The 72,089-nt window shown below is 43.7% G+C and overlaps 1 long non-coding RNA gene across 1 annotated transcript; it reads left to right on the forward strand.

Annotated features, from left to right (window-relative positions):
* Window positions 1-2,284: 2,284 nt before the first annotated feature.
* Window positions 2,285-34,641, forward strand: LOC122935501. Its single transcript, XR_006388795.1, has 3 exons — window positions 2,285-2,377; window positions 26,382-26,485; window positions 33,540-34,641. It is a non-coding gene; the product is annotated as an uncharacterized LOC122935501 (long non-coding RNA).
* The last annotated feature ends 37,448 nt before the right edge of the window (window positions 34,642-72,089 follow it).

Consider the following 72,089-nt stretch of genomic DNA (forward strand, 5'->3'; position numbering starts at 1 on the left):
TAAACTGAAGCATTGCCATGCTGTCTTAGAACTGATGAGCCTGGATGAGAGAAGCGGATCAGTTGCTACAGTGGATCAAGCAGAAAATATCCCACTGGATGTCTCCTTGTCAGTTACAACTGAGCAAGGTGGTCAGCGTCAGTGACATTGGCAGGAATATCGTGGCTGCACTGCATTTAGGGGGAAATAACATATGCTCCCTCCATGAAGCTTGTGATAAATAAAGTATTGTGGCTTTCAGAAGGCACTGGCCATGTTCAGGAGAGTGTCTGCATGTTTCAGCTGTTCTTAGGCTACTTTCACACTTGCATTGGTAATTCCGGTATTGAGATTCGGCAGAGGATCTCAATACCGCAATTAAATGGATCAGTTTTTATCTTGCACATCAGGAAACATCCTTTCCATTAGGATGTGGTTGCGTGAAATAAAAACGAAAAAAAAAATGGATCCGGGGGTCAATGGGTGACAGATCCGATTTTTTTTAGGCTCTGTTTTTTTTCCTGTTTTTATAACCGGTCACAAAACAGAATGCTGATGAACGGAAGATATCCTGAGGCATCCTGAACTGATCTCTCTCCCCTCAGAATGCATGACTAAACAGTAAGTGGCGCTCTTTACCTGCTCTGAGCGAGCAGTCAATTGTTGGGAAGCAATGCTTCCTTCTTGATAATTGGTGGCTGGTTAGAATGTGTAAAACCAGCAGACTTTCTAGTTCATACCACATACAAGTACAGTATCAGTTGTCTTACTTTATGACAGAATTTTGTTCCAAAATTTAGAGCAAAATGGCCAGGGGTGGACTTAAAACTTAAAGTAGCCCTGGAAAAAACCCTAAAAGTGGCCCCAATGTTGTAGGTGGGTCCAAATTAACAAAAGGCGGGACAACACAAGTAGATTGGGGCCAGCACAAGTTGGCAGGGTCAGTAATGCCACAGTGCAGGGCAAAATACCTCCTAAGGAGCTGCTCCTCTATGGTGGTCATCAATAGCTGCCACGTTCTGTTATCTTCCTCCAATTGTGTCTAATATGGATATGGAGCAGCCTAGAGCTGCCTGGACGTGCTCTAATAATGACCCTTATGGTTCCCCTAGTAGTATGTACCAGGCTAACGGCAGTTCTGGGTGGCCCTATGGGTCATCGGCCCACCGGGAAAATTCCCTGTAGGGTCTATGGCCAGTCCGCCCTTGAAAATGGCACATACAGTTGCAAGAAAAAGTATGTGAACCCTTTGGAATGATATGGATTTCTGCACAAATTGGTCATAAAATGTGATCTGATCTTCATCTAAGTCACAACAGTAGACAATCACAGTCTGCTTAACCTAATAACACACAAAGAATTAAATGTTACCATGTTTTTATTGAACACACCATGTAAACATTCACAGTGCAGATAGACTTAGATGAAGATCAGATCACATTTTATGACCAATTTGTGCAGAAATCAATATCATTCCAAAGGGTTCACATACTTTTTCTTGCAACTGTATTAAGCCATGTGTATATGTATGGAGCCACAGTGTAGTTCTAGTGCCTAGTTCTGGTGTTGTAGTCTGTGAAAGCAAAACAGCAGGGACGTCGGGAGTTGTACTTCCACCGACCTAAGGATAGGTCTTTGGTAAGTCCTGGACATCCTCTTCGGAGATACTGTGCATTTATAATGTAAATGAGTCAATCTTTTTTCATGGATGTTTCCTTTTAATCAGCAATAATTAAATTACAATTAACAATAAATTCAGGCTTTCAGACTTGGATAATTATATTAAACCAAATCACATGAATCACCCTCAAAGTATGTTTGTTTTCTTCATGCTTTTATTCCATATTGTTTTAATCCCTAACCTAAGCATATTCTGCACTATGTATTACTAAGTATACAGTATACGTGTGTGGTTACACATAAATAAGAAGCAATTAAATTCGTTTTCTTCCATATAAAATGAGAAAGTCAGGATTCAGCCTTAACCACCAATTAAAGTGTTCTAACATATTAACTCCAATAATACATATGCCACACAATGTAACATTGCTACTTTTTTAATGATGCAAGGCTGGTCAAGTGTTCCAATTGTCAGATTGAAATTAACCATCTATTTTTTTTTTTTAAGAAATATTTCTGTTTCTTCTGGTATGGCAGATTGTTGTGAGATGAAACTAGGATGTATTTTCTACTTCATTTTATCTGCCAATAGCTCTCATGCTTTACCACCTGGTCCTATGGCTCCCCCACCCTGCGACAAAATCCAAACAACAATGCTGTGTGGGCGAGATGTGCTGTACTACGAGTGACGTAAATGGGAGATCGGAGTCTAAAGGTTGTGCAGCAAGAGACCTGTGCTCAGCGCTGAAGAGATTTACATTTCCTTTACCTGACTCCTGTGAGTATAAATGAGTACTACTACTATCCTCATCATCACCACTTAATATCTTATCTTATTTTATCTTATTTAAAGAAAAACCCTTTAAGAAAGAAAGTTTATGACACCTGTCCATATTTGGATCAGTAGTAGGACCAAGAGCAAAAGAACTAACCACCCTGGCCCCTCATGTAGGGCCACAAACTGCCTCCGACCATTTATGACATTTGGGCTATCTACTTAGCAGATAATCTTGAATTTATATTATGGTGCCATATGTGGAATTATTTGGCCATTTTACCTGTGTTTACTGCATGACACCAATCATGTAGGCATTAGAAAACTATGTTATATGGATGATATATTGTACTTTTACTTAATACTGAGAAAAGTGCTATTATTTGGGTAGTACCAGGGGCGGATTGGCAACGTACCTTACCTGGATGGGCCGACTGCCTTTCAGAAGCAGTGGGCCGTAACATGGTATCCACTCTTGCTTTGCTTAGGAGTTCCCTGCCTGACTCCATATATATAATCATCCTTGGGGGTATCCCCAAACACTGTCAACAGTCTGAAAGTGTATGGGGATACCCCTGAATGTTTAAAACATTGCCTGACTCTACTTTGAAACTATCACCAGAGGGGTTCAAACATACAATCTTCTGGTTTAGGCTATATGCACACGACCGTTGTGTGTTTTGCGGATCCGCAAAACACTAATGGCATCCGTGTGCATTCCACAATTTGCGGAACGGCACGGAGAGCCATTAATATAACAGCCTATTCTTGTCCGCAAAATGGACAATAGGACAGGTTATATTTTTTTTGCGGACTACAGAACGGAACAAAGGATGCGGACAGCACACAGAGTACTGTCCGCATCTTTTACAGCCCCATTGAAGTGAATAGGTCCGCATCCAAGCCGCAAAAACTGCGGCTTGGATGTGGACCAAAACAACGGTCATGTGCATGTAGCCTAAGAGAAAGAGCCCTCACCAGTTGTGCTACAGAGCACACTGCAGTCTGGGAGAATACGTTCTCTAACTAAAATCCTTTATTAGTATTAATATACAATGTACTGGTATCTACAGATACATCTTTATATATACCAGGACATTGTGATAACAATATAAGCCTAATATAGTTATTATTAGTAATTATTTAATAACCACAATCATGTAAATCACAAAAATGTAATGGAACAAAATAAATTACACACACACGGGGCACACTGCTAGTATAGAAAATAGTATAGAAAATAATTTCTCTAAATAAAAACCTGCATTAGTATTCTTGTACAATGCTCTATATAGCAGGACATTTTAGTTGGAAAAATCCCTCTAGCTGGTCACAGTGTGCTCTGTAGCACACCTTATAAGACAACAGTCTCTCACACATGATTTCCAATCCTGGGGTAGCACAAAAGAGTTTATTTAGTAAACAGACAAATGTAATGGAAGAAAATAAATTACATATATATTTATTGTTAATTATTTTGCTCCATTACATTTTTTGATTAGTAAATAAATTAGACTTGCTGGTATACAGATATTTGTAGATACCAGTACATTGTATAGGAATACTAATAAAGGTTTTTATTTAGAGAAAATCCACTCACACAAAGCTGTCAAGCCTGTGACTCAGATGGTAAGTCTATTGCCTCTGATACAGAAGGGTCCTTGGTTTAAAACCTATCAGTGACAATTTGGATAAAAGGGAGATAAATCTTTTAAATACACGGGTGTTCTCAATCACTGTTATAATGCTCAAGACCCTAGTTATATGCGGAAATTACTTTTATTTTAACCTCTTATTGACCTCCACCATACATGTGCAGTCTGTGGGAGCAGCGATCGCATGTAAGAATCCCCTAGGGTGACTTAGGACTGTTTCACACAAGCGAGTCCATTGCGGGAATCACGCTCCGTGTGTGAGCGTGATACTTCCGTTCTGGACTGGCAGGAGCGCATGGCATTATCATGATTTATAATGGTATGTGCCTCTGATTACCTTATTCCTACAGAATCCTAGTGACATAAAGCTGTCAGTATGATCCTGTAGAAGTTAGGTCAGGAAGAGGCACATAGCATTATAAGTCATGATAACGCTGTGCTCTCCTGCAAGTCCAGAGCGGAGGATCACGCTCACACTCAGAGCGCAATTGCTGCAATGGACATGGTCATGTGAAACAGCCCTTAAAATAAGTGAAAAAAGTTTTCAAAACTATAAAACATTATAAAAAATGAAGATCATTGTGCGGTGAACTCCATAATGAAAAAATATATATCAAAACTGAGGATGAAAAAATAATCACAAAGGCATATTCCAAAATGGTATAAATAAAAACTACAGATTGCCCTGCAATACCCCGCCTACCTGGCTTGGCCACACCTTCTGCTAGTTTGGCACCGCCTACAACATTGGGCCACTTCTATGATTTTTCCCAGAGCCACTTTGAGTTCCCAATCCACCCCTGGGCAGTGTTGCCATTTTCTACCTCCCCAAAATGGAACATCCATACATTTATGTCCAGGAACGTTCATTTTTGTAGGGGACGTCCATACATTTTTGTCCAGGTTCCTCAACCATACTTTAGGGGACATTTATCAAGAGCGGCGCAAAAATAATGTCATGAAGAAAGATAAATGTTGCCCTTTTCTCGCCATTTGTATTGCGTCATGAAAGGAGAAATGTTGCACATTTTGCTGCACAAATGGCGTGGGAGAAAATGTGCCACCTATTTACGCCACAAAAGTGGGGTAAATAGGTTAGTAAAAGTGCCCCTTTGTTTGTAGGTAGCCTAAGGAGCTTTCTAAGGAGATGCACATAGCTTGTGCTGCCCTTGTGCCTACACACTGCTACCAATCTAAACAAGCAGAGCTGCAGAGTAGAGAGAGAAGGAATCTCTAAGGAGACAGAAATTGCATCTCAGACTTTCATTAAATAGTGCAAATAAAATGGATTCGCTGATCATAGCTCATGCAGAGCTAAATAAGTAGCGGAATCACCAGCAAAGACTAGATGCATACTGTATATCTCAACTTTTCCAAACTCTAAGGAGGGACAACAGCAACGATGCACGTAGCACACTGTGCCAATTTTTTTTTACCCATGCCACGCCTTCACCAAATGCCTATCTATACACTCCCAATCCCCCCCCCCAATCCTCTTTGTTTTCTCACACAGTAGTTCTGCCCCCCCCCCCCCATGGACCTCAAATAGTAGAATAATCCCTTAGTGCCCCTACACAGAAGAATGCTCTATTAGTGCCACTCCACAGTAGTGAAGCCCCCTTGGTGCCCACACACAGTAGTTATTCTTCCTTTGTGCCCCCACACTGTAAAGTGCCCCTATGCAGTAGTTATGCTCCCTTAGTGCTCCCACACAGTAGTTATGCCCCATTCACAGTATAATGCCTTTTTAATGCACACTTCACAGTAGTGATACCCCCTTAGTGTCCCCACACAGTTGATTGCTCCCTTAGTGCCTCCACCTAGTAGTTTTGCCCCCCTTGTGCCCCCACACAGCATTTATGCCCCCTTAGCACTCCTGCACAGTAGAAGAAAGCACTTAGTGTCCACACACAGTAGTTATCTCTCCTTGGCGCCCCCATACAGTAGTTATGCCCCATCATAGTTGAATGCTCCCTTAATGCCCCATTTATATTAGTACTGCCTCCTTACAGTCGTGCTGCCCCCTTAGTACCCTCACACAGTAGTTATGATCACTTACGGTAGGTAGTGTTGCCTCCTTACAGTAGTGCTGCCCCCTTAGTGCCCCCACACAGTAGTTATGATCATTTACGGTAGTGTTGCCCCCTCAGTAGCCCCCTTACAGTAGTGCTGCCCCTATAGTATTAACCAAATTCAGTAATATCTAGTTCTGGAGAGCACATCATGCTCTCTCCAACAGCAGGCGCGATGCAATGCAGCTGAGCAGGAGAGCGCATAGGGGGGTGATGATGATGTCATTGCATTGTGCCTTCTGCTGGGAAGAGCCTGGGCACAGCCTGGGGAATAATGGAGCAGGAAGCTGACAGCTCTCTGCTTCACCACTGTATTTAACTGTATCTGCATCCTGAGCGATGCATACAGGTATATTTGAAATGTCACAGCCCTCCCGGGGCCAAGGGATAGCCACCAAAATCAGGTTGGGAGGTATGCCAAATGGAACCAAGGTTTTGACTTATTTTAAGACACCAAATAAGCAATAGACCACTTAAAGTGATATCACCATCAAACCTTTTTATTGCATATTAACAAGAATATATTGGAACGTTCTATGTATTTTAGTTTTACAAAAAAAAGGTGAATGATTTTCTGGATATACGTTTTTGAACTCACTCCATGTATTCTGCTTTCTGTTCCGACTTCTTTAACTTCCTCGCTTGTTTGTACTTTTAGCATGGCAAACAGCTTCACTTCACTTTCTCACTTTGACCTTTCACTGCAGTCATAGAGAGGCGGGGGATGAGTGACATTTTTCCCTCACAACAGCCATAAACTGGCAGTGTATTACCTATCTCTATAGGAGTTTTATGTGTATTTTCAATGGCATAATACTGCCAAAAGAAAAAAGAAAAAAATGACAAAAATTTAAAGTTTATTAACCACTTCAGCCCCGCTAGGTGAAACCCCCTTCATGACCAGAGCACTTTTTACACTTCGGCACTACACTACTTTCACCGTTTATCGCTCGGTCATGCAACTTACCATACAAATGAATTTTACCTCCTTTTCTTCTCACTAATAGAGCTTTCATTTGGTGGTATTTCATTGCTGCTGGCATTTTTACTTTTTTTGTTATTAATCAAAATGTAACGATTTTTTTGCAAAAAAATGACATTTTTCACTTTCAGCTGTAAAATTTTGCAAAAAAAAGACATCCATATATAAATTTTTCGCCAAATTTATTGTTCTACATGTCTTTGATAAAAAAAAATGTTTGGGCAAAAAAAAAAATGGTTTGGGTAAAAGTTATAGCATTTACAAACTATGGTACAAAAATGTGAATTTCCGCTTTTTGAAACAGCTCTGACTTTCTGAGCACCTGTCATGATTCCTGAGGTTCTACAATGCCCAAACAGTAGAAAACCCCCACAAATGACCCCATTTCGGAAAGTAGACACCCTAAGGTATTCGCTGATGGGCATAGTGAGTTCATAGAACTTTTTATTTTTTGTCACAAGTTAGCGGAAAATGATGATGATTTTATTTTTTTTATTTTTTCTTACAAAGTCTCATATTCCACTAACTTGCGACAAAAAATAAAAAATTCTAGGAACTCGCCATGCCCCTCACGGAATACCTTGGGGTGTCTTCTTTCCAAAATGGGGTCACTTGTGGGGTAGTTATACTGCCCTGGCAATTTAGGGGCCCAAATGTGTGAGAAGAACTTTGCAATCAAAATGTGTAAAAAATGACCGGTGAAATCCAAAAGGTGCACTTTGGAATATGTGCCCCTTTGCCCACCTTGGCAGCAAAAAAGTGTGACACATCTGGTATCGCCGTACTCAGGAGAAGTTGGGGAATGTGTTTTGGGGTGTCATTTTACATATACCCATGCTGGGTGAGAAAAATATCTTGGTCAAATGCCAACTTTGTATAAAAAAATGGGAAAAGTTGTCTTTTGCCAAGATATTTCTCTCATCCAGCATGGGTATATGTAAAATGACACCCAAAAACACATTCCCCAACTTCTTCTGAGTACGGCGATACCAGATGTGTCACACTTTTTTGCTGCCAAGGTGGGCAAAGGGGCACATATTCCAAAGTGCACCTTTCAGATTTTGCAGGCCATTTTTTACACATTTTGATTGCAAGGTACTTCTCACACATTTGGGCCCCTAAATTGCCAGGGCAGTATAACTACGCCACAAGTGACCCCATTTTGGAAAGAAGACACCCCAAGGTATTCTGTGAGGGGCATGGCGAGTTCCTAGAATTTTTTATTTTTTGTCACAAGTTAGCGGAAAATGATGATTTTTTTTTTTCTCTTTTTTCCTTACAAAGTCTCATATTCCACTAACTTGCGACAAAAAATAAAAAATTCTAGGAACTCGCCATGCCCCTCACGGAATACCTTGGGGTGTCTTCTTTCCAAAATGGGGTCACTTGTGACGTAGTTATACTGCCCTGGCAATTTAGGGGCCCATATGTGTGAGAAGTACTTTGCAATCAAAAGTAAAAAATGACCAGTGAAATCCGAAAGGTGCACTTTGGAATATGTGCCCCTTTGCCCACCTTGGCAGCAAAAAAGGGTGACACATCTGGTATCGCCGTACTCAGGAGAAGTTGGGGAATGTGTTTTGGGGTGTCATTTTACATATACCCATGCTGGGTGAGAAAAATATCTTGGTCAAATGCCAACTTTGTATAAAAAAATGGGAAAAGTTGTCTTTTGCCAAGATATTTCTCTCATCCAGCATGGGTATATGTAAAATGACACCCCAAAACACATTCCCCAACTTCTCCTGAGTACGGCGATACCAGATGTGTCACACTTTTTTGCTGCCAAGGTGGGCAAAGGGGCACATATTCCAAAGTGCACCTTTCGGATTTTGCAGGCCATTTTATACACATTTTGATTGCAAGGTACTTCTCACACATTTGGGCCCCTAAATTGCCAGGGCAGTATAACTACGCCACAAGTGACCCCATTTTGGAAAGAAGACACCCCAAGGTATTCCGTGAGGGGCACTGCGAGTTCCTAGAATTTTTTATTTTTTGTCACAAGTTAGCGGAAAATGATGATTTTTTTTTTTTCTCTTTTTTCCTTACAAAGTCTCATATTCCACTAACTTGCGACAAAAAATAAAAAATTCTAGGAACTCGCCATGCCCCTCACGGAATACCTTGGGGTGTCTTCTTTCCAAAATGGGGTCACTTGTGGCGTAGTTATACTGCCCTGGCAATTTAGGGGCCCATATGTGTGAGAAGTACTTTGCAATAAAAATCTGTAAAAAATGACCGGTGAAATCCGAAAGGTGCACTTTGGAATATGTGCCCCTTTGCCCACCTTGGCATCAAAAAAGTGTCACACATCTGGTATCGCCGTACTCAGGAGAAGTTGGGGAATGTGTTTTGGTGTGTCATTTTACATATACCCATGCTGGGTGAGAGAAATATCTTGGCAAAAGACAACTTTTCCCATTTTTTTATACAAAGTTGGCATTTGACCAAGATATTTTTCTCACCCAGCATGGGTATATGTAAAATGACACCCCGAAACACATTCCCCAACTTCTCCTGAGTACGGCGATACCAGATGTGTGACACTTTTTTGCAGCCTAGATGCGCAAAGGGGCCCAAATTCCTTTTAGGAGGGCATTTTTAGACATTTGGATCCCAGACTTCTTCTCACGCTTTAGGGCCCCTAAAAAGCCAGGGCAGTATAAATACCCCACATGTGACCCCACTTTGGAAAGAAGACACCCCAAGGTATCCAATGAGGGGCCTGGCAAGTTCATAGAATTTTTTTTTTTTTTGCATAAGTTAGCGGAAATTGATTATTATTTTTTTTTCTCACAAAGTCTCACTTTCCGCTAACTTAGGACAAAAATTTAAATCTTTCATGGACTCAATATGCCCCTCAGCAAATACCTTGGGGTGTCTTCTTTCCAAAATGGGGTCAGTTGTGGGGTGTTTGTACTGCCCTGGCATTTGAGGGTCTCCGCAATCATTACATGTATGGCCAGCATTAGGAGTTTCTGCTATTCTCCTTATATTGAGCATACAGGTAATGAGATTTTTTTTTCCGTTCAGCCTCTGGGCTGAAAGAAAAAAATGAACGGCACAGATTTCTTCATTCGCATCGATCAATGTGGATGAAAAAATCTCTGCCAAAAAAAAATAATGGAGGGGAAAGGCGTCTGCCAGGACATAGGAGCTCCGCCCTACATCCATACCCACTTAGCTCGTATGCCCTGGCAAACCAGATTTCTCCATTCACATCAATCGATGTGGATGAATAAATCATTGCCGGGATTTTTTATTTTTTTTTTATATATATATATATACAAAGTGCTTGCCAAAGCATAGGAACGCCGCCTCCTCCTCAGCTCGTATGCCTCGGCAAACGTATCTGTCACTGCAGAGGAGAAAATCCCGTCTTGCAGCGCCGCATACACCGACTTGCGTGTAATCTGACAGCAGCGCAATGCTTCTGTCAGAATGCACATCGGTGCTGCAGCTAGTCAATCGGTTGGTCCACCTGGAAGGTAAAAAAAGAAAAAAAGAAAAAACCAGCCCGCAACGCAATAATTTTATTAACTTTGCAACAGAACATATAAACTTTAACTTTTTTAACTGAACATTAACGTGTTTGCTTACTGGTGTGTTTTTTTTTTTGTTTTGTTTTGTTTTTTTACCTTTATAGAACAAACCTCTCCTTCCCCATGGGTCAATGTGCAAAGCGCAAATCGCCCAAAGATGTGGCGAAGTGCGTTATGCACTTTGTCCCATGTGAAAGGAGACGTTTGCAGCAGCAGTGAGTGAATGGGCCCTAATAGCCCTGTGTGCCTGTCCTGGTGAGATGATCCCTATGCTAATAGTGTACCTGTGAGTGGTACTTCCGGAAACACTCTCCAAAGCATAGGGCAGGGTGGTCCGGACAGTCAGGACAGAAATAGCGGGTGTCACGCCTTATTCCACTCCTGCTACAGACACGACATCTTTTTCGGGGTGACTGTTGGGTTGAGGTACCAGGAACGACATTGGGGAAATGTCGCTCGTGTAGACGGCTAACTACACTGGTGGTTGGGGCCACGGAACCTCCTGGATACAGGAGGTTCTCGATGATCTCTTCCTGAAATTTGAGGAAGGATCCAGTTCTCCCAGCCTTACTGTAGAGAACAAAACTATTGTACAGAGCCAATTGAATTAAATATACAGACACCTTCTTATACCAGCGTCTGGTGCGTCGGGAAACTAAATACGGAGACAACATCTGGTCATTGAAGTCGACCCCTCCCATGTGGAGGTTATAGTCGTGGACTGAGAGGGGCTTTTCAATGACACGGGTTGCTCGCTCAATTTGTATTGTCGTGTCTGCGTGAATGGAGGAGAGCATGTAAACGTCACGCTTGTCTCTCCATTTCACCGCGAGCAGTTCTTCGTTACACAGTGCGGCCCTCTGCCCCCTTGCAAGACGGGTGGTAACGAGCCGTTGGGGGAAGCCCGCGCGACTAGTTCGCGCGGTACCACAGGCGCCAATCCGTTCTAGAAACAAATGCCTAAAGAGGGCCACACTTGTGTAAAAATTGTCCACATAAAGATGGTACCCCTTGCCGAATAAGGGTGACACCAAGTCCCAAACTGTCTTCCCACTGCTCCCCAGGTAGTCAGGGCAACCGACCGGCTCCAGGGTCTGATCTTTTCCCTCATAGACCCGAAATTTGTGGGTATAGCCTGTGGCCCTTTCACAGAGCTTATACAATTTGACCCCATACCGGGCGCGCTTGCTTGGGATGTATTGTTTGAAGCCAAGGCGCCCGGTAAAATGTATCAGGGACTCGTCTATGCAGATGTTTTGCTCTGGGGTATAAATATCTGCAAATTTCTGGTTGAAATGGTCTATGAGGGGCCGAATTTTGTGGAGCCGGTCAAAAGCAGGGTGGCCCCTGGGACGGGAGGCGGTGTTGTCACTAAAGTGCAGGAACCGCAGGATGGCCTCAAAACGTGCCCTGGACATGGCAGCAGAGAACATGGGCATGTGATGAATCGGGTTCGTGGACCAATATGACCTCAATTCATGCTTTTTTGTCAGGCCCATGTTGAGGAGGAGGCCCAGAAAAGTTTTAAGTTCGGAAACTTGGACTGGTTTCCACCGGAAAGGCTGGGCATAAAAGCTTCCCGGGTTAGCGGTGATAAATTGTGTGGCATACCTGTTTGTTTCGGCCACAACTATGTCTAAAAGCTCCGCAGTCAAGAACAGCTCAAAAAATCCCAGGGCCGAACCGATCTGAGCCGTCTCAACCCGAACTCCAGACTGGGCAGTGAAAGGGAAAACTACAGGTGCGGCTGAAGTTGGGGACTGCCAATCAGGGTTTGCCAGCACCTCTGGGATTCTAGGGGCTCTACGGGCACGTCTTTGCGGTGGCTGCGACGGGGTCACTACTGCACGTGCCACCGTACCAGCTTCAACTGCCCTTCTGGTGCTCGCTACTTCACCAGGTTGTACGGCAGTGCTGGTACTAGGTCCAGGGAGGGCTGGGCTGCTGGTGTATGCCTCACCACGTAATCCGACAGCACCAGCCCCACTCTGCTGCTCTTGAAGCGGATCCTGCGCAACCTGCGGTCTAGCGACACGGGGCCGGGTGCGCCTGGTGGTATCAGGGACCTCAGCCTCCTCGTCCGAACTTTGGGTCAGAGAGCCACTGCTTTCTACAGGTTCGTATTCTGACCCGCTGGATTCATCAGATGAGGGTTCCCACTCCTCATCCGACTGGGTCAGAAGCCTGTAGGCCTCTTCAGAGGAATACCCCCTGTTAGACATGTGGGCAACTAAATTTAGGGGTATTCCCTGAGACTACCCAAGAAAAAAAAAGCAAGCCTGTCTTACAAAGGGGAGGCTAGCGAAGTACCGGAGGCCGCTGCGGTTGATAAAAAATATCAAAACTGATTTTTTTATCGCCGCAGTGCGTGTAAAGTGAATGTGCAGTGATCAAAAAAAAATTTTTTTTTTGTCACTGCGGTGGGGCGGGTGTGGGCGAACGCACGTGTGGGCGACCGATCAGTCCTGATCGGGCAAACACTGCGTTTTGGGTGGAGGGCGAACTAAAGTGACACTAATACAATTATAGATCTGACCGTGATCAGTTTTGATCACTTCCAGATACTATAAAAGTACAAATGCTGATTAGCGATACGCTAATCAGCGAATAACGGACTGCGGTGCGGTGGGCTGGGCGCTAACTGATCGCTAACTACCTAACCAAGGGACCTAAACTATACCTAAAACCTAACGGTCAATAACAATGAAAAAAAAAAGTGACAGTTTGCACTGATCACTTTTTTCTTTTCACTTGTGATTGACAGGGGTGATCAAAGGGGTGATCAAAGGGTTAATTGGGGTTCAGGGGGGTGATCAGGGGCTATAGTGTAGTGTTTGGTGTACTCACTGTGAAGCCTGCTCCTCTGCTGGATCCAACCGACGAAAAGAACCAGCAGAGGAGCAGGCAGCCATATAACAGATCATATTTACTAATATGATCTGCTATCTGGCACTTTGATTGGATTTTTTAAAAATCAGCAACCTGCCAGCCACGATCATTGGCTGGCAGGTTGCTGACGAAATACTGCTGTGTGAAATGCCGTCGCGAACTGCGCATGCGCGCGCGCATATTCGCGTCATCTCGCGAGATGACGCGTATATGCGTGACTGTGCGCAGCGCTGCCACCTCCGGAACGCACATGTGCGTTAGGCGGTCCGGAGGTGGTTAAGTTTAAAAAGATATGCCCTTCTGATGGAAGTATCAATTTAAATGTGCCATTTTATCATTCAAATCATCCAGAATGAACAAGCTCGGAAAAAGTGTTTTTCCCATGCAGAACTTTTGCGACAAAAGTGAAGTGTTACGGACGTACCGAGACATACGGACATCCTGGCCAGGGCCGGCGCCACCTGTAAGGCGACCTAGGCAGCCGCCTAGGCCGCAATTTAGCAGGGGGCATCGGCCCCGTGCGGTTAAAAAAAAGTGTTGCCGCAATTTATTTATTTTTAAATACGGTGGGCGGCGGCAGCGGGCCCTCCCCCGCACCGGGTGACTGCCACACTGCACAGAAAGAGGGACTGACAGGAGGGAAGCGCCTCTAATGTAGCGTGGCGGAGCTCTGTTCGGTCCGCGGTACAGGAGCCGGAAAGCATTATGCGGACCGCACATTGCCGTCACTCATAGAATATGCCTGTTCTTGTCCGCAATTGCGGACAAGAATAGGACATGTTCTATTTTTTTGCAGAATGGAAGTGTGGACCCGGAAGTGCGGATCCGCAATTCCGTGTCCGGGCAGCACATCATGCTGCCCCATAGGAATGAATGGGTCCGCAATTCCGTTCTGCAAAACGCAGAACGAAATTGCGGACGTGTGAATGGAGCCTAAAAGGACACTATAGTCCTAGAACCACTACAGTTTGATGTAGTGGTACTGGTGTCTATAGCCTGTTCCTGCAGAGAACAGACACTGTGCAGTACTGGTGGTAAAGGAGCACTATAGTGCCAGGAAAACAAACTCATTTTCCTAGCACTATATAGTTGTTAGGAGTGGGGCACCCTCGTGTCCCCCTCCCACTGGGCTGAAGGGGTTAAATCCCCTTCAGCCACTTTCTTCTCCCCGATCCTCCTCTCAGCTGCGAATGCGCATGCGCACGCATTCAAAACTATGTTCCGCGTCTTCCCACTGTAATTTTCACAGTGAGAATTGAAGCACCTCTAGCGGCTCTCAGTGAGACAGCTACAAGAAGCTTCATTAGCCCTAAGGGAAACATAGCAGTTCTTTTAATCCTATCATTTTGTGTCTACAGCTCCATTGCAGACCCATGTGTCCTCCTTCCTTACTTGTTTCAGTAGCATGGCGGCTGGCAGTTATTTATTGAGCAGCTATTGTGGTTGGTTGTATATAAAAAAAAGTAGCAAGGTCTATGTTACAGTCTCTCCAGTGACAGGGGTCAAAAGATCTTAGAGACTGGCTGCATGTGATGTGATCTGACAGCCTCTTTGGTTTCACTTGTTTCTGTGTTGTTGAAGGTTATGACCACACCTCTTGTCTCAGGTGTAGCTTAAGTGGTCATTCCAACTCTATTTAGTCTGTTCTCAACAATCATGCTATGCGGTTGATAGCTCCTTTTTGGTTGTGGAAGTGCTGGTGTATGGTTCTCCTCTGAGTTCTTGCTCATCTGTGTACTTCAGAGTTATGTGTCTTTTCTCTACTTCTTGTTTGTTGTATTCCCTTATCTTTTGATATTAGGCCTGAGGGAGTCTCCTGTTCCTTCAGCTGGGAAGGAACAGGTCATCTCTTGTCCTGACACTATTTCCAGGGCCCTTTAGGGTCAGTTAGGGCTCTAGGTTCCTGTGTATGAACATTCCTACCACGAGGTCTGTTCATACTGATAGTAGTCAGGGCTCAGTTTAGGGATTCACTAGGTGGTAATCTTTCCCCTTTCCCTAGTTTCAAAGCTAGTACCTTTTCCGCCCTGTGTTCGTGTGGGTTTACCACCCACACTGCACCGTGACAGTCTAGGGTTACCATCATCCTTTATTATCTTTAAAGGGGTATTCCAGTACCTAGATATTGATGTACTGTCCTGAGAACAGGTCATCAGTATCAAATCATTAGGCCTCCGACCACCGAAACAGATAAGCTATTTTTGACAGCTACCAGCTCCATAAATAACACAGTGAATGTAGACGAAAGCAGGAGGCTCTGTCTACTGAGTAGTGACCATGCTCGGTTACTGCTGCCCAGCTACCATTCAAATGCATAGCTGTTGTGAATAGTTGATTGGTGGGGGTGCTGGATGTCGGACCCCCACTGATCTGATCCTGAAGATAGGTCAAAAATACCTGGACACTAGAAGTTCCCTTTTAAGGGTACTTTCCTACTAGCGTTATTCTTTTCCGGTATTGAAATCCGGTAAAGGGTCTTAATACCGGAAAAAAAATGCATCAGTTTTGTCCTAATGCATTCTGAATGGAAAGCAATCTGTTCAGTTTGCATCAGGATGTCTTCCGTTCCGTCCCTTGTACAGTATTTGACCGGAAAAAATACTCAGCATGCTGTGTTATTTTTTCCGGCCAAATCCCAGAACAATACCGCACTTGCTGGATCCGGAATTAATTTCCATAGAAATGTATTAATGCCGGATCCAGTGCCAAGTGTTCTGGAAAATGCCGCATTGCCGGATCTGGTTTTCCCATCTGCGCATGCGCTGGGACATAGGACGAGCTATTTTTGCTTTTGATATTTAAATTCCGAATCCATTATTCCGGATGATACCGGATGAGACTGATCCAGTATTTCAACGGCTCCGTCTAACGGATCTGGAGAAACCATATTTCAGTTTGCATACGGTTTGCCGGATCCGAACAACGCTAATGTGAAAGTACCCTAAGTTTGCCATAGTATTTAGTAATAATCTTTCAACACCAAGATTTCAATGGATACTATTAGTTTGGTACTATCAGCTTACAACCCCCCAAGTGACAATATGGCCAGGGCTTTTTTTAATGATGTCAAAAGAATGGTCAAGATGCAAATATCTACCCTGTCGTCATCATTTTTCTTTTAAATGGGATGATATCCTAGTGGTGCTAGAAAGGGCAAGTAACTTATGGCTAGATAATGCCACCATTGGTGCATATATATTATACATGAGGAAGTTGCATTTGCTGTTGTTTTAGAACTATCACGGAAAGAAAATGTTGAGCTTTCTTTGTGCAATTCTGCTTGGTTTAGCTTCATTTAAGTCCAGCTAATCTAATGATGATAGGGAACAGACATTAGGTCTTCATTACGTGTGTCTCCTGGGTATCTGCTTTTCTTATAAATGAACTTCTCTGGACTAACTGGAAAATGCACTGTTTTTCATTGAATCTTTTATATTGCATATACACCAATCGGCCATAACATTAACCGCTTAAGGTCACAGCCTAATTTCGTTCCTAAAATTGCATTATTTTTAGGGTTTTGTTTTAACGGTGTTCACTATATGGCAGTAATGACATTTTAAATTATTATTATGTTTTACTGCCTTTGAAAATTTAAATGCTTAAAAAAAAAAGTTTACGTTGTGTCGACATAGTCTGATGCCCATAGCATTTCTACTAATGGAGCTGTGAGAGAATGAATTTTTTTCACGGCATGTTATAGTTTATTAATACCATTTTGGACTACATGGGACATTTAAATCATTTTTTAATTCAATTTTTTTTCGGGAGGTAAAGTGACTAAAAAATTACAATTCCAGCATTTGGGATTTTTTGTATGACGGTTAAATAGTGGGATATACTAATAGAATGGATTTTTTTGGGCCAAATGGTAAAATGTTTAGTTTTTTCATTTTGATATTTTTTTTTATATTGTTAAAAACGTAGGAGACCTGAACATGCAATCTTTTGACGACTTGCACTAAAACACTCCTGCATTACAGTGCACAGTTATTCTAAGAGGCGTGCCAACACATCCTGCTGGGGGCAGCAGCTGAGGGGTTAAACTGACAGGATCGGAGTTATCTCTGATCCTGGCACTGACAGCTGGATGCCCGCTGTATAATGCAGCTGGCACCCACAAGTTATCGTGTGGGCCTAGCTCCTGAGCTTGTGCCACCCCCTAATGTTCTATTACAGCACAGAGCATTAATTAGCAGCGCTCTGACGACAAAGTCCATCACAGAGCAGTAAGGGGTTAAAGCCACTGACAAGTGAAATGCATAACAAAGGTTACCTCATAACAATGGCATGAATCAAAGGTTAGGGGCACGTGAACTAGAGGTTGATGTGTTGGAATCGGTAAAAATAGACAAGTGTAAGGATCTGAGCAACTTTGGCAAGGGACAAAATTGTGATGGCTAGAGATCTGGGTTCTCTAGTAGGATGGGAGGTCTTGCAGGGTGCTCCCTATATGCAGTACCTGTCAAGAGTTGTCTAAGAAAGGACAACAGACTGGTTGGGACTGATGGGACTAGGATGCAATTTGGGAAGAAGACAAGCCAGCAGATAGTATCATGCTCTGGGCAATGTTGTGCTGGGAGACCTTGGGTCTGGCATTCATGTATTTGTGTTTTTGAAATGTACCACCTATCTTATTATTGCTGTCCATGCACCAACAGTGACCTATTTCAGCAGAACCCTACCACCCTGCCAAAATTGTCCAATCCATGGAGGCTACACCTTACAACTTACATAGGAGTCAGGATCTGCTACTATTGTCTTGATGCTAGATGCTGACCCCTTCAGAAATCTTGTGGAGTCCATGCCTCAATTGATCAGAGCTGTTTTCGTGGTGTGAGGGGAGATGTACAAAAAAATATGTTTTAGATGTCAATAGTTTTTTTTATTAAAAAAAGGTTTTCAAATCAACATACAAAAGTTACATGTCTGAATGTACAAAGTCAATGTTATATATCAATCAAACATATATATACGTATGTGCTTCAGGCACACTGTAAATGGAAATCCAGAGTAAAAGATTGATTATCGAATCTCCAGTTAAGGGTACTTTCACACTAGCGTTGTTCAGATTCTGCAGGCAGTTCCGGCAAACCGTATGCAAACGGAAATCTTTTTTTTCTGGATCCGTTAGACGGATCCGGTCATATACCGGATCCGTCTCATCCGGTGCACACAGACTGGAAAACCAGATCCGGCAACGATGAAATTTCCGGAACACTTGTGGGGGGGGGGGGGGGGGGGTTGTAAGCTGATAGTACCAAACTGATAGTATCCAATGAAATCTTGGTGTTGAAAGGTTATTACTAAATATTATGGCAAACTTAGGGTACTTTCACATTAGCGTTGTTCGGATCCGGCAAACCGTATGCAAACTGAAATATGTTTTTTCCGGATCCTTTAGATGGATCCAGTGAATTACCGGATCCGTCTCATCAGGTATCATCCAGAATAATGGATCCGGTATTTAAAGATCATAAGCAAAAATAGCTCCTCCTATGTCCCGACGCATGCGCAGACCGGAAAACCAGATCTGGCAATGCAGCATTTTCCGGAACACTTGGTACTGGATCCGGCATTAATACATCTCTATGGAGATTAATGCCGGATCCAGTAAGTGCGGTATTGTTCTGGGATTTTGGCCAGAAAAAACAATGCAGCATGCTGTGGTATTATGTTCGGTCAAATACCGTACAAGGGACGTAACGGAAGACATCCTGATGCATACTGAACGGATTGCTTTCCATTCAAAATGCATTAGGACAAAACTGATGCATTTTTTCTTTTACAGGATTTCAATACCGGAAAAGAATAATGCTAGTGTGAAAGTACCCTAAGAAAGGAGTAAAATAACTGTCAATACAAATCTCAGAGTACAACAAAGAATAACATGAGGTTTTAATGTTATAATGCAGTGATGCAGATGCAGTCTCTATGAGCTAAGTAGAAAATCAAGATACAGGTTTCAGGTAAAAGAAAGCTGTACATCCTTACACAAGCCAAGGAATACTCTTCTATGTCTGGTTCAATCAATACAGAGTGGTAAATTGGAAGTGTAAAGACTCATCAATCACTCAGATCTACTAATATAGACGTACTAAAGTCCATATTGCTTACTAGTCATTCGTTTTGCTCGAGCATAGGGTTGCCATCCGTACGGGATTGACCCGGACAGTCCGGGTTTATAATCCTGTGCCCGGGTACAATCCTTTCTCAGACCCGGGCACAGGATTCATTTCAAACTGCAGTGTAGACTGTCTGACTTGCTCGCTCACGGTCCTGACAGCTGGCGGTGAGTGAGCGGTGGCGAACTGTGAGGATGGATTGGAAGCCGGAGAGCTGGGGGCTGCAGGTGGTCAGGAGCAGGAGCACAAAGAAGCTGCTGAAGGAGAGCAGCAAACCCTCGCCCCACAGCACGGCGGCCGCGCCGGGACTGAGCTGCTCTCACTCCCAGGTCAGGCCGGATAACAATGAGACGAGCCGCGAGCCTGCGCTCCTCCTGTCCCCTTCTCTTCTTCTGCACTCCTTTCCTATCACGACACCTCCCCTCTCCTCCGGTCTCCGAAGGAAAGCTGCCGAACTCTCACACAACACTCCACAGTCAGTGTGCCGGCTCCAAGTGACGGTTCCCGGGGGGTGAGGGCCACATTACTCTAACTGGGGGACACTAATGGGGGCATTTATTCTTAATGAGTGGTACTAATGGGGGCATTACTCTTACTGGGGGAATTATTCTTACTGGGGCGCACTAATAGGGCCACTACTCTTACTGGGGCACACTAATGGGGGCATTACTATTACTGAAGGGGCCTTAATGGGGCATTACTAATACTGGGTGCATTACTATTACTGGGGGCGCTAATGGGGGCTTCAATATTCCTGGGGAGCCACAGTATGACAGCAACTTCACACCCTGTGTTAAGCCACGCCCCCACAACCACACACCCTTTGGGGCGTAGCTTAACTTGCCCGGTATTTTTTGTTAGAAAAGGTGGCAACCCTACTTGAGCACCATAGTGCTCGGGTGCTCGAGTAGAACACCTCGGGATGCTCGGGTGCTTTACCGAGCACCCGAGCACAATGGAAGTCAATGGGAGAACCTGAGCATTAAACCAGGCACCCCCTGCTCTGAAGAGGGGAGAGTGTCTGGTTCACAGGAAAAGGTCAGAAATTAATGGAAACCCCACTGAAATGGTTCAGGAACAGCATGGGGAGGATGTCTGGATGCATCTTGGACTCCCTGGTCGCTGGTCTGAGTAGTACGCCACTTTTACAGACTGACAATAATACGTTCAAACCCGAAGATAAAATCGATTTTAGAGGAAAAATTGTTATGAAACATTCTTTCCTGTATATTTACTTGTATATAAAGTGCAAGTGCTGCCAAAAATTACAAGGAGGGCCTCATTCACATTGTGGTACAATTGTTCAGGTAGTGGGACTCCTACACTCATGAAGCCTATGAACTAAGTGAAAGGGCTGCCAAAAATTACAAGGAACCGGCACTACAATACACCCTTTATAGGCTTTATTACACATAAAGAAGGCATCATAAACACCCTTTAAAAATTATGATTGATGGCCTGCTGGTGACCCTCAAAAACGATTGGAGCAAGGGCCTGCTGATCTGACCATCTAAAACATTAGGGGGAAGGGCCTGCTGCTGAGCTGACCCTCTAAAACATTAGGGGCGAGTGCCTGCTGCTGATTTGAAACATTAGGGTCGAGGGCCTGCTGCTGATGTGACCATGTAAAACATTAGGGGTGAGGGTCTGCTGCTGAGCTGACCCTCTAAAACTTTAGGGGCGAGTGCCTGCTGCTGATCTGACCATCTAAAACATTAGGGGTGAGGGCCTTCTGCTGAGCTGACCATCTAAAACATTATGGGTGAGGACCTGCTGGTGACCCTCAAAAACATTATGGGCCAGGGTCTGCTGGTGACCCTCAAAAATATTATAGGTGAGGGCCTGCTGGTGACCCTCTAAAACATGGGCGAGGGCCTGCTGGTGACCCTCTAAAACATTATGGGTGAGGACCTGCTGGTGACCCTCAAAAACATTATGGGTGAGGGCCTGCTGCTGATCTGACCCTCTAAAACATTAGGAGTGAGGGCAGCCTAATAAGCATGTTGATATGATGGAGGAGGAGGATGAGAAAAAGGAGATTGAACCATATACCCTTTTTAGTGGTGGAAGGGGTGCATGGGAATACAGTGTATTCAACACACCATAAAATCCAAATTTAGAGTGCCTTAATGTTCAGCCGCTTTCCTCTGGTCGAGTAGAAAAATCAGGGGCAATCCAGGCCTTGTTCATTTTTATAAGAGTCAACTGGTCAGCATTTTCAGTTGACAGGCGGATGCGCTTATCAGTTATCATGCCCCCAGCAGCACTAAATACACGCTCTGACAAAACGCTGGCGGCGGGGCAGGCCAGCACCTCAAAGGTGTAGAGCGCAAGCTTGGACAGTGCGAGGGTCAAGGGAAAGGCAGCCTAACATAAAGTCAGCCATATGTGCCAGAGTCCAAACAGACAAGACTTTGCTATCCTCATCAGGAGGATGATTCTCAATCTCCTCATCCTCTTCCTCCTCTTCTACCCATCCATGCTGAACAGATGGAATTAAACTTCCATGGGTACGACCCTCTGTAGTGGAGGCAACCATCTCCTTCTCCTCCTCCTTCTCCTCATCATCCAATTTGCGCTGGGTAGACGAACTGATGGTGGTCTGGCTATCACCCTGTGTACTGTCTTGCCATTTCCACCTCTTTCACATGCAAAGCGTCCCTCTTAATTGTGAGCAGCGAGCGTTTGAGTAGACAGAGAAGTATGATGGTTACGCTGATGATAGCGTTAACACCGCTCACCATCTGTGTTGATTCCTCAAAGTTGTGTAAAACCTCACAGAGGTCAGACATCAATGCCCACTTGTCATTTGTGAAGAGTGGAAGCTGACTAGAAATGCGACGACCATGTTGCAGCTGGTATTCCACTACTGCCGTCTGCTGCTCACAAAGCCTGGCCAGCATGTGGAATGTGGAGTTACAGCGCATGCTCACGTCGCACAACAGTCGGTGAGCTGGCAATTGCAAGCGCTGCTGCAGCGTTGCCAGACCGGCGGAAGCTGTCCGTGACTTGAGGAAATGGGCACACATGCGGCGAACCTTCACCAGTAGCTCAGGCAAATTGGGTAAGGTTTTGAGAAACCGCTGAACCACTAGGTTGAACACGTGGGCTAGGCATGGTATGTGTGTGAGCTTGCCGAGCTCCAAAGCCACCACCAACAGCCATTATCAGACACAACCATGCCTGGTTGTAGGTTGAGTGGCGAGAGCCACAGCTCAGTCTGGTCCCTTTTCCCCTGCCACAGCTCTGTGGAGGTGTGCTGTTTGTCACCCAAGCAGATCAGCTTAAGCACCGCCTGTTGCTGCTTCCCCACTTCAGTGCTACACTGCTTCCAGCTACTGACTAATGTCTGACTGGTGGTGCAAGTTGATAATTCAGAGGTGGAAGTGGAGGAGGAGGCGGAGAAGTAGAAGGGGGGGGGGGGTTGCAGTCACTAAAGTAGGTGGTGGCGGAAACCCTGATGGAAGTAAGGGCCGCAATCCTTGGCATCGGTAGCACCTGTGCCATCCCAGGGTACGACTCCCGGCCTCCACAACATTCACCCAGTGTGAATAACTGCGTTGGTCAGGGCAAGGATGATGTTACAGGACACATGCTGGTGTAAGGCTGGGACTGCACACCGTGAAAAATATTGGCGGCTGGGGACAGAGTAACACGAGACGGCCATCAGCAATTTGGAAAGGTGCACATTTGCGCTTTCGTTCAAAGGCCTGGGGTATAGACATCTGTACGCTACGCTGGGACACAGAAGTGGATGTGCTAGCTTATGGTGCTTGCAAAGGTCCAGGTGCAGGAGGGAGGCATCCGGGCCTGCGTCTTGGACAGGGGATTGGCCGGCATGTAACACAGGGGAAGAGGAGGCAGTGATGTGACCCGCAGACACTGATTGTGGAACACCTACCCCTTGGCAAGGGAGATTGCCGCAAGGGGGTGCTCCAGGGCTTGTTTGGTGTGGCCCGCCTTGTCCCTTTTGCCACCCCATTGCCTCTTCCAGCCTGTTGCGGTGCTGTGGATCCCTCCCCCTCTCTACTGCTGTCCTTGCTCGGCTTGTCAGCTTCCCAGGTTGGGTCAGTGACTTCATCGTCCACCACCTCCTCTTCCATTTCCTCACTCTGGTTATCCTCCTGACTTGACCTAACAACAACCTCAGTTATTGACAACTGTGTCTCATCCTCATAATCATCCTCTTGAGACACTAATTGCGGTTGACTTATTGGCAACTTTGTCTCATCATCATCATCCACCTTGTGAAACACTAATTGCCGTTCCCCACCGTCATCTTCTTGTGACTGTCGATGCTCAAGAGTTTGGGAATCAGGGCACAATATCTCCTCATGTCCCTCTCTTCGAGAGGCCCAAATCAAGGAATGGCGAGGAAAAGAGCTCCTCGGAATATCCGAGTGTGTGATCACTTGCTTAGCAAGACTCTCCATGGTGGGAAGAAGGAGTATCAGGGTGAAGATTCTGTTGACCAGACTCTTGGCTCCTGAGACTGGACTTTGTGTAACACAGGGTGGTGCTTAACCGACTGAAAGCATTATCTGCTGCAATCCAACTGACCACCTGGTCGGACTGGTCTGACTTCCAGAGTGGTGTCCTGGGCCACCCAGCAAACTGGGACATAAAGCTAGGTATCATGGATGAGTGTGTTTCTTGTGCTCTGGCAGTAGGCACAGGTTCATCGCGCCCAGGGCCACGGCCTCTGCGTGCACCATGAGCAGCACGTCCACTTCCCGTCCCTTACTGCTCGTATTGCGCATATTAAATAGTATATATGCTTGCAAGTACTGTATGTCACACATACAGTAGCACAGGTTTTGTAAGTGTATGCGCAAATAAAGTACACAGAATGTCACAGATATTTTTAGGATGCGCACACGTTAAACAGGAGATGTAGCACAGACATGACATGTCGCTGTCCGCAGCATCTATGAAAAAAGTACACTGAATGTCACAGATAATTTTAGGAAGCACAAACGTCGCTGTCGCCAACGGCTAATAAAAAATGACACTGAAATAAGGTCACTGATATTTAGGACACGCAAACGTTATACAGGAGGTATAGCGCAAGTAATGTCACTGTCACCAGCGGCTAATTAAAAATTACACTGAATTAATGTCACTGATAATTAGGACGCGCAAACGTTATACAGGAGGTATAGCCCAAGTAATGTCGATGTCACCAGCAGCTAATAAAAAATTACAGTGAATTAATGTCACTGATATTTAGGATGGGCAAACGTTATACAGGAGATGTTGCACAGGTAATGTCGCTGCCACCAGCAGCAAAAAAATTTGACTGAATGTCACTGATATTTTGGATAGGCAAACGTTACAGGAGATACAGGAGATGTAGCGCATGTACTGTAACTGTCTGCAGAGGACACCTTCTACGGAAAGAGTACACTGGATGTCACAGATATTTTTAGGCTGCGCACATGTTACACAGGAGATGTAGGTCAGATAATGTCGCTGTCACCAGCGGCCAAACAATTTCAAGCTATTTAGCACAAGTTGCGCTAAAAATATATATTGCGGCCAGATACAACAATAGTCCTTAAAAGGACTTTTGGGTCTCTCTCTAACAATTCCACGCAATTTAGCGCAGGTTGTGCTAATAATTATATTACTGCCAGATACAGCAATAGTCCTTAAAATGACTTTTGGGTATCTCTAACAATTCCACCTAATTTAGCGCAGGTTGCTCTACTAATTATATTGCTGCCAGATACATCAATAGTCCTTAAAAGGACTTTTGGGCCTCTAACAAGTTTTTTCAATAAAATATTACTATCTCACTCCCTACACAGCTCTCCCTGACTAAGACTGAGCTGAACATGTGTTATCGGGTGCTATATAGCACCCAATGACGCGTTCCGGCCGGCCAATCACTGTAATGCCAGTAGCCAACATGGCTATGGCATTACAGTGAATGGCAGTTCTTACCTGCACGTTTATTGGCTGCGTAGCAGCCAACAAACGTGCGGGGAGGAGACTCGAGCATCACAGTTGAGCACACGTGGTGTTTGCCAAACACTGCGATGTGCCAAGCATCGTGATGCTCGAGTAAAATTAGCGTTCTGCAGAGCATGCTCGCCCAACACTACAAGTCATACATCAAAGTTAAAGGGGTTATCCAATTTCAGAAACATTCCTCCCATGTGCCGGGCCCCACACAGGTAATATACTTACCTTGCTCACTGCGCTGGTCCTGGTCCCCACACCGCCCCTGCTGCTTCTTCCTGCACACCAATGAAAACATCCGGTGTTGGGGGGGATGGGAATGAGCCTCCCTAGTGTCCCCGTCCCCGTCTGCCATTGGCTGCTCCCCCCCGACACCGGATGTTTTCATCGGTGTGCAGGGAGAAGCAGCTGTGGCGGTATGGGGACCAGGAGGGGCACTGGGATCGGGGTAAGTATATTACCTGTGAGGGGCCCGGCACATGGGGGGAATGTTTCTGAAATCGGATAACCCCTTTAACACTTCGTTTTCTTGGACAGCACAGTCATTCAGCATGCTTCCTCCTTCATCTGATCTTCCAGACTCAATGTTCAATAGAAGATACTGTAACAAAGTTTTGACATACAATATCTTTGGGTGTCATCATATGTGCGCCATCAATGAGACAAATGTGAGAAATTCGCTCTTTCTGCAATTAGCCTTTCCTGATGGCAGGGGAGCAGCATAATTGCAAATATATCAACCATCTAATCTCAAATTTTTGCATATTTCTTCTAGCAAGAGGGATCTGTAATACAGTCATCTTACTGCTCAGACATGCTACTTATGTGCAAACATTGGAGTTTTACTTTTCGCATGAAATCTTACAGTGGACAAGAAAGGTGAGTGAGACCATGAAACAGGTAAGCATATTGGGTTTTTCTATTAGGTTAGCACGATGGGGATTATGATGAATATGGCCGTGTTGGGACTACCATGAAGCTGGCACTATAGGAATTACTACATGTATTGCCCCTATTGCATCGATGACATGATCAGGAGTAATTTTGGTGAAACTTATGTACAGAATGTAAAAAAAAATGCTGAGAAAAATGTAAAAAGTTAATTAATTGTTTCTTGCCATTGTTTACTAAACTCATTAGTAGCGGACTGGCCATAGAGCCCACAAGGAAATTTCCCAGGGTGTATTGTACATGGGGGAGGTGTTATCAGCGATTGATAACATTTTCTGTGTAATAATAGAATTATACAAAAATATTAAAATAAATAACACCCCCTTTTGCAATGTATAGAGGTTATTCACCCAGTCTCACCTCTGTTGTAATAGCTTTGAAATAACAAAAAAAAGAACTTACCTACAATGCACAGTGGAGAGCTTCCTGTATCGCACCTACCGTGCAGGTGAAAGTGCTGGATTGACAATCATTCAACTCCACATGGTTGTAAGTAGGCTTGAGAGAATCGACCTTCGGATCATAGATCTGAAGTCGATTCATTCAAATACCGTGATTTTAATGCTGTTTCCCTACAACATTAAAATGTATTGCCTCCATGGAGCCAATGTTTGTCTCGGCCAAAGTCGTGTGAGACTTTGGTGAATTACTACTGGATTCATACCTGCGTCTTTAAAAAAAAATGTAAAAGAGCAATCCAAGGTGGGCTTTGGTACAGAGGTACCAACCAGTACCAAAGCCCACTTGGATTGCTATTCTAAATAGTTTTTAAATACGCAGATACAGTATGACTACAGTAGTAATTCGCTGAAGCCTCGCACAACTTCAGGGGAGACAAACTTTGGCTCTACGGAGCCAATATATGTTAATTCTGTACGAAAGTATTTGAATGAATCGACCTTGGATCTATTATCCGAAGATCGATTTGCTGAAGCCTAGTTGTAAGCAAAGTGAGAGAGCTCAAGATTGTATTCACTTTTCATGTGAATGATGAAAGTGTCACTATTTTTGACACCCTAATCTCGCACTTATCAAATAATTTTGAAGGGTACCACCTTAGCTTTGCCCTAATGATAACCCTGTACAGACTCCTAAAGATTACCCGTTAACCTCTCCTGACATGTCTACTGCTTGCATTCCCCATGTAATAACAAATCTGGAGCTTCTTTTCATATAACATGTTGTTTTGTTCCTCAGTTATCTCTACTATGACAATGACAAACATTTGAAATGCACTTTTCTCACAGGGACTCGCAGGGAGAGTTGCGTGGCCGGGGAAGTCAGTGGCAGTAGCCTATTTTGTAGGAAGCCAATTTGCATATTTTTGGGTGTGGGAGGTAAGCCAGAGTACCTGGAATAAACGCACGCAAACACGGGGAAAACATACAAACTCCATGCAGATATTGTCTTTAATCGGATTTAAACCCAGGACTCCAGCGCAGCAAGGAAACAGTGCTAACCACTGAGCCACCATGCTGCCCAACCTCAAACCTGCTACTAGAAGCGTATTAATTAGTCTACAACTGGGTATTACCAGTGGGCGCAGGAGTGTCCCTGCAGAGTCTCACATTGGTAGCACTGATTGGACCGTGTCACACAGTGTCTCACTGGTAACACCCATTTTCATTTTTTTTTGTTTATTCAAAGTAAACGGTATGAAAAAGAAAATCCGTGTATAAAGCAGGTACAAAACATAGCCAAGGCAAATATACATTCCCAGACAATAGGCCATCAATAGTAAAGATACCATTTCCTTAAACTTTCTCTTCATCCCAAATACATGTAAATAAACTAAACATTATGCAATTGGGCTTCAGAGTAATAGCACATGTAGATGGTTGCTGGCATATGATCTAGAACAACAAGCAGCCCAATTGCCACCAACAGTAGTAGTGGAACTTTTTCCCTAACAACAGTAAAAACAAATCAACAAGAAAGCAGAGAAAAAAAAGGGTGTGGGGTGTGGGAGAAAGCACGAACGTCTAAAAGAAATAAAAGCTAAGGAGCCAAAGGTCCCAAACCAGTGGGAGGAATCCTTAACCAAGGTACCTAGACCTTGTTGAATTTCTCAGGACAACCTCGGGATAAATAGGTAAGCTTATAAAGTGGGAATATCATATTCACTTCTCTAAGCCAGGCATTTTTGGTGGGCCTCTTTGGGTGCTTCCAATTGTATACGATAACCTTTTTTGCATAATAGAGCAGTCATTTAAATAAGCTGCGTAAAGCCACGGTAAGGGGAAGGTCATCAACGAGCCCAAAGAGGCAAACCATTGGATGCAGTATAATCGGCATGTTCAAATTAGTTTCCATAAACCCCAGAACTTATCTCCAATACGCCTGTAAGACTCTACAGTCCCAGAACATGTGTAACATCGTACCATCCGCTATACGGCATCTGGGACACTCAGCCAAGGACAATGCACCCATAACAAAGTCTATGAAGGGTATTATAAATCCTATGTGTGAATTAAACATTTATTAAGTTGTCTCTAGCACTAATCAGTGGGGGGCCTGAGGCAGTCAGGAGAGTCTTCCAATCATCCTCATCTCGATCTGGGATGTCCCTTTGCCATTTCTGTAGTACTGTAGTTCGCATGGGTGTAAAACTCTGAGCGGTACATCCATAAAATGCTGACAGTGGTTTCCTGAGGTCTTTATTGCTCACCATGCCCTCAAGTAGTGGAGTATTGAAAAATAGATCAAGGCCCCCCAATTGTGTCCGAGAGGCATGTTTCAGTTGATAATCGTTCTATATCGCATGACTAGGAAAGTTATAAGTAGCCTGTAAATATTGGAAGGAGTAAAGGGACCCCCTATCTATGATATGTGCAAGAGTAGTAATACCATATCTCTTCCAATTTTCAGATTTTTTAATAAACTTCTAGTAGCAATATCTGAGGAATGGAGCTACAAAGAATTATATGAAAAAAATGACCCAGGTTATCCAGGAGTTGAAAAATAACAGAAACACTCAGTGGTGATGCAGTGACATAGCGCGTGACTGTAGAGGACACATCATTCTTGGCAGCCTGTAAACAAAGTACCTTTTTTAACTCTAGAACAACCCCTTTAACTATGTATATCAGAAGACAATAGTACAATTCCAAAATATTTCTTGGGATTGTTCAGCAAAGATGATTTTAGAATCCAAATGCCCAATGGATATAGCACTAATGGGTTGGGACTCCACCAAGAGCAAGCAGACTTCATTTCTGGGTGACTTCTTCCAGTAGGATGTCTTCTAAACTACTTATGATGGAGGGGGCGGTATCTGCGTTCACTGAGCAGGAAAAATCCAGCATCATCTTCTGAAACAACAATTGCAAATCATTACAAGTCTGCAATTTGTAATAGAGTGTGGTTATTACCAGGGTCGTCTTTAAAGCGGGGCAAAAGGTGCAGCTGTCCCGAGCCCAGTTGCTCCTGGGGGGCACAAGACAGCTGCCTCTTGAGCCCCGCTGGCCACTGGTGATGTGGAGGGCGTTGGCAGGGCACAGGGAGATGAGCGCTTCCATTGTGGAACCACTCATCTCTATATTCATCTATATCGCCGTCCTCAGGACAGCAATACAGATAGAAGTGCTGGGGCGGGGCAGGCGAGGGAGAGGCGTCTCCCTTCCCCGTTCCTCTGATAGGCTGCAGGCACTAGGCCTGCAGCCTACAAGAGGCCGTTGAAGGCGGTGTAATGAGGTCATTGCGCCCCCTGAACCATACAGCGCGGGACACAGGCTGGAAGAGGCCTGCATCGCATCACTGCCAGCCTGATGGAGGTAAGTATAAGTGTTTATTTTTTTTATATGGTACTACTACTGGTACATGATTGGGGGGCATCTATGGAGCACCTGTTACTGGCACATGATTGAGGGGCATGTATGGGGGCACTTGTTACTGGCACATGATTGGGGGGCATCTATGGAGCACCTGTTACTGGCACATGATTGAGGGGCATGTATGGGGGTACTTGTTACTGGCACATGATTGGGGGCATGTATGTGGGCACTTGTTACTGGCACATGACTGGGGAGCATCTATGGGGGCACTTGTTACTGGCACATGATTGGGGGGAATCTATGGGGGCACTTCTTGGCACATGATTGGGCAGCATCTGTGGGTGCACTTCTTATTGGCACATGATTGGGGGCATCTATGGGGCACTTGTTATTGGCACATGATTGGGGGCATCTATGGGGGTAATTGTTACTGGTACATGATTGGGGGGCATCTATGGGGGTACTTGTTACTGGTACATGATTGAGGGTACTTGCTACTGGCACATGATTGGGGGCATTTATGGGGCACTTGTTACTGGCACATGATTGGGGGCATCTGTGGGGGCACTTGTTACTGGCACATTATTGGGGGGCATCTATGGGGGCACATCTTACTAGCACATTATTGGTGGGCACTGTAGGGGAATCTATGGGGCACTTCTTACTGGCACATTATTGGTGGCACTTTTTACTGGCACATTATTGGGTGGCACTATGGGGGCATTTATGGGGGCACTTCTTACTGGCACATTATTAGGGGCACTATGGGCGCATCTACTGAGGCCACAAAGAAGGGGTATTTTATATTGGGGAAGGGGGGAGAGGAACACTATGGGGGCTTCTACTGAGGCCACAAAGAAGGGGTATTTTATATGGGGGACTCTGTATTGGGGTATTTTATATTGAGGCACATTATGGTGGGTACTATGGGGAAGGGGAGAGAGGAGTTCTATGGGCTCATCTATGGGGGGCACTAAGAAGGGGTATTTTCTACTTGCAAATTATGGGGGACACTGAGGGCATCTACTGGGCACTATATATAGGGCATTTCATACAGGTACATTATGGGGTCACTAGGAAGAAGGGGGGAGGAGCACTATGGAGCATTTACTGGGGGCACTATATAGGGGTATTTTATACTGGCACATTATGGGGGCACTATGGGGACATTAGCTCAACTAGGGGCATTAAAAGGGGATATTTTTTGCACTGGCACATTATAAGGAGAATTATTACTACTGGGGGCATTATGATGGGCTTTATTACTACTGGGGGTCTATGGGGAACATGATTACTAGTATGGGCACTATGGGAGCATTATTACTTCTGGGGCACAGTGGGGACATGTTGGGGGCTCTGTAGGAGCACTATTACTACCATGTGTGCTCTAGCAAAGAATTATTCCTTTTGGGAGCACTATTACTGTGGGGGCACCTTGGCACAGTATCAGCTTACCACAATTATTTTTGGGGGACGTTATGTTTACACTATTAGTGTCAGAGGCACTATTTGCTGGGCGCAGTTATTTCAGGGAACTGTGTGCCAATAATTATTGAAGGGCACTATCTGCATGGTACTACTACTATCAGGGGGTTTATCTGTTTCTGCAGTATAGTATTGGGGAGCACAGCGGCACAGTATTGGGGGTGGTAGGATGATTTGACAAGAAGATGGCAGGATGATGGAAAAGTAGTAAACTTTTGTTTGTCAAACTGCAGAGACAAGAAATGGCAAAAAAATGGTGGTTTGGTCTGAAGGTCTGAGGAAAGAGAACATCTACATCAAAGAGACATCACTAAATGTAAGAGATATGTGGAGCTGTATTACCCTGTATGTAGGGGTGGTTGGAGGGGTTAGTTAGTAGTAAATTTTTTAATAAATTTTTAGAATAATCATACAGCCATTTTATTTGATACTTTTGTGGTGATTTTTTTAAAATATATATTAAGGGACACTACAGTCACCAGAACCACAACAGCTAATCGTAGTAGTTCTGGTGTCTATAGCATGTCTCTGCCAGCTTTTTAATGTAAACACTGCCTTTTCAGGAAAAAAAAAAAAAAGGCAGTATTTATATTACGGCAAAGGAACATCTCTAGTAGCCACTCATCATTATTAAAGATTACTACTCTACGAGGTGTGTGAATTTTTTGGTGTGTGTGTTGTGGTGGTGAGGGTGATTGCATGCTAGGGTGTGGGAAGGCGGGATCCAGGGGGCCCAAGTAAATTCTTGCCCAGGGTCCAATCAATATTAAAGACGGCCCTGGTTATTACTACAATAGAGAAAAATATTCAAGCTCAGAATAATCAGTATTACCCAGTGATTACCCAAGATCAGAGAAGAATCTGGTCTCTAGTGTGAAATGGGTTCCGTTCATGATGTTTCTTATAGATTATGCCAATATTTTTTTCATTTTAATTATGAATAGGATTTCTTAGCCGCAGATGCTGGGAAATTCAGTATTATACATTTGGGATATTATGGGTTAACATGCATTCATATGACATATAACGCACACGCTGTTTACTGTATCCTTTTAGAAAGTCATTGCAGATAGCAGGAGACATAACATGGGTCTTAGAAATGTCACTGCAGCACAAACTCCGTCATACCCGTGTCATACAAGCCCCTTGCATACCTACTGGCGTTGTGTAAGCAGATGTGTGCCGAGATGGTGCTATGGTAACCAAGACAGAAGCCTTTAATTGCTTTATCAACTTCCTTAGGCTTAGCTACAGGGATTCGATTTGCTAAGAAGGAAATGATGGCTGTCAGAGGCGGTGTGTGACATACAGCCTGAGAGCTCAATGAATCTGCGTATAAACATTAACCATCTACATACGTAGAGGGCTGACGTCCATGGCAGAGATCCTCAGAGTATTACAGTCTTCTGTACAGGTCAACAGTTTACGAATAAATGCCCTTTCCAATGTATTTACACATTGTTTTCTCATTAAATGCAGATCAATATCTCATTTTAAAAGGTAAACTAGGATCCTTTAGTAATTAAAAGCTGTTAATCATCCCATTGCACAGCTATGGAATCCCTTAAAAATCAAGCTTCACCTTTATTGTGGTCACAAAAGGGACAGTGGGTCTCTGACCTGCATCTACTGTCTGCAACAGAAGGTTATAGGTAGGTTTTCTGGGAACTATAAGGATACATTATTTCAGTGCTCATGTATTCTTATGTCCTTATGTTTTCCAGGAGTTTTACACTGACGACCTATTCTCTGGGTGCTCCATCCTTCTCCTGACCTCTGCTCGGGTCTGGCCTCCAGACTCCTTTGTACCACACCGCAGGCAACAGTCTGGCTGCTAGGTCTATTCTTGTGTGTGGATAAGAGCCTATTTATTGAACATCACAGTGCAGTTCTGCAAGAGTTAATTCCTGTTTTGCTCTGTGTGCAGCTGCTTGGCTAATCAGCAAATATCAGCTGTACTATATATGCTAGGATGTTTGTTCCTCCCTTTGCCTGATCAATTTACTTAGTTCTCACTAGCTTGCTAGGATCTGTAAAAAAATAGATATAATCTCTCTGCCCATAATTTGTTTGTCTGCCTGGGTGCCAACTTTTGCCTGGTCCCTGATTTATGACTCTCTGCGGCCTGATTTGACCCGTGCCTTTTTTTCTGTTTTAAACCGGTGCTACCTCCCCTGACCTCTGGACTGTTTCACAGATTTGCACTACTCTGCTTGCCCAGTCCTCTGCCTGTTTCCTGACTAAGATTATTGCCTGATCCATCCATGCTTTGCACCAGTGTCTCTCACCCAGTAGGTGAGCAGCCAACCACAATGGGACTATTACAAGAGTTAGCAGTCTGGTGGCTCCCCTGCTACGGCGGCCAGATCCCTGTATAAGGGTTAAAGGGTTACAACCAGGGGATTGCCAGGATAATGCTCTCAGGACTAGCCCAAAGTCAAACCAGTTGGTTGGCACAGTGAGTCCACACTCACTGCCTGTAGCAACTGGCCTAATGAACAAACATGACAATGCTCTTTCCTGAACATTAGTCTATGTAAACATGATAGTGATCAGCCATCAAGTGAGCAAATGCTTGTTTATCATTGACCACATCTTGTATTCAGGCCTAAAAAAAATCTACAAAATATGTCAAACAACTGAACAATCATTTGTCCCCATAGCATTTACATTGGCCTATGGAAAAAGCCAGTTGAATGAGCATTGATCGACTTTTTATATCTTTAGTCAGGCACTCGTTATTGTCTGGCATCAGCCCATGTAAACAAGCCCTCAAATTTCTGATGATACTCTTAGTCCTCATGCACACAAACGTTTTTCCGTTTCCATTCCGTTTCTTGTGTTCCCTATATGAACCGTATGTGCATTCATTTCAATGGGTCCGCAAAAAAAACTGAATGTACTCTGTATGCATTCTGTTTCCGTATTTCCGTTCCGTTCAAAGATGGAACATGTCCGATTATTGTCTGCATAATGGACAAGGATAGTACTGTTCTATTAGAGGCCAGATGTTCCGTTCTGCAAAAAACATAATGCACACAGATGTCATCCATATTTTTTGCAGATCCGTTTTTTGCGGGCCGCAAAAAACTGAAAAAGCCATACAGTCGTGTGCAATAGGCCTAAATCTCAAATTCCCTCTGGAAATCGGTGTTGGAACTACACACCAGCTACTATGTGGTGGATTAAACTGTTTACTGCAGCACTATTGAAGTGAACAGGAGCAGCACCTCAGTGTAGTGACACCCCAGGATTAATAAATGGCACACTGTAGATAAGGCCTGTTACAGATTTTACATTAGGGCCCAGGAGATTAGGTTACACCTATGACTGACTCATTGCTTCTGCAGTCCATCCCCACGCTCTATAGCACCCCCTATACAACTGCCCCTTTTACACTCCCACCCTGTAGCGTCCACCAATATTGTGCCTGCTGCTGCTCCACAAATACTGTACTGCCTAAATAAAAGTTCCAAGGGGGGCAGCTGCAAAAATATATAATGGTGGGACCCAATGCAGGCTTTAGGCATTAAACGCATACCAGACCCCAGATTAGCCTCAAATTCATACAAATTCATGTGGCTCCCTATATCCTCCATCCTTTAAACGAGACCTCAGATTCGACTCCAAATGTATAGCCTCTATAACTCCTACCTCTCCATCCCTTAAATCAGACCCCAAAGTCATGGCCTCTAGATAACACCACCCTACATCAATCAGACCTCAGATCAGACCTCAAAATAGTGGCCTCTATCTTACCCCCCATCATCAATCAGACCTCAGATGATACCCCAAAGTAACGACCCCTATAATACTCCCTGCTCCATCAATCAAATCTCAGATCATACCCCAAAGTCATGGCCCTATATAACACTCTCTCCCTCCATCAATTAGATCATAGATCAGAACCTAAAGTAATGGCCCCTCTAAAAATCTCCCCCACTCCATCAGTCAGTGCTGAGATCAGACCCCAAAGTAATGGCTCCTATAACACTCCCCCCCCCCCCCATCAATCAGACCTCATATCAGACCTCAAGGTCATGGCCCCCTATAACACTCCTGCCCATCAAACATATCTCAGATCTAACAAAATAAATAAATAAGTAAATCTTACCTCTCCTGTCCTGGAAGGTGCTGGCACTCTGGAGATCCGGCACACTTCTCTTGCAGCTCTGTATAAGGTCAGGACACAGGACAATGTGGCACCTCTAGCAGAAGACCAGGGAGTGGTGAAGTAATAACGGCCATAGCAGAGCTTCACTCACCGCTCCCTGGCCTCCTGTACAGAGTCACTGACAGTGAAAAGCACATAAAGTTGTAAGTGCGCTCCCTTAATAATCCCACAGATTCCTGATCATTTAAAAAATCCCTGAAGGATTTTTTTTTAGGTACCAAAAAGAGGACGTATGGGCACCCTACAATCCATCCAATACCCTCTTATTACCTATGACCATATATATTCCAGGCAAATTTTCATTTTTGCACTTTTGAGGTAGTATTGGAAAATGAAAAAAAAAAATCTTTATTGGGTGAAGCTAAAAAAAAAAAAAAAAACTGCAATTCTGCCATTGTTTTTTGGGTTTTGTTTTTATGACGCTCACTGTGCGATAAAAATGATGTAACAACCTTATTCTGTGTGTCAGTACTATTATGGCAAAACTAAATTCATCGTTTTTATTTTGTTTTACTACTTTAAAAAAATAAAACCTTTTTAAAATGTTTTGTTCGCATTGCCATATTCTAACACCCATAACTTTTTTATATTTCTGTCTACAGAACTGAACGAGTGCTCATTTTATGTGGGGCGAGCAGTAATGCATTTTGGATCACATGCGGCTCTGATCACTGTCTATTCTATTTTTTTTGGGGGTGGGCAACGTGACTAAAAAACGACAAGTTTGCCACATTGTGAAAGTGGAAGTGGCAGGGGAGAAAATAGTAGTTATCATTATTTTCTCACATTTACACTTGCTGCAGTGGGGTTTATTTAACTTGGACAACCCCTTTATGGGTGTTACAAAAAACAACAACTGGTCTAGTAATATAAAGGCAAATCATGTATAGTTTGTTGTATCAAAAGACTCAGTACACCTACCCCACCTGACCATCAAGTTGAGGTGGCTGTGCATGCATGTGGTCCCCGCCACTAATGTTGCCAGATGTAAAAAATTCTGCACCCCATAACAATCTTTTGAAAGGATCGCCTACTTTTATATTTTGGGCAGAGATTGATAAGTCTTACAAATGTTTTCAGCAAAGTACAAAGAAGTTATTCACTCAATGGGGGAGATTTGGCGTACATGTTGTGTATAAAATGTATTATGCATTTTAGACACTTTCTATGCCTCATCAGATAGTTTAGAAAAGTTTCTAGAAAATGGGTTGTGGCTAAGTGGAGTTGCAAAATGTACAACATTTATGACAGGGAATCTGTCACTGCCATCTTGGACTATTATCTGCAGTAGTACTACAGACAAGAAGTCCAAATCACTATTTTTTATTTTCCTACTGCCCCCATTTTCCCGCTTTCAGTGCTCAAAGCTCTGCTTGAATACATTGTCAGGACTGCTGTGCATGTGCATGAGTCCTCTTCATTGTGTTAGCACAGCAGTCCAGGGCAACTTAAAATGCTGATAGCAGGGGAACGGGGGGCAGTAGGAAAATAGAAAATGGTGATCTGGACTCCTTATTTGCAGTAGTATAGCAGATAATAGTCCAAATGATGGTGACAGATTCTCCTTAATGACATGAACTTTTTTTTTTTTTTTCCAGAAAAAAACTGGTGTACAGTATGCCAGCCAAGAGTTGGTATATGGAAAAGTGTCTAAGGCTTCTTTAACACTGGCGTTAGGATTGTCCGGCAGGGGAACTCTAGCAAACGTGTGCCGCCGGAAGTCCACTCTGGCCTCATTCACTATAAAGGGGACGGGTCGGAGATGCGGCCACAGCACGGCAAACATGCCAAGGTTGGACAAAAACTGCAGCATGCTCCTAACGCCAATATGAAAGAAGCCTAGCAAGATATGCCAAGTTTATCAGACAGCATGTGCCTTTGTGTTAAATTTGGCGCAGTGTTTGCTTGTCTTATCTAGGACAGTATTAATGCATCTACCCCATTGTCCCCACCCTCAGAGGGTCTCACGTTCTAATTTCCCTCTATTAGGCACATGTGTACATACTCTAAAGTGAATTAAATAGGAGGCCAATTAGCTTATGATTCCTTGAATATGAGGTCGTTATTGTGTGATCTGGTTTTTTAGACGCTAGATCTATTGTATACCGGTATGTATTTTCCAATTCTCTTGATTTCTGAAACGCTACATCTAGACCATTAAACCAGTCAGTATAGAATTACCAGGGAAACACCTTATGTAAAATGCGAGCCTCCATAAAAAAAATAATTGCATGTTTCAGTTTCAATCAAATATAAAAATAGGGTGTTAGGATAGTTATTTGCAGACAGTGATAGATTCCTGGTAATAAAATGCTCTTATTAGGTACTGCGTGGATAATGTACAGACCCTGAGAATCGCTCCACATTGGAACTTACGTATGTTCTATAGATAATGAACACTATGTGGAAAACGCTAATTCAATTTTGCATGCCATGTAGCTAGATAAAAATAAAACCCCTGCTTTTTCTTCCCTGCTTTTTCTCAGAATAAATGTAGAAAAGTTAATGACTGTATCTGAACAGACACCATCATCAGAATAATGGCGGCATCCATCATTAGAATCATGGCTTAGCAAACTCATTTAAAAATAGAACGCTCTGTATTAAGGATAGAAGAAGGGACTGAGTTGGCCCAGGATCAGACAAAGATCGGCGTCTGTTTCTTTTGTCACAGAATGGAATACATTACATTTCTAATTTTAAAGCAGAAACAAACCTTTGGATTTTTAAGTAATTTGGCTTGTTGAAAATAGAAAGTTAACATGCTACATGCTGATCCCCCTGCTTTTTAAATGCTTTTAGGCTTTAGACAAATGTGCTTTGTCCAGAGGCTGTCCAGCAGAACCCAAGAACCCAATATGGTTGGGTGCTTGCCATATTGTCAGATGTACAGCTGTCCTGGAGACACGGTTGACTTGAGGTGATGGAGGAAGGACTGAAGATGCCTCACTGTCCTGTTCTCCTGATTGACCACACAAACAACAAAACGTGTGAGACCAAGAAAGGCCATGCAAGATGTAAAAGTGCTACTACAGGAAGACTGGTGGAGAGCTTGGATTATTGATAGTGAAAAACCTTAGAAGAATACCAGGAGTGTGAAGAGTCAAATAATGAGGTCTTTTTACTACAGGGATGCAGCTATAAGGGGCTGCAGAGGTAACAGTTGCACTTGAGACCTAGGGCCATAAGAAGACAGCAGTATTTTACATGACTTGTGATAGTTGGAAAGGGGTTTTGTGACATGGAAAGATACATAGGGCCAGATTTATCACGACTCTGACAGCTCACTCCACTTTCACATATGGCTAAAGTCAGTTTTAGCCAAGTCAGATTTATGATCGCCCCTTTAAGACTGTAATAAATGTGGTTTGACGGTAGCAGTTTATCCGTCAGTAAGCAGCTTTACAAAAGTCGCACGTTTTTATGAAAAAGTCGCATGTTCTATTAAAAAGTCTCATAAGATAAGCATGGTCCTCACTGGAGTGAAGTTGCGACTTTTTTGCGACTTTTTTGCGACTTTTAAAAAAAGTCCCAATAGTAAATCTGTCTAGAGATTCATTTACATACGAAAACATGCCCACTTTCAGAAAACTGGCGAGCATAGTGCAGAGCAGAAAAAAGTCGCAAATTTGTGCGCAGTTTTAGCCTTTGGGACTTTTTTGCGACTTTTCCACTCCACAAAAGTGACTTTGCCTAATGATATATCTGGCCCATTGAGTCTAATATGTTCATGGATGACTAAGGACCATGGTTGACAAGAACCAGGAGTTCTGTATGTGCTCCCTGTCTTTGAAATTGCTGTGAGGTGTAAAGAAGGAAAGGTTGCAGGCACACCAGAACCTAGAGAAGAATGCATTTTTGTTATTTTGTTCTCAGTGCTTAAAGAGTCATCGGTGCCTGGGTTTGTACTATATATGTAGCTGTATAGTAAAGTTTAGATTAGCCTACGGTTTTGGTGGTATTTTTAGATGATATTTTGGTAAATTGTAATGACAGCATTTTTAGATATCATCTGCTTCCCTCCACCCTTGTGTCTGATTATCTTTTGAACCCATCAGATTCTAATAATATGGCCACATATTTAAGTTCCTGGATGCAATTATGGAAGCCAAAACCAGAAATAAATCCAAAACATGAGAAGACATATTTTCATATTTATCTTATAATATTCATCCTTTATACTTTCTCTCTTTTTATGATCCACTCCCGATTTTGGCTTCCAAAACTGCATCCAGAAACTTTACCATACCATAAAAGTTAAAGGGGTTCTCTGGGAATTTAAAAATTAAAATACTTAAATATGAATTTATGATAAATATATTCCCAAATACCTTTCATTAGTTATAAAGGCTTGTTTTGTCTAGGGAGCAATCATTAGGAGAAATAAAATGTCCGCCGACCCATTAGTACACATAAAAACTGTCCTAATCACACAGCAGGACAAGTTACTTCACAACACTAAGGTACAGGGCTGCCTCATCTTCCTTTCTGCTCTGTTTGTCAGTATACAGTTTATAAGATCTTCAGCTTAATCTCTGTAAGAATGGAGTTCATGAGGAGACATGAAGTTCAGAGGGGAAGGTGTGGATAATGAGCAGCAGCTATTATATGCAGTTTCCATTACCATAGTTCCACAGTCCGTCCTGTCCGTCCTCTCTGCACTTCATGTCTCCTCATGAACTCCATTCCTACAGAGATTTATTGTCTATTGTCATGGTCTCTCCTGTGACAGGGGTTAGAAGATCTAAGAGACTGGCTGCACATGATATGATCTGATAGCCTTCTTGGTTTCACTTGTTTCTGTGTTGTTGCGGGTTATGACCACACCTCTTGTCTCAGGTGTAGCTTAAATGGTCATGACACTATTTCCAGGGCCCTTTAGGGTCAGTTAGGGCTCTAGGTTCCTGCGTATGAACATTCCTACCATCGAGGTCTGTTCATACTGATAGTAGTCGCGGCTCGGTCTAGGGATTCACTAGGTGGTGACCTTTCCCTAGTTTTCAGGCCTAGTACCTTTTCCCCTCCCTCCTGTGTTCGGTGTGGAGTTTACCACCCACACCACGCTGTGACATTTATCTGAAGATCATATCATCTGTATTCAGGATTATAACCCCTGAAAGGTAGAGCAGATAGGAGGATGTGGCAGCTCTTTAGCTCAGTGTTGTGAAGTAACTTGTCCTGCTGTGTAATTAGGATAGATTTTGTGTGTACTAACAGAACGGTGGCCATTTTGTTTCCCCTGATGATTGCTCCCTAGACAGGAACCATTATAAATAATGAAAGGTATTTGGGAATATATTTATTATACAGTAATATTTTAGTATTTTCATTTTCTGAATTCACGGAGAACCCCTTTAAGGAAAGACAGTGTTCATCTGTTGTTCCAGTGGGATTGTGCAATCATTGTACCATAGACACACCCATTAGAAAGAATCATTTTTTTAACTCAGTCTTTATAGGAAGCAATTTTTTAAATAATGTTAGGCTGTTTTTCAGTTTTATTTCACTATGCCTCTGAAAATGTTCTTTTGTAGCAGTCCACAGAAATTCTACAATCTCCTATATAAATCCTTAGTCATTTTACTGCTGCTGTGAGGGGAAGCTGTTATCTGAAGGATAATCTTCTTGTTAATAGTAGGTATAAAATTGGGACCACGGTATAACAGCTCTATTGTTCTTTTGATAGGCTGAGATATAGATGTCCACAAATGAGCATTACACTGCTTAGAGTGAAGTGTGATGCTCTAATTCAGGCATCCTCAAACTGCAGCCCTCTAGCTGTTGCAAAACTACAACTCCCAGCATGCCAGAACAGCATACAGGTATTGTGGGAGTTGTAGTTTTACAACAGCTGGAGGGCCGCAGTTTAAGGATGCCTGCTGTAATTGAATCACTACATGGGGGTCTCTTTTTGGTTACAGTGAATAGTTTGACTGAGAGAGTTAAGCGAGGGAAGTTAAAGGGCTAGGACAGGAAGTAGAATACATGGAGTGTCTTCAAGAAGTGATCAAAAATACATAGAATAGTCACATAAAGGTTACTAATATGTGATCAAAAAAATCGACCAAAGTGTCCCTTTAAGATTTTGGTAAGGCCCATGGAGGATGGATGATTAAAGATGTTTAGCATAATACTAGTAGTTTTTGAGCGATATTGAATTACTAAATTGACTTATTTTACCCATTCCATGCCAGCTCTTATTGTGCAAGTCAAGACTTTTATTGTGGATGTATTGTTCTGACATGAAAGTGCTACTTTCGTAGTTTATTGGCCCTACGTCTACTGCTGCGTGAATCTTAACTCATTTGTTACAGTAAGACGATGCTTACTCAATTTACATTCTGCAGTGACTGGCTAAGTATGACAAATGTCTTGTGTATGTATCTTTGCTTGACCAGAAAGCCATTATAAATGATGCTGTCAGGACATTTTACTCCTTGAAAATATAATCCTCTATATTCGGAATATTTTACACTGTGTGATTCTGCAGTAAAATGCTGCTTTGTATTCAGGGCTGGAAGCAACTGCCTATTTATAGAGTAAAATATAGGTTATTACAGCAAGACAAGTTATTACCATCTTTCTTTTATACAACCTACAAGTCGGAAACACCTTGAACATGATAACGCTATTAAGTTGCATTTTGTCAAGGAACAGACTAAATAGTGTGATGCCTCCCTAAGAATATTTACATTTTTGTTTACGAGCATCCCACAGAAAGACAGAAAGTGCGGAAGCAATTACCGACTCAAAAAACAACTATTTCTATTCATCGTTAGAAGTGGATTTGGGCAGGTAATAGTCATGGTTACAGAGCATTCAGATGCTAGATTTTATTATACAAGATGTATCTGCGCCATTTACTATTGTTCATTTTATCTTATCTAGACTTTCTTCAGACTCACTTTTTTGATACAATATTCCCGTCCCTATAATGGGCAGTTTTCTAATTTTCTTTACTGGATACCAGAGCCTTATTATAGCTTTAGTATTTCCAACTCTCTGCTTTGTGTTGCTACTTCTTTCTAATTTATAGACTACTTTAACAGAAGACGCTTATCTGCTTTTCTTTTACCTCTGGTACGTAAAAGATTTTGTTCTGGTTGTATGCCGGTTATTCTGTTTATTTAGCAGTAACCTATTTCTGCCATGGGTTATGATTCCAGAGTTAATGGGATAAGGCTGTAAAAAAAAAAATTTTAAACAACTTTATATATTCACTTTCTAACCATTTTCAGATTTTTCTGTCATTTTATTGTGGCAATAAGTAACAAAAATATGGATCAACTTTTTCTAGAGAGACGAAATTACCAAGAAAACCATTGTTAGTGCAGAGGTATAGGCTAGGCCTATGGCGGGCAAACTTTTTTGTCAACTGAGCCAAATATCGCCAAAACCACGACTGAAATTTCTTTCGAGAGCCACATTTTTAAAACCTAAAATATTGCATCAACAGTACCAGTGAGGACTATTAGGGCTCATGCACACGACCATGTGCCCGCCGTTGCCATATTGCAGGCCACATACGGCGGGTCCGCAATACACGGGCACTGGCCGTGAGCAGCCCGCATCAAGGACCCATTCACTTCAATGGGTCCAGGATCCGGGATATGAGTGCTACAGAGTGCTTCTGTGGTGCTACTGGCTGTGCCTCCCGGATCCTGGACCCATTGAAGTGAATGGGTCCATGATGCGGGCTGCACACGGCCGTGTGCAGCCCGCATCATGGACCCATTCACTTCAGCATGCGCTACTTTTTTGCAGTGCGGGCAGTCGGATGCGGATCGCGAACCCTATTCAAGTGAATGGGTCCGCGATGCTCATGCAGCTGCCCCATGGTCTGTGTCCGTGCATTGCGAGCTGCTATTTGCGGTCCGCAGCACAGGCACGGCACCCTTACATTCGTGGGCATGAGCCCAGAGTGTGTTTTTACATACTTTTATATGTACTTTATTTTATTTGGATCTTGATTATTATTTCATTTTATCTTTATCATTTTTTACTTTAATTAAACTTGTCTGCAGATGTGGATGTAATGTGGATGACGCACTTATGGGAGATGTAATGTGGATGACGCACTTATGGGGGATATCTGTGGATGACGCACTTATGGGGGATATCTGTGGATGACGCACTTATGGGGGATATCTGTGGATGACGCACTTATGGGGATATCTGTGGAGGGCATTTATGGGGGATATCTGTGGATGACGCACTTATGGGGGATATCTGTGGATGACGCACTTATGGGGATATCTGTGGAGGGCATTTATGGGGGATATCTGTGGATGACGCACTTATGGGGGATATCTGTGGATGACACATATATAGCATAAGATGCTATATAAGTGCCCTCCACAGATATCCCCCATAAGTACCCTCCACAGATATCCCCCATAAGTGCCCTCCACAGATATCCCCCATAAGTGCCCTCCACAGATATCCCCCATAAGTGCCCCCCAGTAAGTAAAGTAATATATTAGTGGGGGGAAGGGAGGAGGCAGGGACACTTGCGGCGGGGCTGGTGCAGTGCCCGGCGCTGTGCACACACCGTGGGCAGCTCCTACCTTTCTGCTGCAGGACATTTTGCTCCTCCTGGACCTGAGCGGCGGCCTCTTCACCACTCCTCACATGGCCGGTGTTCTGCTGAAAGTCCGTGGCTGCCCGCCCTTCTGCTGCTGTGCGCAGCGTGACATCTCACCCTCCGTCATGCGCCTCCCTGCCCCGCCTGCCTGCTTCATTCATAAAGTGTAAGGAGCAGACAGACGGGGCAGGAGGCGCATGACGGACATTTTGCAAGCTTCAGCGGCACGATATGGCTGCGCGGCCACCCACCCGCCTGCCGACCACTGGGCTAGGCCCTCACACTGACAGTTGGTCGCATGAAACATTTTTGCTCACACGGAAACACTAAGGATCAATGTCACAATTTTGCCGTAGAATACCAAATTGGCCTACAAAGCCCTAGCCTTCTTAAAAATATTGTCCAACCCCTAACTAAGAATTAATTAAGGGCCAAAATGTGTGTAAAATAAAGCCATTCACCTCTTCCAGGCAGAAGTGTTCCAGCTCTGATGGTCCCATTCCCACTTCTTTTGGTCCACTTTGGACTGGGTGACATCCCGTTATCATGTGCACCACTGCAGCCATTCACTGGTCTCTGCAGACATGTGCTGCTTGAGGAAAGGGCACCATTGAGGTCAGTAAATGGCTACAGTGGTGTACGTGATGGTGTCAGAGCTGGAGCAGAGCTAAGAAGAAGAGGTGAGTGGCTTTCATTTTTTTTATGTACATGAGCGACCATTAGAGATGAGCGAATCGAACAAAGTGGAATTCGTTCAGAATTTCAGGAAAAATTTGATTTGCACCGAATGCGAATTTCCTTGCGCTTTGTGGTAACAAATCACATTATTTCTTAAAATGGCTGTTGCACGTGTGAGGACATGGAGAAAGGAACTCTGGGAAGGCGGGATCACCCATAATGCCATGGTATGCAGCCAATCAGCAGCCAGCCAGCCTTTTGATGTCACAGCCCTATAAATAGCGCAGCCATCTTCGATTCTGCCATTTACCAGTGTACTTAGTACAGGGAGAGACGTCAGCAGGCGCTAGGGACAGTTATAGAAAAAACATCATTGTGCTAAAAATAAATGATTTACAAGTGCAGGGAAAGATTATTCACGGTGTAGGGAAAGGATAGGGAGGAATCCTTCCACAGCATTTCTGTTGAACAGGGTTCAGTAGGGGAGGTTGCAGCCTGGGTAATAGGAACAATCCTATTACACTTTGCTGCACTGACTGGGGATACAAATTGCCATTATACAGCTCTCTAATTCTAGCAAACCGATCTTATTAGGGTGCAAGTGCTTTTTGGTACAGAAATATAAAGAGAAGGGGAGCAGTAACACGCTGGGACACGCTCACATATTACTAGACACGCACAGCATTTTGTGCGTACTATATATTTTTCAATCCCAATGGTCTATGAGATATATACAATTCAAGCTAATTATATCTCTACCTGCCTTGATATAGAGAATTGGCCCCTGGTCACCCTTTGTTAGGGTCACTTAGGGCTTTAGTATCAGGGCGAGGTTCCGGACGGGGCCACCCCTTGCGGGGCACGGACCCCGTGTTAGGTCACTAGGACCGGATAGGTCAAGCAGGGAGGCACTAGGGTGAGTTTCTTTTCTGAGGCCACTCTAATACCGGACTGTACGGATACCTCTGATGTCCTTCCTTGCTCCGCATGAACAGCGGATGAAGTACCTACCTGCTACCTGTGACCACCTCCTGTTTTAACCCATAAACACGCGGTTATTCAAGTGAGGCCCTCTTAAAAACTGGTAAGAACTTTCCGTTTTTATACGTTTGATCCTTTAATTCCTCTGAGGGATTCAGACACCAGGGATCACGTGGCCTTTCCATCATAGGTCTCTGTGAGACATTCCATAGGCCTGGGAAGGGCAATACCTGTGTGCAGCACTACCTACACTGCACAAATCCAAAACCCCTCTGTTAGGGGTTATGTCTGTCTTTTTGTATATTTTTTGGTCTGTAAGGGGTCTTTTACTCCCCACCCTGGGAGAATAGACATAGTAAAAGTTATGTTTTAAATTGTTACTGCTCCCCTTCTCTTTATATTTCTTACATTTTTGAGCAGCACCCAGGTGAACTGCATCTGCAGCCAAATACCCTGGGAGGACACCACATTTTTTCCTGCTTTTTGGTACAGGCATTAACAGGGGTTATTACAAGGAAATATTTCTACGTTTTATTTGCCCTTGTGCGGTGCAGTTATATGTTTTAAAGCATTTTTTGGCTTGTATTAGTGGGAAAAAAGGGCTTAATAGCCGTTGTGTGGTGAAGTGCAAAAATGAATGTTGTGGATTAGTAGCAAAAGTTAAATATAACAGCAAAGTTCTTTGGGAAATGGAAACCATACATGTTGGCCTTTTTTAATGAGGTGGAAATATCGGAAAACATTAGACCCTTCATATACTGTATGTTCAATCTGGTTGTCAAGCGGTTCCTGAAGTCTTCCACCCATCTGCAAGACATCCTAACAATGGCCAGGAAACTTTGCATGCACTTCAGCCACTCAGGCACATATGCAAACTGTTGTAATTCCTACACCATTCACCTGATTTGGATGTAAATACCCTCAAATTAAAGCTGACAGTCTGCAGTTAAAGCACATCTTGTTCGTTTCATTTCAAATCCATTGTGCTGGTGCATAGAGGCAAAAAATTTACAAATGTCCCAATATTTATAGACCTGACTGTATGTTGTGCTGCTTCGTGCTGCATTCTCTCTCTACAGCAATCCGTCTCAGAAGAAAGTCTAAATTTCTTAATTGAAAATGTTCACATACAGTATATCACGCAGAAGGAGTGCAAGCCAGTTTCCTGATGTAATGTAGAAGGATAAGGAAGGTAGCCCAGTCACCCAAGACAGTCTTATTGGCACTTCATGGAATTATATGAGCCTCCAAGACTCGATGGTATGATAGTTTACCCCAGGTTTAACAGCAGTTGCTGCTAAATTCTTAGACCTGTTTGCGATGTCCTAGCAGGTTGGTGCCAACCTCACCAGTATATCTACCTCCTATAGAGGGACCTTACCAGGTAATACAAATACTTTGCATTCAGCTTAGTTACATTGTGTACAAGTGTATGTACATATATGTGGGTATATGTCACGAGTAATCAAGTCACTGCCTGGATAGGACGACAAAAACACTTTATTAGCTTATGATTACAAATAGGGGTAAACACTAAAAATTAGAGACGAGACATGAGACCATTGTGTGTGTGTGTGTATATATATATATATATATATATATAATGTGGGGAATTACTCCGGTAGACAGGGGTGCGGGTGCAGTATAGAGGCAAATGGAGTCCAGGTAATGAAGCAAAAGAGCATTTATTTTACACTTGCTCTAACAGAAAAAGCAGAACAGTCACTTGGTGTTAGTTCACACACAAAATAACAGAGAGCTTCACCTGGCTCCTTTACTGGAATGAGTCCTGTCCTGGCCGATCGCACAGCCACATAAAGTTTCCTGACAGGATGCTGGGCGCTCTGTACGCCTGTGTCGGGGTCCAGGCCTCAGCTCTACACACTGCAAAAACCACCCTGACTCACAGTGATTTTCCTTCCTTCTCCTCCCAGCTGAGGTTGCTGCCTGGGAATTTAAATCCCAGCTCCAAAACCTGGTTCTGGAACGTGGGGAGTAGGCACCCGCCCAACTCTTTACCTACTCCCAATAAAAGCCTGCCCGGATTGGACTTTGCAGCCATACTAAGTATTAAAGGTGTCAACAACTTCTGCTGTTAACACACAAAATCCATCTCTTACCTCACCGAGGCCAGGAACCTCGGTGACATGTATCTGACATCCATTACGGTACCCTGTACCTTACCACAATATATACTGTATATATATATTGTGAGGATTTGCTCTGGTAGGCAGGGTAAGCAGACGCAGTACAGAGGCAAAACAAGTTCATGAATCAAAATGTCAGTGTTTATTCACACAAAAGGCAAAAGAAAAACAACTTATTACAGTCTTTGTGTTAATTCACACAATGAAAAGTCCATAGAACAGGCACGTCACCTTAGTAGCCGTTTTATCCCCGGCAGTTCACAGCAGGCTTACAGCCCTCACAGCAGGCTTACAGTTCTCAGCCTGCAGCCCTCATGAGGCTCTCAGCCTTCCAGCATAGCACAATGCTTTAGATCCCAAAACAGCTGCCTATTTAAAGGACATCCAGGTGCTGCCAAAACCCGGACCGGGTCTTGATCTCACCTGGCTGGAAATCAGCCGAGCCGCCCATGTCGCAAGGAAAATACCTGCCTTCCCAAATGAAACCCCTTGCTATGTCACATACCCCCCCTTTGTTCAACCCTGAGGGGGTGAGCACACATTAGACAGTGTACCCGGGACAGGGCATCCGCATTTCCTTGTAACCAGCCTGCCCTGTGTTCTACAGTAAACTTAAAGTTTTGCAAGGACAAGAACCATCTGGTGACCCGAGCATTCCTCTCTTTGGCCTAGCTCATCCACTTGAGAGGGGAGTGGTCGGTCACCAGACGGAACTTTCTCCCCAACAGATAATAGTGGAGAGACTCGAGTGCCCACTTGATGGCCAGGCACTCTCTCTCCACTATACTGTACCAGGTCTCGGCTGGAGTGAGCTTACGGCTGAGGAAGTCAACGGGATGCTCCTCCCCGCTGACTTCCTGAGACAGTACAGCACCGAGGCCTACTTCGGAGGTCTGTACTATAAACTGAAGATAAAAATACTGGGCACTCACTCTTTATGTAGAACCATGCAATTTATTGGACATATAGACATATAATCATAACTTATATAAAACAATAATATCTAAACGCTAATATGATTGTATAAAACACTAAAAAACTGACTAAAATCGTACAATAAATCGCTCAATGATAAAATACCACAATATGGCTATAGGACTGACAAGTCCATATAAAAGTAGATGGACAGTGGGGTTTGGAACCAAACTAGCCGCTAAGATGGACCTTGCGGCTAATGGTTATCTTCTCTAAAAGTCCTTTATTGCCCACAATTCAAGTTCCCTCTTGAGGATCTAAGATACTGCAGTTTTGATAGCTTTCACTTGGTGAGTGTATTATCGCGGCGTCCCGCTATACTCACTGCGCAGCGCTGAAAATCTTCTACTGATGTGCTTACGGTCAAAAAATCGTGCTGTAGTTGTTAAACTCACAGGCTTCCACTACTGTCACTCTGAAGTGCTCTGGGTACCGCTCCGTAGTTCCTGAAAGCCGGTATTCCCTGAAACTCAAATCGCCTTCTCCCACATCGACTTTACTCAAACACGATACTTTGTATCCTCGTGCTGCATACTTTAGCCGCCGGCGTGTCAGGACTTGATTACTCACAGGGTGTTCGTGTTTTTAGTGGAAATCAGCCTTGGATAGTTCCAGCATATATTGGAGGAAAGTTCATGTGGTTGATCCGGGGGTCTTTCACCAAACGCGTTTCGGGGCCAAACGTTGCCCCTTCCTCAGTGGTAATGAGTCCCCCACAAGCGGTTCCTTTTATAGAGCCATTGTTAACTCAAATTCCTCAAACAGGTGTTGGTTCTCCCCATTCTCCGCAAAAGCTGGTACGGATTTTTAGATAGTCATTCATTGTGGATTTAAACCTAATATTCCATAAAAACACCACCACAAGTTACTTATCTATACAAACTTTAATATTCACACACCTCTATACACTTGATATACTAGAGTCATAAGCTTAAATGCACTATATTAGTTTATTCACCATATTTCCTTTCATCTGAGAAAGACATTCTTGCGGTATTGATGCGGTTTTTGGTCTATTCTCTATTATTCAGAGGGATTTGAATGGCAAGTTATATATAAATCTCCCCCTACCTCCCTGATACAGATTATATATAAAATTATCATGATACATATATTCCTATTCTTTATCTCAAGAAGAAGGTTAGATCTTGCCTTAACCCCTAAGTGGCCGGGTCTGGTGTCTCTCTCCATGTTTATCTATTTCTAAATCCCCAATAACTAAAATACCTTCTGTGGACCATAATCATTAAACCATCCCTAATATATCTTAAAGGAAGAAAAAAAATAAAATTATATTTTTATATTTTTTTATTTTTTTATTTTTAAATAAGATTTTTTTTATTATTATTTTCTATTTATTGTTTATAATTTACTTTTATTTTTATTCTGTCTACTCGTTGTACATATCTCCTGGTAATTTTGGATAGGGGGATTGATTGAATCTTCCCAAGCCGGGGATAAGATGACGGGTGAGGGTCCCCCACAAAGGGCCGAACCCCCCAGGAGAGAGAAAACCCTGCAAGGGGTTCTGCCGTCCGCGGGGGACATCCACCAATTTCACAGAAATCCGAACAACTCGAACTCTGCGTTCAATCCACCCGGCATCAGTGTATTCAATTCGTATATTCGTTGGGACTCTAGTCTAGACATTTTACTTATATGGTCCCCTCCTCTCCATCCTTTATCCACTTTATCGATTGCTGCGAATTTCATACCTGAAGGGTTTTTGTCATGCATCAGCTTAAAATGTTTGGACAATGTATGTGTTTCCAGGCCCTTTTTAATATTAGTAATATGTTCAGAGATGCGGTTTTTTTAAAGTCTTTTTGTTCTCCCAACATATTGACGCCCACATGGGCACTCTATGATGTATATAACGTTGTCAGAGTTACACATAAGGAAATCCTTTATTGTATGTTTATGGTTATTTACCGTAGATATAATTTCCTTTGTCTTGCGGGGAAATGAAGTAATTCTACAGTTCCCGCATTTACCGCATCTGTGAAAACCCTCCATATTCAGCCAATTTTGTATAGAGTTTCTTTATCTCTACTTTTTATTGTTGGAGCCACCTTATTACCTAAACTAGGGGCTTTAGTGAAAGTTATCCAAGGTTTCTCTGGGATTAAGGGGCCTATTGTTTTATCCTTTTTTAGTAAATACCAATGCCTCCCTATTATTCTCTGGATCCTCCTATACTCAACATTAAATGGTAGAATGATCCTTATTTCTTCCTTCTCACCGTCCTTATTTTTCACCTTATCTGAAAAGAAATCCTCCCTTCTCATGTCTCTCACTTTATTTAAGGATCCAGTTATTAACTCCTCAGGATAATCTTTTTCTAAAAAGGCCTCTTTCATCTTATTTGCTTCTTTTTCAAATTGTTTTTCTGATGTACAATTACGCTTTATTCTTTGGAATTGGCCCTGCGGTATGTTAATCAACCAGCTAGGTAGGTAACAGCTGTTATACAAAATGTAGCCGTTTCTCATGGTGGGTTTCATATATGTGCAGCTTTTTAGTACCTTATCCTCTACAAAAATTTTCAAATCTAAAAATTCTAGTGTCTCCTTATTAATGGTGTGAGTGAATTTTAAGTTAAGATTATTAAGATTAATTTCCCCTAAAAAGTTCTCCAAAGATTCCTTACCCGATTTCCAAATAAAAAGCACGTCATCTATATACCTCTTCCATAGCACCAGGTCCACCCCCAGTAGGGGGGCGATAATGCGTTCCTCCCAATCCGCCATAAACAGATTCGCATAACTGGGGGCGAACCTGGTGCCCATGGCTGTGCCCTGGGTTTGTAGCTAAAAATCAGTTTCAAAATTAAAATAATTATGCGTTAATATAAAATCTATACTCTGAATTAAAAAATTAATTTCTTCTTCCTTCAGCCTTCCTTCTTGTCTTATTTGGGTCTCAACTGCTTGTTTCCCTTGGTCATTTTTAATAATAGTATATAAGGATTGGACATCCAATGTGCCCATCCACCAATCCTCTTCAAATTCCATATTTTCTATAATACTTATTATCTTTGTCGAGTCTTTAGTATATGAAGCAATCTTTTTAACCGTCGGTTGTAATAATATGTCAATATATTTAGATAGGTTGCAAGTTAGTGACTCTATCCCCGAGACTATAGGGCGACCAGGCGGGTTATTAATATCCTTGTGAACCTTCGGTATGCTATAGAATACCGGTATTCTTGGGTGTTTATTTAGTATAAAATTATTGTTGGGAGAACAAAAAGACTTTTAAAAAAACGCATCTCTGAACATATTACTAATTACTAAAAGGGCCTGGAAACACATACATTGTCCAAACATTTTAAACTGATGCATGACAAAAACCCTTCAGGTATGAAATTCGCAGCAATCGATAAAGTGGATAAAGGATGGAGAGGAGGGGACCATATAAGTAAAATGTCTAGACTAGAGTCCCAACGAATATACGAATTGAATACACTGATGCCGGGTGGATTGAACGCAGAGTTCGAGTTGTTCAGATTTCTGTGAAATTGGTGGATGTTCCCCGCGGACGGCAGAACCCCTTGCAGGGTTTTCTCTCTCCTGGGGGGTTCGGCCCTTTGCAGGGGACCCTCACCCGTCATCTTATCCCCGGCTTGGGAAGATTCAATCAATCCCCCTATCCAAAATTACCAGGAGATATGTACAACGAGTAGACAGAATAAAAATAAAAGTAAATGATAAAATATAAATTGAAAATAAATATTTAAAAAATGTTTCTTATTTAAAAATGAAAAAAATGAAAAAATATAAAAAATATAATAAAAAATATTTAAAAAAAAATCCCTTAAGATATATTAGGGATGGTTTAATGGTTATGGTCCACAGAAGGTATTTGAGTTATTGGGGATTTAGAAATAGATAAACATGGAGAGAGACACCAGACCCAGCCACTAAGGGGTTAAGGCAAGATCTAGCCTTAACCCCTTATAACCCCTTATATATGTATCATGATAATTTTATATATAATCTGTATCAGGGAGGTAGGGGGAGATTTATATATAACTTGCCATTCAAATCCCTCTGAATAATAGAGAATAGACCAAAAACAGCATCGATACCGCAAGAATGTCTTTCTCAGATGAAAGGAAATATGGTGAATAAACTAATATAGTGCATTTAAGCTTATGACTCTAGTATATCAAGTGTATAGAGGTGTGTGAATATTAAAGTTTGTATAGATAAGTAACTTTTTAACGTGGTGGTGTTTTTATGGAAGATTAGGTTTAAATCCACAATGAATGACTATATAAAAATCCGTACCAGCTTTTGCGGAGAATGGGGAGAACCAACACCTGTTTGAGGAATTTGAGTTAACAATGGCTCTATAAAAGGAACCGCTTGTGGGGGACTTATTACCACTGAGGAAGGAGCAACGTTTGGCCCCGAAACGCGTTTGGTGAAAAACCCCCGGATCAACCACATGAACTTTCCTCCAATATATGCTGGAACTATCCAAGGCTGATTTCCACTAAAAACACGAACACCCTGTGAGTAATCAAGTCCTGACACGCCGGCGGCTAAAGTATGCAGCACGAGGATACAAAGTATCGTGTTTGAGTAAAGTCGACGTGGGAGAAGGCGATTTGAGTCTCAGGGAATACCGGCTTTCAGGAACTACGGAGCGGTACCCAGAGCACTTCAGAGTGACAGTAGTGGAAGCCTGTGAGTTTAACAACTACAGCATGATTTTTTGACCGTAAGCACATCAGTAGAAGATTTTCAGCGCTGCGCAGTGAGTATAGCGGGACGCCGCGATAATACACTCACCAAGTGATAGCTATCAAAACTGCAGTATCTTAGATCCTCAAGAGGGAACTTGAATTGTGGGCAATAAAGGACTTTTAGAGAAGATAACCATTAGCCGCAAGGTCCATCTTAGCGGCTAGTTTGGTTCCAAACCCCACTGTCCACCTACTTTTATATGGACTTGTCAGTCCTATAGCCATATTGTGGTATTTTATCATTGAGCGATTTATTGTACGATTTTAGTCAGTTTTTTTGTGTTTTATACAATCATATTAGCGTTTAGATATTATTGTTTTATATAAGTTATGATTATATGTCTATATGTCCAATAAATTGCATGGTTCTACATAAAGATTGAGTGCCCAGTATTTTTATCTTCATTTTGCATAAAGGAGGGGCGAATCCTCTTTACTGTGAGCACCTCCACCTGATTTTATTCACTCCTGTGCGTCACACAAGCTAGCTCTCTGTACTATAAACTGCCTTTTGAAGTCGGGCGTCACCAAAACTGGGGACCCACACAGGGCCGACTTCAAAGTGGAGAAAGCCTCCTCTGCCTGGTCATTCCAGCGGACCATCACGGACTTCCGTCCCTTCAAGAGCTCTGTCAATGGAGCTGCTAAAGTGGCAAAATGGGGAACAAACCTCATATAATAGCCTACCATTCCCAGGAATAACTTTACTTGCCTAGAGGTGACGGGTTGGGGCCAGTTCCTTATCGCCTCCTTATTTTGTTTACTTGGTGTTTGATGACTCTGCACCCAATGACATACCCTAGGTATTTGGTCTCCTCTAACCCTATCGCACATTTTTTTGGGTTAGCTGTTAGACCTTACTTTAGTACTTTGGGCAGGTGACTTTCCCAGTCTGTACTGTGAATGACAATATCATCCAGGTAAGCCAGGTGTACCGTCGATGTGGACGAAGCACAATGTCCATTAGACGTTGAAAAGTGGCAGGGGCGCCATGCGGACCGAAGAGTAACAACTTATATTGGTACAGCCCCTGTGGTGTAATTAAGGCAGTTTTCTCTTTGGCAGCCTCCGTCAAGGGTACCTGCCAAGTTCCCTTTGGTGAGGTCCAAAACTGAAAAATACCGGGCTTGGCCTAACCTTTCAGTAAGCTCATTAACCCGAGGCATGGGATATGCATTGAATTTAGATATTTCGTTAAGCTTACGAAAATCGTTACAAAACCGTAACGTCCTGTCCAGCTTGGGTATTAAGACTATAGTACTGGCACACTCACTTTTAGACTCCTCAATGACATCTAGTTGCAGCATGAGCTGCGCTTCCTCCGAGATTGCTTGTCGCCGAGCCTCGAGTACCCGGTATAGTTTTAACCGGACTTTTGCCTGAGGCTCAGTGACAATGTCATGCTGGATTGCGGATCTCCCTGGTCTCCTGAGCCTGTTTAGAGGAGAGGCTGTCAGCAATTTTTACTGTGGCAACAGCTTCCTTTGCATCAGACATAGGAGCCGGAACCTCTTCCCCTAGAAAACCCGGCTGCAGGCTGACAGGTAGCAAGCCTTCATCCAGACACCGGGCTCCCAGATCCCAACACAGAGCCTCTGCCAGACTCTGCTTCCACACTCTCCAGGATCCCACTTCCCAGGATTCCACTCTCCATGATCACACTTCCCAGGATCCTACTCTCCAGGATCCCACTTCCCAGGATCCTACTCTCCACCCTCTCTCACTCTGAGGTTTCTTTTATTCTCAGGTGATCGTGGCACCTGGTATTGCCTCAGGCCTGGCAACTGATGGGGAAGATATGGAAAATCCTAACATACACCTCCCCTAACAGCCATGAGGCCTGTCACTGCCTCAATATACACAGTCGTGGCCAAAAGTTTTGAGAATGACACAAATATTAGTTTTCACAAAGTTTGCTGCATAACTGCTTTTAGATCTTTGTTTCAGTTGTTTCTGTGATGTAGTGAAATATAATTACACGCACTTCATACGTTTCAAAGGCTTTTATAGACAATTACATGACATTTATGCAAAGAGTCAGTATTTGCAGTGTTGGCCCTTCTTTTTCAGGACCTCTGCAATTCGACTGGGCATGCTCTCAATCAACTTCTGGGCCAATTCCTGACTGATTGCAACCCATTCTTTCATAATCTCTTCTTGGAGTTTGTCAGAATTAGTGGGTTTTTGTTTGTCCACCCGCCTCTTGAGAACTGACCACAAGTTCTCAATGGGATTAAGATATGGGGAGTTTCCAGGCCATGGACCCAAAATGTCAACGTTTTGGTCCACGAGCCACTTAGTTATCACTTTTGTCTTATGGCACTGTGCTCCATCGTGCTGGAAAATGCATTGTTCTTCACCAAACTGTTGTTGGATTGTTGGAAGAAGTTGCTGTTGGAGGGTGTTTTGGTACCATTCTTTATTCATGGCTGTGTTTTTGGGCAAAATTGTGAGTGAGCCCACTCCCTTGGATGAGAAGCAACCCCACACATGAATGGTCTCAGGATGCTTTACTGTTGGCATGACACAGGACTGATGGTAGCGCTCACCTTTTCTTCTACGGACAAGCGTTTTCCTGATGCCCCAAACAATCGGAAAGAGGCTTCATCGAAGAATATGACTTTGCCCCAGACCTCAGCAGTTTATTCACCATATTTTCTGCAGAAGATCAATCTGTCCCTGATGTTTTTTTTGGAGATAAGTGGCTTCTCTGCTGCCCTTCTTGACACCAGGCCATCTTCCAAAAGTCTTCGCCTCACTATGCGTGCAGATGCGCTCACACCTGCCTGCTGCCATTCCTGAGCAAGCTCTGCACTGGTGGCACTCCGATCCCGCAGCTGAATCCTCTTTAGGAGATGATCCTGGCACTTGCTGGACTTTCTTGGACGCCCTGAAGCCTTCTTAACAAGAATTGAACCTCTTTCCTTGAAGTTCTTGATGATCCTATAAATTGTTGATTGAGGTGCAATCTTAGTAGCCACAATATCCTTGCCTGTGAAGCCATTTTTATGCAATACAATGATGGCTGCAGACGTTTCTTTGCAGGTCACCATGGTTAACAATGGAAGAACAACGATTTCAAGCATCACCCTCCTTTTAACAGGTCAAGTCTGCCATTTTAACCCAATCAGCCTGACATAATGATCTCCAGCCTTGTGCTCGTCAACATTCTCACCTGAGTTAACAAGACGATTACTGAAATGATCTCAGCAGGTCCTTTAATGACAGCAATGAAATGCAGTGGAAAGGTTTTTTTGTGATTTAAGTTAATTTTCATGGCAAAGAAGGACTATGCAATTCATCTGATCACTCTTCATAACATTCTGGAATATATCCAAATTGCTATTATAAAAACTTAAGCAGCAACTTTTCCAATTTCTAATATTTATATAATTCTCAAAACCTTTGGCCACGACTGTATATATATATATATATATATATATATATATATATTATACACATATATATATATATATATATACAGATAAAAATGACGTGGGCAGCACCACTGTCAACAAGGTGCAGTCGGAGTGCCAGCGGCTGTGGGGGCGATCCACCTCCAAAATGTAAAAATAAAGAATTCCGCAGCACATCCAATTTGTAGAAAAGTAGAAAAAAGGCTTTCTTCACCAGACATGCGACGTTTCAATCCTCTCAATGGGATTTTTCTCAAGCAGTGACACAGTGGGCGGTGCAGTGTACATATTTAAGCAACTTCACATCATTACACAATCAACAAATTAAGTACATTCATTAGAGACAATATATTAAAAAATATTAATACAAACAGTATTATCAGTGTGCTGGTACAATCACAACCTGTTCCAGATCTCAATAAGGTGATGTGATATCGATCCTTCTCATGACAGTTTCAGCATAATCATACATAAAACAAAATAATCTAATTGTGGCAATTATTAACACAGGTGTGGGTCTTCTTCAAAACCCAAAGTGTACAGGTGTACCTTCAATGTAGGTGATGAGCTGGGTCACAGGAGCGCACAATGTGGTCAATCCACGTGGGTCCCGGCGTCTCTAACATTACATTGCGCATGTCAAAGGACCTTCCTGATTACTCTGATCACGTGATCATCCATTCAGGCCGATCATCAGGATGCGCATGTCCAAGGACCTTAGAACATGTGATCATACCATGTGATCGCACCCCCGATCATGTGGCTGGACGCATCACATCGTCAGGAGGGCAATATAAGATTCCAAATGCTCCACAGTCTCGCGGTCACATCAGATAATATGGTCACATGTTCGATGTTTGTGCCTAAAGTATTATAATTTTACTAAAGTACCTCACACATATCAAAATATAAAATCATCAAGATAAAAACTGTGGATATACGCATGAAACTGTGTCACTGCTTGAGAAAAATCCCATTGAGAGGATTGAAACGTTGCATGTCTGGTGAAGAAAGCCTTTTTTCTACTTTTCTACAAATTGGATGTGCTGCGGAATTCTTTATTTTTACATTTTGGAGGTGGATCCCCCCCACAGCCGCTGGCACTCCGACTGCACCTTGTTGACAGTGGTGCTGCCCACGCCATTTTTATCTGTATCTACATTGTATCAAGTGGAGCTGAAGCACACCGAGTTACACCAGATGACTTCGGATACAAACCATCCCACTGGGGATTTGTCTACACCAGGCATTTTTTCATACTCCCAGGAACAGGCGAGCAGAATCCTTGGCGCACATAAGGGAGATGTCGAGTTTTTGTCCATTCCCAACATTGTGGATACTAAACGGGACTTTGAACGCATTACCAAGAAATTGGTGAGTCTTGATTTGCATCTTACTACTTTGGGTGAATATTTTAAAACCAGCAGAGTTCCCTGAGGATTGAGGACACACTCACAACCCACTATGTATATGCATGAGAATGATTTTCGCATTAAGTATGAATCCATTGTAAACAAATTTGCACTGGATCTCATATTATTGAATATGGAATTTCTCCAAAAAGATCTGGCTGATACTACAGAAAAGCAAGAAGCTTTACAGGTTATATTACGTTCCCTGCTGTCTACAGAAGAATATCAGGACTATTTGTCCAAGCTCCAACCATATCTGGATAAATTAAGATCCGAAATACAGGACACTAAACGTAGTAAATGGCAACGTGATGCCCTAGATTATAACACAGGGAATGTGTATAACTGGACAATCAATCATCAGTCACAACAACGCACTCAAAAAACTGGAAAGAAAAATCCTACTAGGGACTTGACCCAAAGTCAACAACAAAATAATTCTACTATTGAGCCTTTTTTAGAGTACACAATGAATCCATCAGGAAGAAACGAAGGCGGCGTGGAGGACGAAAACGTCACTGTTACCAACACCAAAACAAGGAGCAAAAGGCCACTGGTCAAAAAACGCAGTTAAATAATACTAATATTGTGGTAAATATTTCTTCACATGTTTTATCAGATATACAATTGAATGTTTTAGCGAAGGGCCTAAGCTTCTGTCCCAATAGTAATACGGATTGGCTGCAACTTGAAGCAGATTTATACCAATTTTTCCGTAGACTGAAGCTTAGAACCTGGTTTTCAACACATTCAGCTACTGGTAATATTTGTACTAATACTGAATTGAAATTGAGTGATTATAATTTGTTTAACAAAAGTTATTTTATTCCACCTGTGTCATCTCCTGCGATTGATCTATTCATTGATGCGGTAATGAAAGATGTCAATACTTTGAAGCTGAATGAAGGGAAGAGATTTATACATCCTAATATAACACAAATTGAGCGGCGTGCTATTGATGAGTTGGTCCATAACCACAGTCTCACCTTCAAACCTGCAGATAAAGGCGGTGCGATTGTGGTCATGGACACTCATCAATACATTGCAGAAGCCACTAGACAATTGGAGGACTGTGAGGTTTATCAAAAATTGCACATAAATCCTAGATGGGACATTGAACGAAGGATACAGAGTTTGTTACAAGAGGCCAGCAATGCTGGCATCATTGATGACAAGCTCAAGTCCTTTCAGTTTCACATCCTATGACACCGTTTTTGTACCTATTGCCCAAGATTCATAAAAATCTTAAAATTCCCCCTGGGAGACCCATTGTTTCCGGTCACGGTTCCCTGTTGTCCAATATCTCTATCTTTCTTGATAGGGTGTTGCGACAATATGCATTGTCAGCACAGTCCTACATTCAGGACACTTCTGATTTTTGTAAATAAATTGGCAGAGATCACTTTATCATCGGATGCAATTTTAGCATCGCTAGATATCACCCGTTTATATACCTCAATCAGACATAACTTTGGTATAGAGGTTGTAACCAAGGCCTTGACTCAGTCTACTTTTTCAGCTGAATGTCGGGACTTTATCTTGCAACTTCTACATCTGGTATTGTCATGTAATTACTTTTTATTTGGGGATCATTTTTATCTCCAGAGGAAGGGGATCGCCATGGGGTCTAATGTGGCCCCGACTTACGCCAACATGGCAGTTGCCTTCCTCGAGGAGACGTACATCTATGTATCGCCCCACTTCCGACATGTTCTGAAGTGGTGGCGATACATAGATGATATTTTTTTGATTTGGACAGGGTCAGAGGACTCACTCATGGAGTTCTTTCAATTTTTGAACACTATTGATGCAGACATTAAATTTACGTTGGAATACTCTTGTGAACAAATACATTTCTTGGACACTGTTGTGACTTTGAGAGATCATGTGCTATCGACGGGCTTGTATTCTAAGCCCACTGATCGCAACACACTACTAAGTTACAACAGTGCACACCCTAGAGCTATGATTAAGTCCCTTCCTTTGAGCCAATTTTATTGTGCTAAACGCATAGTGAGTGACACAGGTGAATTGTCAAGTACCCTAAAATGCATGACACAATCCTTTATAGATAGAGATTATCCTGTAGCCTTACTGGATCAACATCTTATCTCTATACAGGATAAATCACGTAGTTACCGTCTACACAGAGGACAGTACACATGTTCGACAAATCATTTTAAAACACTGGCCTGTCTTGAAAAGTGGACATGGGGGGATTGAGGAGTTTCTTCTTCCTCCCGTCATGTCATACAAGAGAGCCAGGAACCTCAAAGATAAATTAATTCCTACTGATATAGGTCCACAAAAAGAGTCTGGCCAGACCTTTCTACGCTGCCCCAAATTGGGGAGTTTTCCTTGTTTAAATTGTATTAATTGCCGGTATATGCAGAAAGGTAGTTTCTTCCTACACCCATTGACACAGAAAAAATATTATATCAAGCATTTTTTGACATGTGAATCTTCATTTGTCGTATACATTGTTTGGTGCCCATGTCAGTTATTATACGTTGGTGAGACTTCGGTTGAATTTAAAAATAGAATTAACCAGCACCGATATACCATTCGCAAAAAGCGTATGGACCTTCCAGTCCCAAAGCATTTTACTGACATGGGCCACAAGGAAAGGGACCTTAAATGTATGTTGGTTGACCATATTCCCACTCCGCGTAGGGGTGGCAATAGACATGCTTTACTTAAGAAATGTGAGATCCGTTGGATTGCCAAATTAAACACATTGAGACCCCGGGGATTAAATGTGGATTCTAAGCCCTGGTTATTGTCCTGAGTGAATGTGCTTTGGATTCTGCTCGCCTGTTTCTATATGGAGTTGTGTGTGGTAGTGCCCCTTGTTTATATAACAGGGTGATCTTATATGTTGTTTTTATTACCTTCAGGATTATGGTGAACATTGAGCTTGTTTACATCAGGATAGAGCGATGGAAGGTCAATCTTACGAATCATGATGGGACCCGATTTAACTATTCTATAAGTCTGTATACACTTTGTCTCTCAGTGTATAATAAAATTCTTGCGGATATTAAATAACTAGACTTACTAGGTGATTTTTGTGCACTATTTACTTTGTATCTTACACATGAACTTGACTATACGCGACATTGCCACGAGACACCTATGCTGTCCAGTTGTTCTGTCTACGCGTTCGGGTTCCATGTGTGGATAAATCTTTGGAGTCATTGACCTCAGTGAGATTGGTGACAGATTTTTCAATGGACTGTCATAAGCTTGACCCCGCAATCTAGAGGGTGGTCCCGGGTCTGTTACGTTGGATGTCCAGGAATGGTATCCGATATACAGGGGGGACAGTTTAGCCTGTGGCTCTATGATGACAGTATGAGCCACATGAGCTGAACTCCTCGTTTAGACTAGGGGGCTATTTGATAATTATCATGCTGAGTCCAATGTCTAACAAGAATAGTGGCGGTACTACCGCATATGATATTATATCTTTTACCCTTTTTATAGTAACGGTACTTCCGTCTATACAGTCATCTTTATCCCTTAGATTGATCGTTGACCCATTCGCCTTTTTTTACACATGTGAACTGGTAATGTGCGGATTACAATGGGACTCTACGTAGAGCCGTTGCAAATCTGTGTATCATGTCAAGTTTCATGCGTATATCCACAGTTTTTATCTTGATGATTTTATATTTTGATATGTGTGAGGTACTTTAGTAAAATTATAATACTTTAGGCATGATATGTATACATATGAGAACATCGAACATGTGACCATATTATCTGATGTGACCGCGAGACTGTGGACCATTTGGAATCTTATATTGCCCTCCTGACAATGTGATGCGTCCAGCCACATGATCGGGGGTGCGATCACATGGTATGATCACATGTTCTAAGGTCCTTGGACATGCGCATCCTGATGATCGGCCTGAATGGATGATCACGTGATCGGAGTAATCAGGAAGGTCCTTTGACATGCGCAATGTAATGTTAGAGACGCCGGGACCCACATGGATTGACCACATTGTGCGCTCCTGTGACCCAGCTCATCACCTACATTGAAGGTACACCTGTACACTTTGGGTTTTGAAGAAGACCCACACCTGTGTTAATAATTGTCACAATTAGATTATTTTGTTTTATGTATGATTATGCTGAAACTGTCATGAGAAGGATCGATATCACATCACTTTATTGAGATCTGGAACAGGTTGTGATTGTACCAGCACACTGATAATACTGTTTGTATTAATATTTTTTAATATATTGTCTCTAATGAATGTACTTAATTTGTTGATTGTGTAAAGATGTGAAGTTGCTTAAATATGTACACTGCAGGGGGCGTGGTTTGCCTGCCGAGAGAGATGGCCGTCTGAGCTGTGAGCTCCCGAGCCCTACCTATCGACTGCACAGCTACAGCGAGTTGGCACCTGACTTAGACCGCTGATCTTATAGCACTAACCTCCCTCCTGGCTCCCATGATGACGAGAGGCAAGAAGTCGGTAAAGAAGCAAGGGAAGCTTGACTTCTTCGTAGAGAGACTGAGAGACCAAGATGGCGCGGGCTCGCCGGCCTCCACGCGCTCCTCGGGTTCGGCGGATCAAGCTTCACCTACTATCATTCCTCCACAACAGAGGAGCCCGTTCGCCTCACAGTCCTCCCCGACGCGTGTATCTCCCTCAAGCAAGTCTTCCCCGACTCGCCCGGAGACCGGTTCGTCTGCCAGACACGACTCCTTCGACTCCCGGGACAGAGAAGGATCCCCCTGCCAAAGCCCGCCGAAGCAAAAGCCGCGGCTCCACGGTGACAAGATAGCGCCGGCGGGGGTGAGTGAACGGGATACCCCGTCTCTAATAGATTACCCCACAACTGGTAGCATGATAAAAGAAATGCTGGTAGTTTCCAGCCACTCCATGCACAGTGAGCTTGCGGCCCTGCTGTCGCCCCTACAGGCCTCCATAGTAGAGGCAGACAAGCGTCTCACGCATGTGGAGACGAAAATGGGTGACTTCGCGGCATCGCACAACCACCTAGTAGATGCTCATGAAGAACTGACCTCTGAAGTTGAGCGACTAAAAAACAAGGTGGTGGACCTAGAGGACAGGTCCCGCTGCAATAATATCAAACTTAGAGGCGTTCCAGAGGATATCCCACCGAAGGAGCTGGAGTCCTATATTCTTGACTTAATGAGATTCTTATTGCCGAACACGGGAGATAAAGATCTTACCTTGGATAGAGCTCACAGAGTAGCCCGGCCGAAACACCTGCCAGACTCTGTCCCCAGAGATGTCCTAGCTCGGGTCCATTTTTTCCATGTTAAGGAACTTTTGATGAGCGCTGCTAGAAAGATGGGCTCCCTGCCAGCCCCATACGAAGGGGTTAAAATTTTAGCAGATTTATCTGCCCCCACTCTTCAACAAAGGAGAGCCTTGGCCCCCTTCACCGCTGCCTTAAGGGACCATAACAAACCTTACCGCTGGGGTTTCCCCACTAAAGTTCTGATTCAACACCAATGTACGCTGCACGTGGTGCACTCTCTGGACCTAGGACGGAAACTCCTAGCGGATTGGAACATCTCCATGGCAGAACCTCCCGACCTCCAAGTGAAAGGCCCGGGACAAATTGCTACGGACTGGCAGACAGTCTCATCCAGGCGCAAGCCACATCGCTGAAAAAGCGATCTGCCAACTTGTTCTAGGTTATTTTCATTGTTTTGGGCTCGGTGCGGTTATCTGGGTATAAACTGCCTCAGAAGCCCTCACCATAGTGCCTGATGTCTGTCAGGTGTTTTTTCATGATTATTGTCTTACCCCTTATCTTGTCCCTACTTCCCACCCTTTGTTTTTGTTCTCCTAATGTTTTCATCCTTTCTCCTCAAGTGCCAGTGGATGGGGAACCGCCAGGTCCAGAGCCGAGTCTTTCTGATTGGAGACAATATTATTCGTCCTCTCTATTTGTAAGTCCAAATTTAAAGATCTTCCTTTCCCTCCCTTATAATGTTCCTTAAAATAGCAGCTCTGAATGTCAAAGGGCTAAATAGTCCTTTCAAAAGATCTATGTTATGGAGGAAAACCAGGGATTTGAGATGCAATGTTTTCTGTGCCACAGAAACTCACTTGCTCAAGGCTGATGGACACAGGATGCACCATCCCAGATTCCCGCACATCTACCAGTCCCACTACGTCAAAAAGCAGAGGGGAGTTCTGGTGGCTATAAGTAACTCTGTGGCCTTCTCCTTGAAATCCTCGGTTCTGGACCCTAACGGCAGATTTATCATTTTGATATGCTCAATTAACAATGTTGATTATACGTTGGTTTTTGTATATGCTCCAAATAGGCATCAGGTATCCTTTCTCCGCCGCCTAGCATCAAAGGTACGTCGGATGCGGTCTGGCCATGTGATCTGGGGAGGTGATTTTAACTCAATTCTAGACCCAATGGTTGACACCTCCACCACCTCCAGAGAGACCCCTAGAGCCATAAACTCCCTTTTCCTACAAGAGGACTTATATGATGTTTGGCGTCTCCAGCATGGGTCAGAAAGGGACTACTCTTTCTTCTCAGCGGCAGGTCAGTCATACTCCAGAATTGACATGTTTTTGACTGGTAGATCATTGATTGCCAATGTGATCGCATCATCCATCCGCTCAATCACATGGTCAGACCATGCTCCGATCACTATTATGCTCAAAGAATCCCACTTAACTAAACCCTACTCTCCCTGGCGAAATAATACCTATGTAATTAATCACCCTACACTCTCCACAGAACTCGATTCAGCACTGACTGAGTTTTTTAGTTTGAATGAGGGCTCTGTATCTAACCCCTTCACTCTGTGGTGTGCCCATAAGGCGTACATAAGAGGTGTCTTCATCAAAATTGGTAGCAGACTCCAGAGGGAACGTAGAGAGAAAATTGATAAGTTACTAAAGGATATTAAAGCGGCAGAAACGCTCAACAAATCAGCCATTACTCCTGCCCACTCGGAGACTTTAAAAACGCTTAGAGCTCAGTTATCTGCCTGCCTCCTTTACAGGCATGAATTACGCCTGAAAAGGACACAAGCTGCTTATTACTCCCAGGACAATAAAGCGGGCCGCTTATTGGCTAATCGGTTAAAACAAAAAGCTGCTAAATCGAAGATTCCATACATATTAGACCCTTCCTCAGGGAAGAAAATAGTTTCCCCAACAGAGATTGCTGATGCTTTTGGCGATTTCTACGCTTCCCTCTATAATCTGTCTTCTCATGAGCTAGCTACGCCTCCTCAAGCAGAGCTTATCGAAGCCTTTTTAGACAGATTAGGCCTAACGAAATTATCTTCTGCCCAATTAGGTGCTCTCAATGCCCCCCTGACCATTGCAGAACTTCAGGCTATAGTTAAGAAACTACCTTCACACAAAGCCCCAGGCCCAGATGGCCTATCTAATGCATATTATAAGATGTTTTTCAGCCAACTCTCTAAATATATGCTTCAGTCATTTCAAGTGGCCAGGGACACTTTCGCGGTATTGGCCAAAATGGGTATATCAGGCCCTATCCTCTCCTCGATCCAGGCCCTGTATAAAGACCCCTCAGCTAAGGTGTGGGTAAACGGATCCCTTTCTAAAACATTCTCTATATCCAACGGGACCAGACAAGGCTGCCCCTTCTCCCCTCTTATGTTCATCCTATCTATTGAACCTCTGGCTCAAGCCCTAAGGATGGGAGGGGAAGTGTCGGGCGTCAGGATCGCAGATCGCACTCATATATTGAGCCTATATGCAGATGATGTGATACTCACGCTCACCGACCCTACCTCTTCCCTACCCTCAGCCTTAGATAAGATTTCCTACTTCGGTCAACTCTCTTATTATAAATTAAACTCCTCAAAATCCCAAGCCCTACCCCTTAATTTAGACCCCCGAGCAGTGGCGTCCCTGAAAGAGAAATTTGATCTCGATTGGCAACTAAACCAAATTCAATATCTGGGTATGAATCTCACCTCCTCAACGCAGGGTCTATACTCAGCTAATTATCCGCCCCTGCTAGCTAGTCTCAAGAAGGATCTAGACCACTATGATAAGTTTGAAATTTCCTGGCTAGGCAGGCTAGCCACATTTCAAATGTTCGCCTTACCTAAACTCCTCTATCTATTCCGGGTCCTCCCCATCAAACTTCCTCTGTCCTATTTTTCCCAATGCAATAAGATATTGAACAATTTCCTGTGGCATGGTAGAAAACCCAGAATAGCATCCAAAATTCTACAGACCAGGAAACAACTGGGCGGTGTTAGCCTTCCTAACATATATGACTACTACCTTGCAACACAAATTGCCCAATTAGAGAGTTGGTGGAAACTAGACTTCTCTAAACAGATTCCTCAGAGGTTCCAGGAGGGGATCTGAAAGCCTTACTGATAGCCTCACTAACTGACTCATTTAAAAAACCTGAACTGAGCTTTCTTGCTACTAATGCAATAGAGTGCTGGATTCGTTACCACACCCTCACATCCAAAGGATCCCGTCCTTTCTCAAGCCCTTTCCCGTTAGCGACACTAGACTACCTTGTCCCCGACTTGGGAATGAAGGCCTGGTACAAATATGGTATAACAGAGACCCTCCAGTTGTTCCAAAATAACAGCCTATCCTCCTTTGAATGCCTACACAATACCTTTCAGGTCCCTAATATAGAGTTTTACAAATATCTTAGACTCAGACACTTCTTAACAGAAAACCCTTCTCTGCCTTTGGCGAATGCACGGATTTTGGAGCTTTGGTCGCTACCTAATTCAAAGCATAAAACTCTTCGCCCTTTATACTCGCAGCTTGGTTCCAAAGACACCTTTACTATGTCTGCTCCTCTCCTATCTTGGGAGCGTGACTTAGGGTCTAAGCTCACGCCAACACAATGGCAATTAGCCTTCAAGTATGTGTCGAGCAACATTACCTGTGTGACCCAATACAAATCATTTGTGAAGACCTCCTTGAGATGGTACTTCACCCCCAAGAGGCTGCACCTGATATATCCGTCTGTCTCCCCCCTATGTTGGAGGAACTGTGGTAATAAGGGCACGTTGTACCACATACTGTGGACCTGTCCGGTGATTCAGGCGTTCTGGGCAGAAGTTTTCTCCCTGATCTCCAGAATTACCGATGCGAAGTATTCCCTGGCCCCTCCCTCCCCTTCCTTAGCACTGCTGCTGATCGGTATCACTGATATACCCACTGCCTACAGAGGTTTAGTATGTCACATCCTCCTTTCAGCCAAACTGGCTATCACCTCTAATTGGAAATCCATACATCCCCCTAAGATACTGGATGTAACTCAGAGGGTCAATAAAACATGCCTATATGAACAAATAATGGCCATTGCAACCTTGAATAACAATTGTAATACCGTGAAATATGAGAGGACATGGCGGGTGTGGAAGACATCACGATATATGTCCTCCTCCTAATCCTGACACCGGATTGGACAGAGGTCCTCGCACTGTTTTTTTCACATGTGAATAGAGTTGAGCGAACACCTGGATGTTCGGGTTCGAGAAGTTCGGCCGAACATCCCGGAAATGTTCGGGTTCGGGATCCGAACCCGATCCGAACTTCGTCCCGAACCCGAACCCCATTGAAGTCAATGGGGACCCGAACTTTTCGGCACTAAAACGGCTGTAAAACAGCCCAGGAAAGGGCTAGAGGGCTGCAAAAGGCAGCAACATGTAGGTAAATCCCCTGCAAACAAATGTGGATAGGGAAATTAATTAAAATAAAAATTAAATAAATAAAAATTAACCAAAATCAATTGGAGAGAGGTTCCATAGCAGAGAATCTGGCTTCCCGTCACCCACCACTGGAACAGTCCATTCTCAGATATTTAGGCCCCGGCACCCAGGCAGAGGAGAGAGGTCCCGTAACAGAGAATCTGTCTTCATGTCAGCAGAGAATTAGTCTGCATGTCATAGCAGAGAATGAGGCTTCACGTCAGCCACCACTGCAACAGTCCATTGGCATATATTTAGGCCTAGCACACAGGCAGAGGAGAGAGGTCCCGTAACAGAGAATCTGGCTTCATGTCAGCAGAGAATCAGTCTGCATGTCATAGCAGAGAATGAGGCTTCACGTCAGCCACCACTGCAACAGTCCATTGGCATATATTTAGGCCCAGCACACACACAGGCAGAGGAGAGAGGTCCCGTAACAGAGAATCTGTCTTCATGTCAGCAGAGAATTAGTCTGCATGTCATAGCAGAGAATGAGGCTTCACGTCACCCACCACTGCAACAGTCCATTGGCATATATTTAGGCCTAGCACACAGGCAGAGCAGAGAGGTCCCGTAACAGACAATCTGGCTTCATGACAGCAGAGAATCAGTCTGCATGTCATAGCAGAGAATGAGGCTTCACGTCACCCACCACTGCAACAGTCCATTGGCATATATTTAGGCCTAGCACACAGGCAGAGGAGAGAGGTCCCGTAACAGAGAATCTGTCTTCATGTCAGCAGAGAATCAGTCTGCATGTCATAGCAGAGAATGAGGCTTCACGTCAGCCACCACTGCAACAGTCCATTGGCATATATTTAGGCCCAGCACCCAGGCAGAGGAGGGAGGTCCCGTAACAGAGAATCTGTCTTCATGTCAGCAGAGAATTAGTCTGCATGTCATAGCAGAGAATGAGGCTTCACGTCAGCCACCACTGCAACAGTCCATTGGCATATATTTAGGCCCAGCACACACACAGGCAGAGGAGAGAGGTCCCGTAACAGAGAATCTGGCTTCATGTCAGCAGAGAATCAGTCTGCATGTCATAGCAGAGAATGAGGCTTCACGTCAGCCACCACTGCAACAGTCCATTGGCATATATTTAGGCCCAGCACACACACAGGCAGAGGAGAGAGGTCCCGTAACAGAGAATCTGGCTTCATGTCAGCAGAGAATCAGTCTGCATGTCATAGCAGAGAATGAGGCTTCACGTCAGCCACCACTGCAACAGTCCATTGGCATATATTTAGGCCCAGCACCCAGGCAGAGGAGGGAGGTCCCGTAACAGAGAATCTGTCTTCATGTCAGCAGAGAATTAGTCTGCATGTCATAGCAGAGAATGAGGCTTCACGTCAGCCACCACTGCAACAGTCCATTGGCATATATTTAGGCCCAGCACACACACAGGCAGAGGAGAGAGGTCCCGTAACAGAGAATCTGGCTTCATGTCAGCAGAGAATCAGTCTGCATGTCATAGCAGAGAATGAGGCTTCACGTCAGCCACCACTGCAACAGTCCATTGGCATATATTTAGGCCCAGCACACACACAGGCAGAGGAGAGAGGTCCCGTAACAGAGAATCTGGCTTCATGTCAGCAGAGAATCAGTCTGCATGTCATAGCAGAGAATGAGGCTTCACGTCAGCCACCACTGCAACAGTCCATTGGCATATATTTAGGCCCAGCACACACACAGGCAGAGGAGAGAGGTCCCGTAACAGAGAATCTGGCTTCATGTCAGCAGAGAATCAGTCTGCATGTCATAGCAGAGAATGAGGCTTCACGTCAGCCACCACTGCAACAGTCCATTGGCATATATTTAGGCCCAGCACACACACAGGCAGAGGAGAGAGGTCCCGTAACAGAGAATCTGTCTTCATGTCAGCAGAGAATTAGTCTGCATGTCATAGCAGAGAATGAGGCTTCACGTCACCCACCACTGCAACAGTCCATTGGCATATATTTAGGCCTAGCACACAGGCAGAGCAGAGAGGTCCCGTAACAGACAATCTGGCTTCATGACAGCAGAGAATCAGTCTGCATGTCATAGCAGAGAATGAGGCTTCACGTCACCCACCACTGCAACAGTCCATTGGCATATATTTAGGCCTAGCACACAGGCAGAGCAGAGAGGTCCCGTAACAGACAATCTGGCTTCATGACAGCAGAGAATCAGTCTGCATGTCATAGCAGAGAATGAGGCTTCACGTCACCCACCACTGCAACAGTCCATTGGCATATATTTAGGCCTAGCACACAGGCAGAGCAGAGAGGTCCCGTAACAGACAATCTGGCTTCATGTCAGCAGAGAATCAGTCTGCATGTCATAGCAGAGAATGAGGCTTCACGTCACCCACCACTGCAACAGTCCATTGGCATATATTTAGGCCTAGCACACAGGCAGAGCAGAGAGGTCCCGTAACAGACAATCTGGCTTCATGACAGCAGAGAATCAGTCTGCATGTCATAGCAGAGAATGAGGCTTCACGTCACCCACCACTGCAACAGTCCATTGGCATATATTTAGGCCTAGCACACAGGCAGAGCAGAGAGGTCCCGTAACAGACAATCTGGCTTCATGTCAGCAGAGAATCAGTCTGCATGTCATAGCAGAGAATGAGGCTTCACGTCACCCACCACTGCAACAGTCCATTGGCATATATTTAGGCCTAGCACACAGGCAGAGCAGAGAGGTCCCGTAACAGACGATCTGGCTTCATGTCAGCAGAGAATCAGTCTGCATGTCATAGCAGAGAATCAGGCTTCACGTCAGCCACCACTGCAACAGTCCATTGTCATAAATTTAGGCCCAGCACCCAGGCAGAGGAGAGAGGTCCCGTAACAGACAATCTGGCTTCATGTCAGCAGAGAATTAGTCTGCATGTCATAGCAGAGAATCAGGCTTCATGTCAGCCACCACTGCAACAGTCCATTGGCATATATTTAGGCCTAGCACACAGGCAGAGGAGAGGTTCATTCAACTTTGGGTAGCATCGCAATATAATGGTAAAATGAAAATAAAAATAGGATTGAATGAGGAAGTGCCCTGGAGTCCAATAATATATGGTTATGGGGAGGTAGTTAATGTCTAATCTGGACAAGGGACGGACAGGTCCTGTGGGATCCATGCCTGGTTCATTTTTATGAACGTCAGCTTGTCCACATTGGCTGTAGACAGGCGGCTGCGTTTGTCTGTAATGACGCCCCCTGCCGTGCTGAATACACGTTCAGACAAAACGCTGGCTGCCGGGCAGGCCAGCACCTCCAAGGCATAAAAGGCTAGCTCTGGCCACGTGGACAATTTAGAGACCCAGAAGTTGAATGGGGCCGAACCATCAGTCAGTACGTGGAGGGGTGTGCACACGTACTGTTCCACCATGTTAGTGAAATGTTGCCTCCTGCTAACACGTTGCGTATCAGGTGGTGGTGCA

This window comes from Bufo gargarizans, chromosome 1 (assembly GCF_014858855.1).
Source record: "Bufo gargarizans isolate SCDJY-AF-19 chromosome 1, ASM1485885v1, whole genome shotgun sequence".
NCBI lineage: Eukaryota > Metazoa > Chordata > Amphibia > Anura > Bufonidae > Bufo > Bufo gargarizans.